This window comes from Carya illinoinensis, chromosome 5, assembly GCF_018687715.1.
Source record: "Carya illinoinensis cultivar Pawnee chromosome 5, C.illinoinensisPawnee_v1, whole genome shotgun sequence".
Lineage (NCBI taxonomy): Eukaryota > Viridiplantae > Streptophyta > Magnoliopsida > Fagales > Juglandaceae > Carya > Carya illinoinensis.
The window spans coordinates 17,565,683-17,634,283 of NC_056756.1; the positions used below are offsets into that span (position 1 = coordinate 17,565,683).

Here is a 68,601-nt window from a genome sequence, read left to right on the forward strand (position 1 = left end):
CTCGGCAACCCACTTCCCTTCACCCCTTTCTTTTGAACTGCCACTTCATGATCACTTGGTAGCCAATCAATCACCATTCCTCACCTGAAAAGCCTTCTAAGAGTGACTCATGACATGCACAAATCAGCCATGAAAAGAGGACAAGAGGATGAGTCAAGGCCATGATCAAAATTGTCCAAAGGTGTCATTGAACCTATCAGCTACATGCATGGTTTTCTTTTCTTTCTTTTTTTTCTTTTTTTTTTCTTTCTCTTCTTCCTTTTGCACCAAGACTTGAAAATCACCCTTAGTATCATTGTAGCACCTGAATTGATGAAATCATGGTGATTTTAGTGCACTATTCACTCTATACAAGTGACACAAGATGATGCATGCAAGTAAAATCTCACCTCCTTGCACCACTGCGTACTTCACTCAATCCCCTTGAGCTTAGGCCAATATCCCTTCCCCCATTGCTGCCTATAAAAAGCCCTTTTACTCTCTCATTTCCTCCATACCTCATCTCCAAGCTCCTCTTGAGAATTGAGAGCCTTCTTCCTCCTAAGTTTTGAGAGAAACCAAAAGGTGTTGAGTGTTTTAGTGTTCTGGGTGTTCTTGTGTTGGAAGCTTGATTGGACCATGAAAATTGTAAGTTTTCTTACCATAGATCTTATTTTACATGTCAAGCTTTGTTTTCAAGTGTTGGAATGAATTATGGTTGAATTTAGAAAAGGTTACCATATTGATTCAAAATCGGGTTCATTAAGAATGGATTAAGTGTTTGAATTGTTTTAAGTGGAAATTTTGGCTATGGAATGTCTTAGCATATTTTGATATGATTTATTAATGTCTTAGAATGATAATTGAAAGTTTGATTTTGAGATTCGAAGCATGCCATGATAAGTTTTAATTTTACCTTCTGTTGATCATCAAGCATGCATGCTTTTTAATTAAGTAATAATTGAGGCATGAAGTTTTGATTTACATCACCTAGGGTTGATAAGCATTTATAAAGCCTTTTGATTGGCATAAGAATCAAAATACATATTTTGGCTGAATTATGAAAGCATGTCTTTGTGATTTAGGCTAAGAGCATTATACTTGATTAATTGATGATTAAAGAGGATTAAGGTTTTTAGTCATGATTAAGTGTCGGAATGAACTTGATGACCCAAGAATTTGCTTTTATTATGTCATTAAGTATTATAGTGATTATTTATAATTAACAAAAACTACATAAGCATACATTCGTATGGAACAATAGTTGAAAACACACTTAAGCATCAACTAGGTGCATGCTACGGGTTGGGTGTGTTTGAACTAGTTCCAATTTGAATTTTACAATTATAAGGGTATAGATGGTTTGATAATATGAAAAATATAAGATCCATGAAGTTTGGTTAAATTTGAGATTTGTTTGCAAATAGTGAAAAATTTAGGGCCTTAGTTGCAATTTTTTAGAGTTTAGGGTTATTTTTGCAAATTACCATTTTTGAAGCCTTTTAATTATGAAAATCTTCCCATAGTAGTATAAATTCTAACTTAGTATGAATTTGATTTCAGCTGCTACGACCTTTCAAACTCAGGAAGTTTGTAAGTTGACCTCTAACTGCCTTGATAAGTTATTTATGATTTATTGATAAATGTCATATTTATGTTATAATTATCATTTTGAACATAAATATCATATTTTATGATACAATCATCATTTTTAGTATATTGTATATAATGTCATTTTCACATAAAAGTTTGCTACACAAACACATGTCATGAACTACATTTTTCAAACATAGCATGAAAAAAAACTTTGTCACGTCCCCAAAAGCTAAGATAAGAAATTATCCTAGTGGAACTCTTTTATCCACTTTTGAGTATTTAAGAATGATTGGTAACTTCGAGATTGATGAAGAACAGCCAACAAGCTTCGAATGTATTTTTTTTAAAGAACGTCGGAGCAAAGTCAAATATTATGACACTTAAGGCTGGTGGGTGTACATGTTATAGTTTTATGTTATGTTACTAATACATTGAGAGCAAGTCTGCATACAACTTAATTTCAATATGAGTTGTACTACAGTCAACAACAAGTACTCAGTGCATATGGGAAACTATGACGATACCTAGGAGTGTAACCAGTCCAATTCGGCCCCATTTTAAATAAAATTTATGACAAAACCGGTATGTACTGATTTTACATTTTCTAAAACCGATTACTCATTGGTTACTCTCCTAAACTAATACTTCAGTCCGGTTTTTCAGTTTTAATATACTATATTATATATTATATAATATAAATAATATAGTATATTATAGTGATAATATATTGTAGTATATTATAATATTTATTATAATTATATTATAGACTATAGTGATATAGTATATTATAACATATAGTGATATAGTATTAGTGTAACTATTAATATGCACTATATAATATTAGTATAACTATTAATACAATAAACTATAGTGATATAAGATTTTAAAATTTAAAATTATATTAATTAGTAATTTATTAAATAATACAACACTATTTTATATATAATTATATATTATATATAAAAATTATATACAATATAAAAAAATTAAAAAATATATATGAACCGGTCTGGTCCATTTTTTTTAAAAAAAAAGAAAAATTAAAACTGGACTGATTTTGACTGGTTGTAAGAAAAATAAAACCGGTACCGGACTGAACCAAACTCGGTACCATACCACACTCACCTGTTCGGTCTGGTTCGGTCCAGTTTACAGGTTCACCAATTTTTTTTTTTACACCCCTAACGATACCACACGTTATGATGTTATAATTAAGTATAAATTGTTAATAATGATGAAACATTATGATATTTTTGCCAGTGGAAGTGAAAAATATCTTTTGTAAGAAAATGTGTCAGTTTTTCTAAAAATATTGAAGAATCTGAATGAGAGACATACGCTAATTCTTTTTCTAGATTACATGCATTGCATATTTATAATTTTTCATGCATAATTTATATATCTTTGTGCACGTTGGTTGTTTGACATACTGAGATTTCAAGTAATCTCACTCCTTGTGGGCCCACTATCTCATAATGATAAAAGTTGTATTAGGACTCGATGAGGATGGATTATATGGATTGGATGGACCGTTGGATCCAACTAATTGAGGAGGAGTCAGACCTCGATAAAAGATTGAATCTCATCTGAATGTTTATAACATGAATCCTTCATGCTCTAGATTGCATAAAGCAGTTGATCTAACTTTAGAGACTTTTTATGATAATTAGTTGTACTAAGATTTTTTTACTATTTTCTTTGAATTCATGATAGTTATGAATAAATTGTGATGTTTTTAGTTATTTTGGCATAATTTTTATTTTTTCAAACTTAAGTCGCTGTGAATAGTGCATTTTGCTAGTTGCACTTATAAGATGCATTGCATGTTAACTGTCATGTACAAGAGTATGTGACCTTGTATTATATATTTTGATGCTCTAAATCTCTGTTCCATCCCAAGTATAGGTTGGGGGCATCACAGAGTATGCATAACGTGATCTATTCATCTTATCATAAAATACAATATCACTATGACAAATTAGGCATTTTCTCATGAATTTTTTTTTCCAAGGCAAACCATAGTGTAAAAGAAAAAGTCTAGATGCAGTTGCCTCAGATAAGCGCCAGCTGATGTGGCAAAAAATTGAAAGGTGACTTTTTGTCCCACACCAACTCTCCCTCCCTCCCTTAGTTTCTATCTCCCTCTACATTTCCATTCCTCCCTCCCTCGAATCTCTTATCCGAAACCCTATCCTCAAGCGGTGGTGAAGACATGAGCAAGTCCTTCAGCTTGTGCTAGATTCGAACCTCCTCATTCTTTTTCTTCTTATTCTGCAGCGTACGATTCGGATCCACTCGGAGCTCCGGCAAGTTATCCCAGGAAAAGAACCCACCACAGTGATCATTGCAATAGAGGAGCATGCAGAGGGTCTTGTGGCGGTGGAGTTGTATGATTGGGCTCCGCAACAGGCTTGCAGCAGCTACGGTGCATTGAATAGCCAGGAGCTTGAATTTGTGTAAGGTAGCCATTGGATGGAATGCTTAGCTTGATTCTTTGTTGGGTACTTGGGTGTTGCTTGTTAGGGGAAGAGAGTGAGATCTGAGGGCATATTTTGTTTTTAGACTGAAGAAATTGAGCTGGGAATTACATTTTCTAGATTGGGTTGGGGCAAAGGGGGACTGGGAAGAATGGCAGTCGGGCATTTTGACCATTTATCCGCAATGACGTCATCTTCATCTTTTGCTAAAATATGATGAGTGTACGATGATGGGTTGTGCAGTGGGAGTGAAGGGTTTTGATCCTCATGCGATTAGGCTGAGGGCTTTGGGCATTGTCTACCGCTTTCATAGCTAAGGGAGCAAAGGAGGTTGGAGAAATAGAGCAAAAATAGGGCAAAAACAGAGGAAATCTCCATTGCCTATGCTATGAACAAATCTTAGAGAAGTATTTTTGGGCAGTGTGGATTAACTTATTATATGCAGCCATTTTTTTTTTTTTTAGGTGTGATGGGGGATGGTTTTACATTTAAATTGATTTCAAATGAATAAGGACAAGAATGGATTATGGTAATTATTGGTCACTTTCATTAGTGCAACATCAAGAACACGTTGAATGAGCAGCAAATTCTTCAACTCACTCTAGTAACCCAAAATGTGGGGATTTTTGTTGGTAAATTGTTTGATATTCTTTTAAGAGTATTTCACTTGTTAAAGGTTCATTTACAGAAAATTATTCATTTGAAACCATTTGATGTCCCTGTTATCTTCTCGTAAGAGCATTACAAAATCATGACATCTCTAAACTTGTGCATAAATATTCATCTCCACGTACAACTCAACTTATGGTATGATCAGATGGGTGGAATAAAAAGTAAGGAAAAATAAACTAGGGGTTGCAGGGGAAGATGAGTAATGGTGAACACCATGCTTATATTCATTGCATGAATTTGACATTAGGGGCTCATAAATGTTGTTTTAGCAACAAATGTGCCGAAGAACAAAGATGGATGAGATCTAGCTAATGACAACCCACATGAAGATTACCAAATTTACCAGTTCTTCCAAACCCGAAGATGAAAATGCAGAGCTCCTCCTTCTTCCAGACCCACAGACGAAGATGACAATGCGATCTCTTTTTTCTTCCAAACTCAAAGACCACGACAGGGTTACTTTTGAAATCTGAAAATTTACTTCCCTCCTTCCTTCCCCTTTCATCTATTTTTTTTTTTTAACTGATGTGGCATCAGCAACTCCCCACCATTTACACGAGGCAACTGTACGTAGAAGAATTGGGTGGAAAATACTTGACTGATCACACAAAGGATGTGTGTGGAAAATGAATCAGTTTGCTGCTACAACGACATCACTACTGGCAAGTGAGATGCGGTAGAAAAACAAACCTTTGGTGATGAGTGGTAGTCGCTGGTAAAAATAATCCCCACATATTATGCGTGGAGCATAAAATGTGAAAATGAATTGAGGCGAAATTGATGGTGGCCTCTGTTAACTTTTTCCTAACTTTTTTGTTTGCCTCTATTAATTTCTCCCATTTCCTAGAACCAATCCCTTGATCGATGTTTGTGGGTTGAGGAAATTAGGACTTGGTGGCGATAATTTCGCACCAAGCAGAGCATCGGCGTCCATGAGCTGGAATTACTTCCATGGCCAACATCTGCCATGTTCAACCTTAGAAGACTCGGCTGGAGCTTTCGATGCCGACTTTGTGTAAATATCTCTACCAAATCTCTTCTCTCCCCTGTTTGAGTATATAGGTAAAATAAATTTGGGTCTTTCATAGTAAATCTATGCAAAATGGTTTCAATAACAGTTTGGCATTTCACGATTTCTTCCTTAATCATCTTCATCATGTATAGCCACCTATTATCTCATTTGATTTTAGGGAGACTCCCATCAAAGCAGTAGCCGAAGATTTAAATGCTTATACAGTCTATATAAGGAATGGGTCTGGCAATCTTGCTTTTGCTAACATACGAATGACATGTAAGAAATTTCCATCAAGTAAGGTGTATGTATATAGATTAATTGGAGAATAGATTTAACATTCTCTCAATGCAATTTCCTTAGTATGGGCATCCTCATTTAAATAATCAGTTATCTTGGACTGGAAAAAGCAGTACTATGTATTCTTCAAAGCAGTTGTGTGGGTGGGTGCACATATTAATATTGTTGATTCATGCTTGTGTATTGTTAAATTTTCTCTTCCATGTATGCTCAGATGGTGATTTATGAACTCACATGCCCTTATGCTTGCTTATATGTGTTGAAAATGGTCTTAAGTTCTAAATCCAAAACATGAGGCACCTACATCATTCTTCCAATACAATCATTTCCATTTACATTCACTTCAATTGAGTTATCTTCAGCTTACATGTATTCTGTGTTCTTTAAATAACAACACCATACTTGATTTAACATAGGCGAACATCTAATTGAGTATTGAAGTCCAATGAAAGTAAACTCAAGTTTGGGATAGAGGATTATTCACAATTGTTGAGATTATGATTGTGTATGTGCGACTAATCTATTCTTGCCTGTTTATAGGTCAAAATTCTTTTTTGAACTTTGAAAATGGTAATTGTGTTATGTATAGATTTTTTTTTCTCATAAAAGAAATGTATTATGTTATTTTCCCCTGTTAGTATGCTCTGTTTGGCCATTGAGAAATAGTCTAATTTCATGAAAACATTATGTTTTAATATTTTTTGTGTTAATTTTTGCCTAGAGCAGACAATCGGTTTGTGAAACTGAATCAAAGATTTTGTAAAATGCTAATTTTATGTGCTGTTATTCGCTTCCAAAATGTGTAATAATGGAAATAAAATTAAGTTGATCTCATTTTCTTAGTGAACAAACATAGAGTTACCTTAATAACCTCTTGACTCCCTAATAACCGACTAAAATTTATGTGGGTTATTCATATTTGCTGATAAGCCATGACGTTCAGCTAGAGGTTTCAAACCAAATCCCAAATATTTGGGAGGAGGTTGATGGTAGACACAAACGGGACGTAACGATGTAGTGCATGGGAGTGGCGTGCATGCGTGCATCGACTGGGTCTTAGCAGTTGGAGAAATTTATGCTTGATGTTGTTTTTCTGTTGCATTTTATTTCAGTTAGTACATAGAGTCTATTTCTATTATTTCATTTGTTAAGCGTCAGTTACTGGTAGTGGCCTTAGGATGTTCCTCTGTTTTTCAGTTTCATGAATATGGTCTACTATTTAAGCAGCCGTGGATTATCAATGAAGCATAGAAAAATTATTCCAATCAAACTGTGGTACATCCTCACCTGAAGAGGATACTTTCGTGAGTGTTTTCATTTACATTTACATGGGACCTATCATTGGCGTCAGAGCTAGGTTTCTTATGGGAACCAACAAGGAGCAACTTGAGCACTTGGAGTCTGGACTCGGTGCAGTTCAGGATGGACTCCAACGAATGGAGTTTGGTGTGAATGACAAACTCCACCATTTGGAGGAAGCTCTCAATCAACTTTCGAATGTGTTTCTCTCTAATCCGGAGTATTCAACTCATGGCAATCACCACCGAGAAAACCAAGATGGAGGTCGGCAGATCGTCTTGTCCAAATCAGCCAAGCTAGAATTTCCAAGCTTCTTTGGAGAATATCTAATGGAGTGGTTCAATCAAGTCAAACAATTCTTTGAATACCAGGGCATTGCAGAGAACCAAAAAGTTCCCATGGTTGCTTACCACCTTGAATGGAAGGCCAACTAGTGGTGGCAGTGGCTTCGCAAGACGTTACAGGAAGAAGGACACGTGATTTCATGGGACAAATTTGAAGAGGAATTATGGGCTCGCTTCGGACCATCAGGCTGCAAAGACTTTGATGAAGCTCTCTCAAGGATCAGGCAACTGAGAACGTTGAGAGACTTATCAACGCGAGTTTGAGAAGCTTGGCAACAATGTGGGTGGATGGACGCAAAGGGCGTTGGTAGGGACGTTCATGAGAGGCTTGAAGGTTGAGATTTCTAATAGGATATGGATGTTTAAGCTGCAATCCCTCAAGGAGGTCATTAATTTAGCACAAATGTGAGACGAGTAGCTTACACGACAGCAACAGTTCATGCGACCACCACCCACAAATGCTCCTCTAGCTCTTCAACAAACCACTCTTGTAGCTCTTGCTACCCCTGCTGGGTGCTTAACATGGGAATAAATGCAAAGGAGAAGGGCTCAAGGTCTCTGTTTCAACTACAATGAACGCTTCACAGCTGGGCATAGATGTAAAAAACCGCAGCTATTACTCTTGGAGGGGCATGCGACTATTGTGGTATGTGAAGACATTACTAATCAGCTGACGTTGGAGGAAGACCAAGGTGGAGATACAGGGGAAGTATAGGAACCTGAACTAGAACCCAAAATTACGTTGCATGCATTAAAGGGATGGATGGGTCCAAGAACCATGCACATAACAGCAATAATGGTCCCTCACGAAGTGGTGGTTTTGGTTTATAGCGAGTTGATGCATAAGTTCATAAGCAATCATTTGGCAAACATGCTCAGGTTGCCAATCATTTCTATGGAGGCATTTTCTGGCCGGGTGGCCAATGGAGAAAAACTAAGGTGTTAGGGGCGATACGATAAGGTACGAGTGGAGTTGTAGGGCATCGAGTTTTACCTCACTCTTTTTTCTCTGCCTTTGCCTTTAACAGGTCTCGACCTTGTATTTGGTGTGTAATGGCTTGAAATGCTTGGCTCTGTGGTATGTAACTGGAAACAATTTACCATGGATTTTATTTGGAAAAATCAAAACCGAAGGTTGCAAGGTGTAGATGTGCAAGCAATTCAGGTTGCTTCACCAAACGAATTATTGAAGGAGCTTCGCCAAGGCCATGTGATATTTGCGGTATGCTTTCAACCAACCTTGGGAATAGTATCACATGGTGCGTCACCTAATGATAAGCAGCAAGATATGTAGATGTTGATGAAAGATTGTGTGGACGTGTTCCAGGAGCCCTCAAGTCTGCCACCTGTGCGTGAGGTAGAGCATTGCATTACACTTAAGGAGGGGACCAAGCCAATTAATGTATGCCCGTATCGATATGCCCATTTCCAGAAGGAAAAAAATTGAAAAACAAGTTCAAGAGATGCTGAATTTCGGCCTCATTCAATAGAGCACCAGTCCATTTTCGTTGCCTGTATTATTGGTGAAGAAAAAGGATGAAAGTTGGCGATTTTACATAGACTACTGCGCACTCAATATCACCACCATTAAGGACCGATTTCCCATTCCGACAGTAGACAACATGTTGGTTGAATTGCATAGCGCATCATACTTTACCAAGCTCGATCTAAGGGCCGGATATCACCAAGTAAGAGTAAATCCTTCCGACATACTCAAAACTGCTTTTCGTACTCACAACAGTCATTACAAATATTTAGTAATGCCATTTGGCCTATGTAATGCACCCTTTACATTCCAAGCCATCATGAACTATATATTTTGACCTTATCTTCAAAAGTTTATTTTGGTTTTCTTCGATGATATTCTCGTATATAGTTCTACTTGGGATAAGCTTGTGGTACATGTTAAACAAACCATGGAGATTTTGAGGCAGCACCAATTTTTTGCCAAGGCCAGCAAGTGTGCATTGGGCCAACAGGAGTTAGAATATTTGGGACACATTGTTATGCCTCAAGGAGTGAAGGTCGATAATCACAAAATTGCAGCCATGGTGGTGTGGCCACAACCAACTAATATTTCTGAATTATGTGGTTTTTTAGGCTTGACAGGATATTACAGGAAATTTGTTCAAATTATGGCATCATCACTTGACCCCTTACCAACCTCCTCAAGAAATGGCAGTTCGGATGGAATGAGGAAGTCGGAGTAGCCTTCGTGACTCTTAAGCAAGCGATGACCACCACACCTATTTTGGCGATGCCCAATTTCTATGAGTCCTTCGCCATAGAAACAGATGCTGCAGGGGAGGGAATAGGCACGGTCTTAACTCAACAAGGCAAGCCCGTCACCTTTATGAGCCGTACACTGGGAGTTAGGAAAAAATCATGGTCAACCTACGCCAAATAAATGCTTGCAATTGTGGAGGCTATACACGTATGGTGACCATATTTATTGGGGAGGAATTTCTTCATCCAAACCAACCAACGCAGCTTAAAATATTTTTTGGAACAATGTTTGGCAACACCGGAGTAGCAAAAATGGGTAGCCAAATTACTAGGCTATGATTATGAGATCACTTATCGCCCAGGCCGTGAAAATTCAGTTGCAAATGCCCTCTTATGCAAGCCCCACAGTCTAGTCCTTAATCACCTCCATGTACCCACCATAACCATGTGGGATGAAGTTCGAAAGGCATACGAAGGAGATCCATACATTCAATCAGTCGCTTAATTGGCCAAGACTCAAACTGAAGTGCCATATACACAACGACATGGGTTATTCTACTTCAGAGGCAGGGTACTCATTCCTTCCCAAGGGGAGTTACAGAAAAGGTTGATACATGAGGCTCACGACACAAAAATCGAGAGGCATTTAGGAGTGTTGCAGACGTTCGAGCAGCTGACTCAACAGTTTTATTGGCCTAAAATGTATCAAGAAGTCCACGAATATGTCCAGTGCTGTGAAGTATGCCAAAAGATTAAATCCGAAACACTCTCACCTGCAAGACTTCTCTAACCGTTGCCCATTCCGTGCAAAGTATGGGATGGTATCACTCTGGACTTCATTGAAGGACTGCCCACTTCCCACGGCAAAGACATAATATTGGTAGTAGTGGACAGGTTAAGTAAATCTGCTCATTTCCTAACCTTTAACTCATCCATTTATTGCCAAAGATGTGGCTAAAAAATTTGTGGAAGGGATTATCAAGTTGCATGGCCTGCCAAATTCCATCATTAGTGATCACAATCCAGTCTTTATTAGGTTTTGGTAAGAATTTTTTCAAATGTCAGGCACCAAGTTATAACTTAGCTTCGCCTATCATCTGCAAACCGACGGCCAAATAGAAATGGTCAACCACTGTGTGGAGCAGTATCTTCATTCCTTTGTGCATTAATGGCCACGCAAGTGGAGTGCCTATCTTCCTTGGGTTGAGTTTTGGTATAATACAACATACCATGCCTCAACGGGAATGACTCCATTTCAAGTGTTATACGGGCGTCCACCCCATTATTCCCACTTTATCATAAAGATTTTTCTTCTGTCAACGAAGTGGATGAGCAACTGATAACTAGAGATGAGATACTACAACAGCTCAAAGCCAATCTGGAAGCCTCTATCAATCGCATGAAGCAAATGGCTGATCAAAAGACGAGGGATGTCACGTTCAAAGTAGGTGAAATGGCGTTTCTCAAGTTGCATCCCTATTGACAACAATCAATTTTTAGATGTGCCAACCAAAAGCTTGCTAGTCAATTTTATGGGCTATAACATGTGATAAAAAAATTTGGAGTGGTTGCTTACAAACTTCAGCTGCCAACGGGAGCCTACATTTACCCAGTTTTTCACATTTCCCTCTTAAAGAAATTTATTAGCAAGTGAACACTGTCCTCTACTGAGTTGTCGCTCATAACTGATGAAGGAGAAATCATACTTGAGCCCCCAGCACATTCTGGATACTCGTTGGATCAAACGGGGCAAGAAGTTTGAAGAAGAACACTTGGTTCAATGGAAACATTTGGCAGTTGAAGGGTCCACGTGGGAGACGCACTAGTCATTGCTTGAGCGATTTCTAGATGTGGACCTTGTGGAGAAGAGTCCACCCAGTGGGGGAAGTATTGATAAGCCACGACGTTCAGCTAGAGGTTTCAAACCAAATCCCAAAGATTTGGGAGGAGGTTGACAAGAGATGCAAACGGGACATAACAACGTAGTGCATGGGAGTGGCATGCATGTGTGCATGGACTGGGTCTTAGCAGTTGGAGCTTAGGATGTTCCTCTGCTTTCGGCTTACTTTGTTTTTCAATTTCATGAATATGGTATGCTATTTAAGTAGCCATGGATTATTAATGAAGCATAGAAAAATTATTCCAGTCAAACTGTTGTACATCCTCACCCAAAGATGATACTTTGGTGAGTGTTTCATTTACGTTTACACCAGACCTATCATTTGCAATGGCGAAAATAATGAGGTAATACATACAATGATGACGTACTATGCCTGTATACATGCGTATGTATGTGTATTATACACTTTATTGTTAATAAGTATAAATAATATGCATCATAGATGGAATTTCATTTCATATTCCATACATTTATAAGAAACATTCTAGTTAAAGCTATTGAACTTGATTACAATTTTTAGTTCAAATCGAACTTGTTTACTCGTGTATTTTTTCATGAAATAAAAATTGATTGAAGAAATGGAAAGATATAAGAACAGCAAGCATATAAAAAAAACTCATGCAAATTAAAGGGAAATAAAAAACTAGAAGACTTCTTTTATCAGTAAGAAGTGGTAGACTTTTGAGTCTTGAAAAATATATATAAATGAACCTTCATATTTCCACGACCAAATACCTTTTTTTCTTTTTAACTCCTGAGTTTAATTTTTTAATCTTTTGTGGGTATGAGTTTTTAGATTTTTTTAGGTATATATATTCGTTTTAATATTTTGGAGGTAAAATTTTTGGAGTTGAAAAAAACATTGAGAAACTTCTTTTTCATACTTTTATGAAGCCTCAGGAATTTTAGATGGAGTTAGACGAAGTTTTCATATTTTTCAAAAATATCTAGAAGTTTTCATATTTGTTGGGATCAAATATATTTTCTTCCAAATAAGTTATTTGCATTTAAATAATATTTTTAAATTTTCAAGGGAGACCAGGGGGACCATGGACAAATCCAGTCTCAACATAGTTCTACCAATGCATATTCCCAATGTGGGGCTGGGGTGTTACATGATTGGCTACATGGTTGAGTCTAATGTTTCCTTTAGTGGTTTCGTTGGTTTATTTTACTATTTTTAATTCCATTGTCTTGGTAAATTCTGTAAATTCCATGGACATGATATTTACCCCTATAAAAATAAATAAGTTTAACAAATAAGGATATTAAGCTCTATTGGATTAAAGAGCTGCTTCATAGGAGAGCGATGAGACTTGATGCCTATGCTACTAGTAGTGTAGTGTGTGTATAGATTGTAACTCTACTCGTCTTATCATTTGATCCAATTAGAGATCAAGTTTGATGTATAATCTTAAACATCATAACCATCATAAACGTCATCATCACCAACAGTGTCGTTAATAACTTAATATTAATTACTATGTTAGTGTTAGTATTGTTGTACTTGACTAGATTTACTTTGACAAAAACATCCTTATTGGTTATGCAGATGCAAATCCTTATTGGAGTTATTTGCAGCTTGTGTGGATATGAGGCAAGTTCCATTAACTTAGATGAAGTTTTGATTGGTCATGGTTGTGGTCATTGAATCTATATGCTTGTAGTTAAAATCTTACTCTAATGCAAGAGGAGCTTCATTTTGTATATCAGTATCTTATGATTTCATACGGTGCTCTTGGGTAGGGTGTGAAGACCATCATACAGAATTGTCTTGCAACAATTACACTGAAAGAAGTTAAACATTTGGTGCTCAACCATGGAGTCAACAGATGACCTTGAAAAATTTATTTCCATTAATCTATTACAGATTAGTAGAATTACTCGAGGTAATTTTCCTACTTAATTCTCCCGTCTTTCAAAATCATAATCGAAGTAGAACTCTTATCCCATTTCAGACCTTCCTTTCAAATCCAAATATCTTAGTCATTTCTATAAGGGTGCCTTTATTATCACCCAACACTATTTTACCTAGTCCAAAGACAACCTGTACAGAGACTAACATTAGCAGTTTTAACCCAAAACAAAAAGTAAATCTACCCTAAAACAAATTATATTCAATAACCTTTTCTCCTCTACCTACCCAAAAACCCCAATGCAAAACATATTTCAAATTTACAGAACTAATTTATCAAATCCCAATAAACAATGCATCTTAAATAAAAAAAAAAAAAAAATAGAATCAAAGAAAGAGTCTCAAAATCTCTCTTAACCAAGCATACCCTTTGGGCCTTAGTATTAAGTGTGGGACCCTTGGAAGGATTCCCATTCAAAAGAAACCTATTTCCTACTACAATTCTGCTACATACAATCGAGGATACACAACTGCCGGGTAACCGGGTGACGTGGCAAGTTGCCACGTCATCATTTGACAGAATTTAAAAAAATGCAGAAGACGACTAAAGACCGGGAAGAAGCCATCTTAATCAAAGAAGAGAGATTTGAGAAGAGAGAAATGCCCAAACCCATCTGAAAAACTTCACAATTTTCCTTCACTTTACAAAAGCCAATATATATATATATATAACTAAATATACAAACAAAGCTTTGATTGGGAAACTTTCATTTCTCTTTCTTTCATCTCCCTTCATTTTGCTCCAAACCTATACATGCACAAGCACATAAATACATAAAATAGTACGTACATAAACACGTATTTGTGTAAACAAACACCGAGAGAGAGAGAGAGAGAGAGAGAGAGAGAGAGAGAGAGAGAGAGAGAGAGAGAGAGAGAGAGAGAGAGAGAGAGAGAGAGAGAGAGAGAGAGAGAGTCACTTGTGCACAACCGCCTTAAACTTCTCGTCCTCAAGGAATTGGAGTATAAAGAAACACCAACTCCCTACTCAAAGAAGACATCCTTCCCACTCAGAACCCCATGAAACAAAATCCAGAATTCTCACCCTCAAAAGCTCAAACCATCACAAAAAGCTCCCAACAAGTTCCTGATATCATTAGGCAGGCTTTCTTTTTATTTTTTCACGCTTCTGTAATTTTTTCTTATATGAGAGAGAAATAGATGCATGGAAAAGTGAGAAAGATAAACTAAAAGCAATTCCTAATCCAAAAATTATGGATGTACTTCAAATAAGTTTTGATGGGCTGCAGAAATTGCAAAAAGACTTATTTTTGGATATGGCGTGTTTGTTCTGAGGACGTTCTCGAATATTTGATTTTTGAGATGTTAGAAAGTTCTGGTCATTATCACATCGACATTGACGTTCTCTTTGAGAAGTCCCTCACAAGCAAATCAAAATATGAATGGTTGTCCATGCATGATTTGCTAAAAGAAATGGGCCTGGAAATAGTTGGCTGTGAATGCCATGAAGAACTTGGACGATGTAGTAGACTGTTTCATCATGAGGATGTCTTTCATGTGCTGAAGAATGATATTGTAAGTTCATTCCTGTAGACATTAATATAAAAATGTATATTTTTATCCTAATTCTTGCTAACTTGTTGTTCTTGGGAACTGATGCAACTAAAGGCATAGTCATGGATTTTTGTTCTGAAACGAAAGAGAGATTCAACACTAAAACATTTTCAAAGATGAGAAAATTGAGATATCTTGAATTCCATCATACTCGAACTTTAAAATGGCGTGGAAACCCTTTAAATACATGCCAACCAATGCATTGCGATTCCTAGAGTGGTCTAGATATCATTTGAAATCTTGGCCAAGCAGTTTCTAACCAAAAAATCTTACTGTACTAAGGATGTCTAGTAGCCTCACCAAGCAACCATGAAAGAGGTCGATGGTAAGTTTTTCACTTGTATGTATACGTATTCTTCTTAATAATCCTCATTCATATATTTTCCAAATAAGTTAATATATTCATATTTTGATCTAATTTATAACTACTTGTTTATAACAAGTTTTAGACAATTTGAAGTCCTTAAATCTAAATGGTTCTGAGAACTTGATTGAAACACCAGATTTAACAAGAGTCTTAAATCTTGAGAAAATAAACCTGAGCAGTTGTAGAAGCCTTGAGAAGTTGCTAGACATGAGTAAGTTGTAATGCCTGACATATTTTTGGGCAGAGGAAACTGCTATAACACAAATACCATCTGTCAATCTACTCCCCCAAGAGCTTCAGTACGTTTAATCTCAATATCTCAGTGTGGGTCTGGTATAAAAGTAATGGCTCCTCTGTCACAATAGATTTGGATGGTATTACAAATCTGGAGATTGGGTGTGCTTTCTTTATTGTTTGTGATACTTCATTTCCCCTTGATGAAGATACTGCATATTCTTCATTATTCGAGGAATAGTTTGATGACTTACTTTCAAAAGTGACACTTGATTTATGCTTTGAAAGGGATGAAGATCAAGAATATTGGGAGGAATGTTCTTTTAAATACAATTGCATGCCTCCTCTCTTGGACGATTGTTTAATTAAGCCAAATGGTTTCTGGGTGTATATACCAGTAGTTTTGTAGTTTTTGGATATACGGAGGAGGCTCATTAAGATTTCATTTGAGATTTATAGCGAATATGTTGATGAATTAATAATAGAAGTGAAAGAACGCGGGGTGCATTTAGTATGTTTAGATGATGGTGCTAATTCAAAGTTCTTTAATAGCATTGCTCCTTTTCGCCATTCGAGATCTTTAGATTCAGATTCAAATTCAGATTTCCATTGTCGAGCCCCACGAACACCAACAAAAATAGCAACAGTGAAAAGCCCTCGTCCTCTACCTGAATCACAAGCAGAGCCTCTTCGACCACAACAATGCGATGAACACGAGGACCACTGCTTAAACGAAGACTATGGCTGTTCTGGAGTGTTGGATTTTTTTTCATTTTGTTTCGTAAATTTTGGGGTTTTATAGAAGATTTCAAAGTAAGATGTAAATTGATTAGAGATTAATCTGTTAATCTAGATTTAAGTTGAAGAAGAGGGTTGTAATCTCTTCTCTCGTCTCTATGTATTGAACCACTTGCTTTGGAGTGTTGTCACGCATTGTAGCCAACGCAAAGCCATTTATGTAAAGAATGATGTTTTTGAAATCATCTGAGGGGATTTGTTTTAGATCTACACATGTATTGCAAATTTTGTTTGAATTTGGTTTGATTTCATGTATATAAGTACGATGTTATAGAAGTTATCGAAATTCAAAGATGTTGCTAATTTTGTTTGGGTTTTATTTTCTATCATGCATATGCGTATGATCTATTTGATCATAGTGTAGAAATTTAGACATCTTGGACTGCAAGAAGAAAAAGCATATCCACAAAGTGTAGAGATTGAGAAGGATGAAGAGGAATTCCAAAGGGACCAAGAATTTTGTGTGAATAAGTGAGAAATAGAGAAGACGAAAAGATGAAAAAAATATTAGGATTGACAAGGTTTCAGTCAATAAGAGGAAGGGATAAACTTCATAAATGTAAAAAAACAATATACTTAGTCGGCAAAACAAAAACAAAAACAAAAATAAAAGATATTGAATTTGGTTATAAAATCAGGGGTAAAACAGGAAAAAAAATGGACAAAATGGGCATTTGATGAAAAATGAGGGACATATTTGGAAAAAAAATGTGGACGAACAATATTCATGCTTATTTAATAAAGATATATATATACTAGTAGAGGAAATGTCCTTTGGACGTTTGCCTAGTGGGGGCATAATTTATATGGTAATTTATATGTAAATGTGAACTTTATATACAAGTTAATATCCTATTTAAATATATAATTATAACAGTGAGAAGTTTATATAAATTTAAATATATAATGAAAATTTTATTGTTGCATAATTTTTATAATTATTATTTTATATTTATTATGTAAAACTAATAATTTAAAATGATGAAATAAATTGTTTATCGTGATTGTCCAATACTCATATTTTTACAAAATTGTTTACCGTGTTTAAGAAAAAAAAACATTTATATTTTTTTATATTTTAAATTGTTAATAAAATTTTATGCAAAATTAACACATTAAGTGAAAAAATTTAAATAAACTATATACTAATACGTAAGTAATGAAAATTTTGTATAAACATTATTATTAAATTCATAATAATTATTAATGTATAAATTAAAACAAATAAAATTTTATGACATTTTAAATTTAATTTTTCATATTTTAAAATATTAATACAATTTTATGTGAAATTGAAATATTAAGTGAAAAAATTTAAATGAACTGTGTGCTAATAGCTAAATAAACAAACATATAACAATGTATTTTTTTTTCATTTAAAAAAAACAAAACCCAATTCATCTAGGCCGAAATCAATCATCAAGCCCAATAACCCAATAATCAAAACGATACTATTTGAGGCATGAACCTACCCCTTCCCACAACGAAAACGATGTCATTTTCAGCATATCCTTCAACCCACCTCATCCCAAATCGAAACGGCGCCGTTTTGACACCCAAACCCTAACCCTACAGCCAGCCCTATATAAGCCTCCTTACAAGCCCTTCCCTCATTTCGCCTCCTCTTCCTTCTTCTCTCTCTCTCTCTCTCTCTCTCTCTCTCTCTCTCTCTCTCTCTCTCTCTCTCTCAGCTTTCTTCTTCTCGTTTCATCTTTCTCTCAGTTTTCTTTTTCTCCCTTTGGTCTTTGGCATTTCTATCTACATTGCTTCTCTCATCTCATCTTATTTTTCTCATCTCTTGTGTCAATTTGTTTATTTTTTTGCGTTTAGATCTACATTGTTGTTTACCATTTTTTGTTTTTGTTTTTTCATGGTGGCCCGTCTTGTTATTTGTTATATACATGGGCATTTCTTTTAAAGTGGTTTTAGATCTGGAGAAAATATTTTTTTTCCTTGTGTGTGAGTTCATCTCGTTTTCATATCTGTAGAATTGTTTTTTTACCTTGTGTTTCTTTTTTTTTTTCTTGTTGTTCGTGTTTGATGTATATTAGTTTTGTATCTTTCAGATATGTAGGAATTTTTTTTTTTGCGATCTATCTTTCTAGGATTTTTATATTTTCGATTGATTTTTTTTTTCCTTGAGTTTCATTTCTGGCACTTTTTTTTTCCTTCCTGTTCTGCGATTGAAGTATATTACCTTTATATTTTTCACATCTACAAAACAATTTTTTTTTTGTGATCTGTGTTCGTATGCTTTTTCTCTTTTCGATTCAAGTTTATTTTTTTCTTCTTGGGTTTGATTTCTTCTACTTTTTTTTCTTGTTCTCCGGCGTTTGATTTATATTACCTTTGTATTTTTCAGATCTATAGAACAAAATTTTTTTTTTCTTGCGATCTATTTTCCTATGTGTTTTTCGTCTTCAATTCAATGTTATTTTTTTTTCTTGTGTTTGATCTCTTTTATTTTATTTTTCTTCTTGTTCGGCGAAGTGATAAGCTTTAACCGTAAAAAGACATTAACATCAAGTCAGTGAAGCAAAACGACGCCAAAGATAACGAACTGAACAATAAAATTAAGGAGCAGAATTGGAAACAAAACAGGAAAAAAAAATCAGGCGGTCTGAATGTAGAAAGACCAAAATGTCTGTCGGCAAAAGGAAAGTAAAATTAAAACCATCATGATTTTCAAATAAAATTAAGGGCAAAATGGTAAAAAAATATTAGATGAAAACACTGTAGTAAGTGAATTCGCACTTTATATATAAGTATATATATATATATATATATATAATTAGTTCCTCTTTGGACAAGTAGCTCACATTTTGTGAGTTTATTGGCACCCAATAGAAAACTGACACATTAGGAGTCGTCATAGTAAATTGTGGCACCTTATCATAGGTTAGCAAAAGCAAAGCACCTCATTTGCAATTTACATAGATGTCTGGTATGCAAATAATTGATAGTCTCTGATTTTTTTCCATATCCAAACTTGCGTCTCTCATTTGGTTCTATACTCAACTAAGTGATTTGTGAGTTTCCATACCCAATTGAGTGATTTGTTTTTTAGGGTTTCCATACCCAAACATGCATCTCTAATTTGATCTTATTTTTCTTTATGGAATGACAAAACTACTCCCATATTTTACAAATCGGATAGATAAGGAGAGGTCTTTTTATTTGAATTGACTAGTTGACTCCTTCCCCTGGTGAAGATGTCGGCCACCACATACATGCAAAACTATAATTTAGAAGCAACTAAGGATTTTGGTCATGAAATTAGAGTTAGAAGATTATCTTAAATATGATTAATAATTACTTTTGGAAAAATATAGCTTAAAATCTTGTGTTTTCACTATAACACCAGATCATATTTTTCAAGAAAAGGCCAAATGAGTAGATTATCAAGCACCAAAAATCCTGGCCATGAAATCCGGGTTAGAAGATATTCTCAAATCTGATATATGTTCCACAAATCAATGACGAGCATATGAAAAAAAAAACCATTTTAAGACAAGGACTCGACGACAACGTCTGGTTGCGGCATCACTTGGCAACAACGGGTGGAAAAAAGATATTAGTCGGGCATAGATAAGGGAATGGAAGACCCTATTATACATTTTCCTAGATTTGCATGATATTTGGATTTCAAAGCCAACCACTGTGTGTTCATGATATTTGGCTCTGATATTTTACCATTTTACCATGCGAAGAACTGCTTTGTGGGGTTCTCATGAAGGATCCAAGGAGGGAGGGAGAGAGGAGAGAGAGGGGGAGGGGGGGGGGGAGGGTGTTGCCTTGTTGGTGTAGGTTGTTGAGGTATTTCTTCGAAGGAGAGGGAGAGGCACGAGGGGGGTTTATTTCTTCCTCTGTAGTGTAGTGCGAGATTGAGAGAATGCAATGTCTACGTGGCAAACCACTATTAGAAGTTATTATTTATAGGAAAATAAAAGAACATGTGGGAAGATAAGCTCATATATAATATACGGTATGTTGTGTCCTAAAGTCTAGGCTACCATAGGCCAGAGCAATCTAATGTTATTTGGGCAATGAATTAGCCCAGCTTAAAGCGAGCTGGGCTATGGATCAGATAGCTCAGTTGCAAAATTATGGATTGGATATGAGCAAAGTTTAAGGACTTTAAAAAGCAATCCGCGTAATGAGTTATTCTATCAATGAAACTAATAAAGACCAATTATGAAATAAATATAATTATTTGGTATTATTTTTCAATTTATTTGATTTTCTTTACTATATTAGTTTAGGAAAATGATAGGGACGCTAGTATTATGGTATTCTTTTAAGACATATTAGTATTATTTAATTCAACGCCATAAATTAAACATATCTAAAAAACATCCAAAAACAACATTTTATTAGAGAATTGTGTAAAAGTTGTATCTTTATATATATATATATATATATATATATTCTAGGCGGGAGAAACGTGTTGTTGTCTAGTTTTATGAAATGGTTATTTGTAAAAAATAATAAATATTTCATCAAAATGATTGATTTCACGTAATAATTTAAGACATAGTGGAGAAGATAAAAAAATTAGTTCAAAATATCGTATAATCTAATACATTTTTTTCTCATTATTTAAGGTTGATATGTCGAAGGCATTGGTTGGAGAGTAAAAAACACAAATCAAATGAGTTTTGCATTATGGCTGTTTGATTAGCCAGTTAATTAATAATTATTATATGATTAATTATTAATTAAAATGGTAATTATTAATTAATAATTATTTATTATTGAACTAATGATTAATTATTGTATTCTTGTGAATTTTTTTAATCTCAAATATATTTTATCTTCCATAAATCATATATATGATAATTGATTCATCATGTAAACTCAAAATTTTTAATTTCATTTATAATTATGCACTTTTTTAAGTAATATTTTAATATTTATCATAAACAAACTTATATATATATATATAGATAGATAGACATATATAGTCGAGTATGATTACATACTCCAATAATTAAAAGAACTTAAATATTTGGTGGAACAATAAATAATTTTTTTATTAATTACTGCACAGTTCAATTATTAATTACTAATGTTTTTAAATAAAAACAATAAATTAATAATTAGTTTATTCTTTAAATTATTAATAAATAATTATTAATTAAATTGATAATTAATAATTATTAATAATTATTTATTATTGAACTAATGATTAATTATAGTATTCTTGCATTGTTGTTATTTTCTCTTTCTCATAATTCCCTCCCCTCCCTCTATACGATGCCGTTTAAAAAGCAAAGAAACCTACCCTATCTCTCCTCTATTTCTTTTTTTCTCTGTGCCGACAGTTTAATTTTCCTCATTTCTCTATCTCGCTCTTTACCTAAAAACCTCACTTCTGGGTCTTCTTCACATTTACAAATTTCCCCACTCTCTCTCTCTCTTCTCAAAGGTCTCTATCCATCGCGTAAGTAGATCTTATGTTTCTAGTTCATTCCTCAAATCTACAATTTTTAGGTTTAAGTTTTGGGGAAAAAAGATTTTTTTTTTCCTTTGTATATCTCATTTTCTTCGGTCTTCTTCAAATCTACAATTTTTAGCTTTAACTTTTGGGAAGAACACATTTATTTTTCTTTACAACTTCAACAGATCTAGATATTAGATCCAAAAAGTTTCAAGTTCTTTTTTTTTTTTTTTTTTTTTCTATGCTTTGTTAGTAATTTTGTTAGTAATTTATTTTTGTCATTGCAGATTTGTGTAGTGTTTTGTTTGCTGTAGTTTCTTTCTTGTTTTATATATTGTTTTTCTTTGGTTTATTTTGTTTTATATTTTCTTCTTGATCTTTTCTTGGATGAGGTCCCATCGGTACAATGTGTTTTGTGTTGATCTATCAGTCTTAATCTCATATCCAAACTACCTACTTATGTAGATATTATTTTTCTTGTGTATTCTTCAGATCTACGATTTTTAGCTTTAAGTTGTGGGAAAAAACACTTTTTTTTTTTTTTTGTTCTTTGCTATTTCAGCAGATCTAGACCAATTTTTAGTCTTAAGTTTTGGGGTAAAAAACATTTTTTTGGTCCGTATATCATATTTTTCTTGTGTATTCTTCTTACTATTTAATCCAGAACTGATTTTCTACAGACCCTCTTATTTTAACTCTGTTTTTTCTAAACTTAGTGGCTATCTCCATGATCAAACCTTAAGAAAATGGAAAGGAGCTATTTTATTTACATAACCTTCTCAAAAATTTGTTAAAAGTTTCTGCTAATGTATTTCAGCATTTTCTATTTTTAGGGGAAGATATAAGTGTGTGATTTTTAAGTTGTGGCAAAAAAACACTTTTTTTTTTGTTCTTTGCTACTTCAGCAAATTTGGACCAATTTTTAGCCTTAAGTTTTGGGGTAAAAAACATTTTTTTTTTGTTCGTATAACAAATTTTTCTTATGTATTCTTCTTACTATTTGGTCTAGAATCGATTTTCTACAGATCCGCTCTTGTTTTAACTCTGCTTTTTCTAAACTAAGTGGCCATCTCCGTGGTCAAATCCTAAGAAATGGAAAAGAACCATTTTATTTACATAAGCTTCTCAAAAATTTGCTAAAGGTTTATACTAATATATTTGTGCATCTTTTATTTCCAAGAGAAGATATAAGTGTGTGCGTTTGTCTTGCTATCTTGACATCATTATTCAATGAGGAAGGTGCGTGGCCTTGTTCTGCATTTGTTTTCCCTCCCTTTTCCCTTCTGATGGGCTCTAAGGTCGACCGAGTCTTAAAAATCTCTTGCAAGTTTCAAATGTGACAATCACAATATCAAGAGCTAAAAGAGTAAGGAAGCAATGTAAGGATTGTTGCAATTTGAGACGTGTTTAGCAAAAGCCCAACATTCAAGATAGACTTAAAGGATAAAAAACCAGTTTTGATTCATTTGATACAAGCTCTGGAAGAAGGCAACAACATGATTTAAAGGCGGTGGGCACTTCAACGTTTTCAACTTGTTTAATTCATTTAAATGACTTATTTTATTAATTTAGAATAATTGAGTTTATTATGAAAAGGACTTAAGAGCATGTTGGAAAATTTATTATTTTGTTGAACTAGGGTTTCAAGAGGGTTACTGTAGTCAAGCACTATTCACGAACTGTAGCGCGACACTGTTTACTTAGAGGTATTTTTAGAAGATGGAGCCTTATTTTATCCTAGGGTTATTTTTGTTAGGGAGTATTTAAACATCTTTAGTTACTCACTTCAAGGTTAGATAATATTGAATTTTCATTATAAGTTGAGTTTACTCCTCTTTTTCTTGATTGAATTTTGAACTTATCAAAGGTAAATCATAACCTTTGTGGTGTTTCTCCTTGTAATCTGAGTTCTTGAAATGAGTTTTTCAACGGATCTAGATTTTAATATAATTTAGGTTCTTGAAACGAGTTCTCAATTGGTTTAGATTTTCTATCCATTGACTTGATTTTGGCTTTCTTAGGTGAGTTTTCAAATTAATTGTGAGTTCAATAGATTCCAATTCTGTGAGTTCATATCATTTGGTATTCAAAATAAGGTTTCCAATCAGATCTTATTCTATCTTTTATTTATTGTATATTTAATTCTAAAACTTCATTATTTTATAGTTGCAAAAACAAAAAAGAAAACAAAGGGGCTGCGAATTTCTCATTATTTTTTAGGGTTTGACTAAATTCTTATCCTAGAGTTTGTTTGGCCAAATTACATCATTTTGAGACTGCTGAGATTATCTTGTTCATTAGAATTTTTGTATTGACCAAAATTTCATCTTATTAGGGTTGCCGTATTCTTCATGATCTTAGAGTTTTATTGATTCCCTTCAAATTTCTATAAATTTTTGTGTTTTGAATTCAATTGTTTAATTTTCACAATTATTTGTAATTGAATTTGTAAGGAAAAAAAATGGAAAAGAAAATAAAATTTGATTGAATCTTATCATCAAATGGGCTAAATATATTATTATAGTTGATATCTTGTTTTGTAATTACTCTTTCCTTTGTATAATTTCCTTGATTCTCGTGTCATTTTATTCTTTATTTTTTGCTATTGTTTCTTACACCTAACTACTAGTTGAAATAAAATAAGGTTGTATTGTCTTGTTTGAGTTCAATTAGTTTTTAAAGAGCATGAGTTGGAAAACTCTTGAGGTAAAATGTAAGAGAGTGTGAGATCATTATCGGGAAAAAGCCAATTAAGAGTAACACATAAGTGGAGTGTCATTATTTGAGTGTAAACACGTAAAAGAGTGTGTGAAGTTTTTACCACTAATATTCTTTTTGTGCAATATTTTACGATTCTCATAATAATGAGTCAACACTAAAGCAATGTCAGACAATTCATTATTCGTGTTGTAGTTTATGCATCAAAAGTTTGAAAGGTTGAATTTGGCGTTGGAGGAAGTGAGGGATAATATTGATCAATGAGGTGCAATAATTAGAAATCTGTAAGGTGAGATATATAAGAGGAGATGTGAGTCTAGTATTGAACATGAGTATGAGAATGAAGGGCATGTTGAGTCTTTTATTGCCAGACCTATTCTTAATACACAAATTAAGATGGATGAAACAGAGCAACAGAGAGAGAACATTTTTCATTCTAAGTGCCATATCAACAATAAGGTATGTAGTATGATCATTGATGATAGAAGTTATACTAATGTGGCTAGCACTACTTTAGTTGAAAATTTGAATTCACCTACGTTGAAACACCCTAAACCATATAAGTTACAGTGGTTAAATGATTGTGGAGAGATTAAAGTAAATAAGCAAGTGCTAGTTTCTTTTTCAATTGGAAAGTACAAAGATGAAGTGTTTTGTGATGTAGTACCTATGCATGCTGACCATATTTTATTGGAGAGGCAGTGACAGTATGATATGAGACGGGTTCATGAACATGTACAATTTTTAAAAGGATGGAAAAACAATCAAACTTATTCCTTTAATTCCAACACATGTCCATGAGGACCAACTTATTATAAATTATAAGTCATACTGCATGTTATAAATTTATAACTTATTATAAATTTCTATTACATGTGATTAAAATCTGCCTCCATAGATTTATAACTTATTATATTTGCTCTTTTTGTTTGCAGCTTCCATTCCAATGGATGAACAATATTCACAAATTCATTAGTTGGCATACGATCAAAAGGGGAAAAAGGAGAGCACATGGAACTCAATGACAAAAGGGGAAAAAGGAAGGCAAATGGGGCTATGTTTTTTTTCCAAATTGTAACTTATTGTAATATTTTGCCATTATAATGTATAGGAAAGACAATGGCATCCCAGCCTAGACTGAACATATTATAATTTAGCACTGTTTTTCTTGTAAATTTTAAGTTATTATATAATGGAATTGAAATGAACACAACACAAATGACCACTAATGGGTATCTTTATAATTTGGCACAGTTTTTCTTACATATTTAAAGTTATTATATAATGAAATTAAAAATGACGCAACACAAATGCCACAAACGGTGGCTTAACTGATATTTAACATGAATAATGAAACTAATGGTAAAACAAGAATTTCTATTAGATAGTCACTAATTATAATAGAGTAGATATACTAGATTACTAGATTAGGAGCTTTGCACGTTTGTCTAGTTGGGTTAAACATATTTTTTACAAAAATAATATAGTTTTTTTTTTTTTTTTTTTTTTTTTTATAAAAAAATTGATTAATGAATAATTTAATGCATAGAGACAAAAACACAAACTTTAACAAAAATATTTAGATAATGATAGGTCGGTAAGTATAATAATTATATATTTAGATATATTAGAAAACGAAAAGATTATTTTAAAATTAAAGTCAAGATATATTAGAATAACATAAACAAATAAAAATAGCACCATTGCCATCATAATAAATACTACCACTACACTAAAAAAACGCATAAGATTTGATATTTTTTTGAGATGTTGGATGATAAATCCAAATCATGTGTTTTGATATAATTTTTTTTTTAATATCGACATATTTGAACAAATCTTGTTTAGATCTTAGTGTTTTTCTTTGTGGGAATTTTTTTCGTTTGGTAATTGTTGTTCTTTATTGCCATTTTTTTCTTTCAAATTTGAACATTTATACTTAGATTAAGTTCTGAATGTTTTAGGGAAACATGTGAGATGTTGGGTTTGATGGGAGTAGATAGAGAAGCAGATATCAGAAAGTAGGAGAGAGTTCAAGATGAGAGGATGGGGGGAATCGAGAATGCGAGAGAGAGATAGAAAAATATAATTGTATCCCTAAAATAAGAAAGTAACGGACTTAACGGAAAAATAAGAAAGGATAAAAAAAAAAAGTTACTATAGTAGTTAATTAGTCACTTATTATAATTGAATAGATATATATAGTTTTTTTTTTTTTTTTAAATCTATGATTATTGTTGGACCGTTGGTTTGGATATCCAAATTTAAACTATCTTATCTCATATAATTATTATAATTTTTATGTAAAATATAATAAAAAATTAAAATTTTAAAATTTTAAAATAAAATTAATTATAAAAAATTATATTTAAAAAAAAAAACTAGTCTTATTTCATCTCAAGTTATTATATGGATGCTTAGAAGAAAAAATCTAGTTACAAACATAATTGTGCACTAATCTGCGCACCAATTTAATGTAATTAGTCAAAAATTAGATTTTATTGAAAACAATGTTAATTTAAATTTTAAATATGAAGGAATCAGTATTGATACGCAGATTAGTACGCGACTGTGCTTGTATGTAGCAAAACTCATTCTTCTTGTTATTTTTACATTTCATATATTACATTTATTTTAATTTATTTTTTATTTTTTTATAATAAATATATAGTATGTGGATGATAAATAAAATAATTTAATTAATTTAATAAGAATAAAATGAAATAAATAATAAAAAGATAAAAAATAATATTTTAATATATAAAATATATGATATAAAATGATGCTTAGCATTCGTCTTCTTAAAGTGCCCAGAGCCTCGCATGCTGCCAATTTTATTTTTTCTACTTTGCTTAAATTTTCAGCGTCGGTGCGTGCAAATTCAATTCGATCCTGGTCCGGGAATATAGCGTGAATACCTCTATTTTTCGTCCATGGATTCGTCTTCATCTTATACATCGTCTCTGCACCTAGCCATGGCGGCATTAGTTGGGGCCTCACTGATGGCCATCTCGGCTTTCTACTGCCACAAGCGCAGCGTCGACCAAGTCCTCCAGCGTATCATCGAGATCCGCCGCAAGCCCCCTCGCAGTGCTGGTGACCACTGTGTAGAAGACGATAACGAGGCAGAAGAAGAAGAGGAAAAGGAGGAGGAAGCAGAAGCAGAAGAAGCGCGAGACGATGACGGCAGTTATGGTTCGGACGGAGAGATGGAGGTTGACCGGAAATTTTGGTCCCGGAGTCTGTCGAGGTCGTTGGACGAGAACATGCTTCGCTGTTATAGAATTTCGTCCTCCATGCCCAATGTGGCTTCGAGAAATGATTGGCTGCATGAGGACTCCAAGTTTGATCAGCCACTTCCAGGACTTGGGGCTCGAGGTATTGCTTCGTCGCTGGACAAACTCGATTTGATTTCGACGGGGCTTCCACCTCTTCGAATGGTTCAAGGAGACGGTATGCGTTCTATATTTTAATATAGTAATATTATTCTAGGTAGGATCAGAATTTTTTGAATCAGTACGTTTCATTGTTCGTGGGAAATGATGTGAGAAAATCACGTGGGCGAGAAGAAAATAATATAATTCTAACACTTTCTTATATTTTTTAAACTTTGGAGGTTGGTTATCAAATACCCAACCATTGATACAAAATTTCTTTGGATGGTAATTTGATTAAGCCTTTAAGGCTCAGTATCTATCAGTATTCATTAGGCTAGTATTCAATGATTTAACATCATGTCCATTTGTAGTATTAAGGTATTTTAATTCAGCCTCTATATCCCCTCTTCATGACTTGAACTCGTAACGTCATCTCTATTCTGATATCAATTGTTAAATATCCAACCATCTAAAAATTTTAAAACCGTTGAACACTAATTTGGTTAAGCTTTTAACTCTCGTCATCGTAACATGGATTTTGGATTATGCTTTAATATGTCTGGCCTGCTCCTCTACTTCTTCAATATATTTAGCCAAAAAAAAAAAAGAAAAAGAAAACACTCCTGTAATTTTATCTCACGTACCTAGTAAACATCCTTTTCTTTTTTTTTTTTTTTTTTTTTTTTTTTTTTTTTTTTTTTAGGTAAGAAGTAAATTTTATTGATACAAATGAAATAGACAGCCAATGTAAACAGGAAGTACACAAAAGAACAGCTAAATACATTCTAGATTAGGGATAAAAGGTCCAAGTACAATGGCTGAGAACCAAAGCATGGAGGTATGTATAAAAAAATTCTGAAGCTCCGCCATTGTGCGCTCCCTATCTTCAAAGCACCACTCATTCCTTTCTGACCACGTACACCACATGATACACAACGTAATCATCTTCCACACTGCCACCACTTGGACAGCCTTGAATCTCCTTCCAACAAGCCAGTAAATCCACCATCCTCAATGGCATTACCCAAGCAACATCCACTCTTCTAAAGATCTCATTCCACAGCCCCCTTGTCACCTCACAATGTAATAATAAGTGATCCACAGATTTTCCATGCTTTTTACACAAATAGCACCAATCCATCACAATGAGTCCCCTCTTCCTCAGGTTATCCATGGTCAAAATCTTCCCTAAAGCAGCAGTCCATATGAAGAAAACTACTTTAGTAGGCACACGAGGCCTCCAAATCCTTTTCCAAGGGAATGAAATATGGTCTTGTGCTGTCAAGATCTTGTAGCATACCCTGACTGTACATTTTTTACTACCATTGGCTCTCCGTTGCATCCTATCCTCCTGTGCCATAGTGTTTCTTATGGAGTATAGCAACCTGAAAAATTCAGAAACGGTGTGCAATTCCCAATCATGAATATCCCTATTAAAAAGCACATTGTGAGAACCATGAGAAAATACCTGCATATCTGCCGCAAAAGCCTCATTGTTAGCTGTAATATGATAGAGTGCTAGAAATGCCCTATGAAGAGCACAATCTCCACATCAAACATCATGCCAAAACTTGATTCTGGAACCCTCTTCAACCACAAATCGGATATGACTTTTGAAACTTTGCCATCCCCTCCTAATAAATTTTCATAAGCCTACGCCATAGCCCCCTCTGACTTCATTGGAGCACCAGCCCCCCCACGCACTCCCGTGTCTAGAGTTAATAATCTCCTTCCATAGCGAATCCCCCTCTAAGTAAACATATGTAACTGACGGGGAAAAACTAAAAAAAAAAAGAAAAAATTACTCGTAAGCTATAGCTATATTAGCTTGCCCATTAGGGAGAAGGGTGGTAAAAATGTTTGCGCAACTATGTTGTTAACATGTGTGTGTGTCTTGGTTGAGTGAGCAGCAATGTGCTTTTTTCTTTTTCTTTTTCTTTTTCTTTTCATTTAGAAATTGGCCACCATGAATATCTCAGTAGGTAAAGGGTATATCACCAGTTTTTTAGGGTTTGTGTGTGTGTATATGTATAAAAGATATTTTTGAGCTTGTGAACAATAATAGGCTAATATTAATAAATCTTTCAATAAGTTGAACGTTCTTGAATATCTTAGTAACTAAAGCTTATATCACCATTTTTTTTTTGATTGGCACCGGGTGTCCAGGAACAGTGTCTCAACTAAGCCTAGGGATGATCACCAAAATTTTAGCCTGGCATCACAATAAAAAGCCTAACCCTCGGGGTCTCATTTTCCCCGTCTTTAACTAGATGAATATTTGAAACAAGAGGTTTGATTTACTGCATTTTTTTTTACCGCTTGAGATGTTTTTGGAAAGATGTCTGTACGTGTAATACGCTTTAGAAGGTAGAATTTCATTAATGATGAAACAGCTGCTGGGCCAACAGGCTCGTATCTTTCGCCGTATCTTCCTGAGTTTGACTATTATTTTCAATGAAATTCTAATGAGAAAAATAAAACAAAGAAGCTGAATCCTAATTTCCATGATAAATATGGTTGTAGTATTGCCAGCATACGCACGTAACTGCTTTATGGTGATGTGTAAATGATATCCAAATCATTTTCCTTTGGATAGGAGAGGATCGGTTTGTTAAACATTCTGGTATTGATTCACGGATAGCATCTGTTGGTAGGCGAGTAACTCCAAGATCCCCTGGTGGCAATGCTTATGATAATGTCGAAGATTCTGATGAGGAAGGAACCGAGCTTGCATATGAAGATGACATGATTTTCAACTCTGGATATATTGATTCTGGAACTGAACTCACAAATGCACAAGTATGACTAGTTATAGCTACGTATTTCATATTCTAGAATGGGTAAGCTCGAATGGTAAAAATATGGTATTTGGTTTTAGAAGTTATCCATCAGCTAACAAAAAATTGGTAAAGATGATTTTGAGTTTACCAAAGGTAGCTTTGGGTACTTTGAAAAGTAAACTCCAATCTCATTCTATAATTTGTTTTTTATTGGATGAGTCATGTCAACGTCAAGAAAGTATCTTTGTGTAAGTATACGTTCATTGTTTCTGGTTCTATGTTAGCAAATGAGAAAATATTTTATGATTAAGTGAAGAAGAGGGTTCACAGACCAAGGGAAATGAGTGGCAGCCCTCTAGTTAAAAAAGTCAGCAGGTTGTATTAACACAAGTTTCTTACTTTTTTGTGGGTATAGTCATTGTTCATGTACAAGTTGTGAGAAAAATATTATCCATAATATATCTGTTTTGCTTGTTGATGGGTTTGCAGGATGCAAATTCAAACAACCCAAACATGGGCACTGCTCCAATGATGGGTGAGGGCGAGAACTATCTGCAAGATAGGATGTGCAAGGTAACTATAAGTGAAGCAAAAGCTGGTGTAGATCTGCATGGCCATGGAAAGGTGGATACAACTTCAGATTACAGAGTGGGAAATGATCTTAATTTCGCCAACACTAATTTACCTCTGAGAACAACAGTCCATGGTATTTTTGACTTCTTCTAAAGAGTTTAGAGGAGATTTGTTTCTTGTTTCCATCTCTTCTAGACCACCTGTATTTATTGGTCATATTGATGTTGAATTACCCATTGGTGGTATTTCATTTCTCTACTTTACTTTATTTAATTGCAATTCCTTGGAAAGGAAAAGTTACCAAATCTGTAAAAGGTTGATATAGATACTCTAATACACACACACACACACAAGTGAATACGCCAAAGTCCTTTGGACTAGATGGCATAAGATCTGGTCTCCCAATGGGAGAATTAGGTTTGAACCCCCCACTCATTGTATCAATATATATATATATGTATATATATAAGTGAATACATTTTCCATTTTATGTCATATGGCTAGCCCAATATCTTTATATCTATCTACTTATAAAAAACATATCTTCATATCTAAACATTAGCGATGGTTGTATTTTCCTCTAACATAGACGCTTTATGTGACATTGGAGCACGGTGTTAGAGAACTTATAGGGACATAAGAGGGAATCGACTAATGATTGCTTGTAGATGAGCATTTATCCTGATAAAGAAAATAATTTTTAAATGCTTTTATGAATGGGATGGGGGTAGGCCGTAATAAGTGTGCAAGGTCGGAATATGGCTGCCAAATTGCCAATACATATGGTATTGTATGCAAATTTATGCTTACAGCATGGTGATCATGATATGCATTTTCAATTATTTTCTTGTATTTGGATGTCTGTATATGTTTTTGTGTTCTTTGTGTGAGAAAAACTCATGTTGAATATCCATATTTTTATTGTTAAATTTTAATTTGCAATTCTTTGGAAGGAAATAAGGTTATCAAAATCTATTATTCACAGAAAAAGGCTTGGTAAAACTTTACAAGTGCGCAGTTGTATTATTTGAAGGAAATACTAACTGCTTGATGAATATTTCTCTTGTTTGAACATATGGATCCAGAGTCAAAAAACAAAGTAGAAGAGGAAGAAGTATGGACAACAATACGTGAATGTTTAGATTTGCGTAAAAGTTATGTATATCTTGAAATAGTTGAACCATGGAAAAAGGAAGCTGCAGTGGAATCTAGTGCATCAATGATGAACAGGGATCCGTTTCACTTTGAACCTGCTGAAGCAACAGCAGTGAGTTATTTTATCCTTGTTCATGGAATGAGATTTTCTGAAGATTTTTTTGCTACTTATTAAAGCTAGCTGTATATTACATTAAAATACAAATTCATATATTTGTTATCCTTTTATCTGATAATTGCTTTATGGCAAGCAGCACCATTTCAAAATGGAAGACGGAGTTGTGCATGTTTATGCAAATGAAAATGGTAAGCATTATAAAGCAATTCATAGTGCAGTAAAAGTAACAGTTTTTTATTGGATAATTGATGAGTGTTCTTTTGTGTTATTTTATAGTTTCTTGATGCTAAGTAAATTTAAGCCTTCTCTGATTTCTAACTCAGATACTGTGGATCTTTTCCCCGTCACTAGTTCAACACAATTTTTCACTGATATGCATCACATCCTGAAAGTTATGTCTCTTGGAAATGTTCGATCTGTATGCCATCATAGACTACGGTTTCTTGAGGAGGTACCATTCTACAACTTTTGTTTTGTACTTCTGTTTTGTATTCTTCACTTTAGCCCATGTTTGTAACATATGTCTGGAAATCATACAGAAATTCCGACTTCATCTGTTAGTAAATGCAGATAGCGAGTTTCTGGCTCAAAAGAGTGCACTACACCGTGACTTTTACAATATCAGAAAAGTTGATACACATGTGCATCATTCTGCATGCATGAACCAGAAGCATCTCCTTCGCTTCATCAAGTCAAAACTTAAAGAGGAACCTGATGAGGTAGAAACTGTTCCTTTTTTCCTTCTTCAAAGTTTTTGTTTCATGAGGTAGGTGTTTCAACCTACATTGGATGAGTCAAAATTAAGCAATCCTGTATCACTATTTTACAAAGATTCTCTCCGTTTTCAATTTCACTTTGTTGATGCTTGAGTTACACCATGGCAGGTTGTCATATTCAGAGATGGGAAATATATGACCCTTAAAGAAGTTTTTGAGAGTTTGGAATTGACAGGGTCTGCACAATTATTCTCTTGGCTTCTATATGCATAAGAATGCTCTCTCTCTCTCTCTCTCTCTCTCTCTCTCTCTCTCTCTCTCTCTCTCTCTCTCTCTCTCGCTTAATGTGTTTTCACATATGTATCCTTGTCTGTCTAAACTGAAGGCAATGCAATGCAGGCATGATCTTAATGTTGATTTGTTGGATGTCCATGCTGATAAAAGTACCTTCCATCGATTTGACAAATTCAATCTTAAGTATAATCCTTGCGGACAGAGCAGACTCAGAGAGATATTCTTAAAACAGGACAACCTTATCCAAGGTTGGTTCACAATAACAGTTCCTGCATGTTGCCTGCATAATCATTGATGATTGCAAACTGGAAAGACAATTTTTTGCATTAGGAGAAACTTTTGGAAATACTCCTAACTTTTCTTGATTGGTTTAGTCTTTATTCTTTATGCTGGGTTCAAAAGTTTGTGTAAAACATCAATCACACATTATCTATAATCTAGTTTTTCTTCTGCCGAAACCTGACATACCGCATGGATAGCTTGAATTGAATTGTTGTATCTCTTTGTGTGTGCCTAATATGGAGCCGGAAGCACTATGGAAAGTAGTAGTTCATAGTAAATATGACAACCTTTGGGGGGGATGGTGTACTAGAGAGGGGAATGGATCGTATGGAGTGGGGATTTGGAAGCAAATAAGAAGAGGGTGGAGGATGTTTGCCAATAATACTAAACTTTTGGTGGGGGAGGGCACACGTATAAGTTTTTGGAGGGACATTTGGTGTGGGGAAGAGGCACTGAAGGACACTTTTCCATGTGTATATTTAGTGGCCTGCGATCAAGAAGCTTCGGTCGCGGACCTGTTGGTTCGCTCGGGGGATCAAGTTCACTGGAACATCACTTTTTGTAGAGCAGCACATGATTGGGAAGTAAACAGTTTCACTGATTTTTTCAACCGAGTGTACTCTATGAAGCCGAACGAATTGCATGAAGACAAACTGTGGTGGAAACATACAGGTAAGGGTATTTTCTCGGTTTGCTCTTATTATAAGGCCCTTACAGCTATACCGAATGTTTCGTTTCCATGGAAAAGATTGTGGAGGAATAAAGCGCCGCCCAAAATACTTTTCTTCATTTGGACAGCAGCTCTGGGCAAGATTCTGACTACCGATAATTTGCGGAAGAGGCGGGTAATCATTACTGATTGGTGCTGTATGTGTAAGAAAGATGGTGAGTCAGTGAACCATCTCCTGCTACATTGTGAGACAGCGAGAGCCTTGTGGTGTGAAGTATTCTGTCGAGTAGGGTTAAATTGGGTGATGCCGAAGTCAGTACTTGAACTATTAGCCAGTTGGGCGATGCCGGGAGGAGATTTACATGTCAAAGCTATGTGGAAGATGGTACCTATCTGCATTATGTGGTGCATTTGGCAAGAGCGAAATGAACGAACATTTGAAGATAAGGAGAGGACAACTGAGGAGCTTTGTATCTATTTGTTCAGCACTTTATATCTATGGTCTCTAGCTATAGACTTTAATGGCCTAAATGTACACGAGTTTCTGGTGACTACTATAGCCACCTAGATAGGTTTTACCGCTTGTATACATTCTTGTGTACTTGGGCTATGCCTATTATTATTAATACTATCGTTTACTTATCAAAAAAAAAAAAAAATATGAGTGCTTCTGTATTTACTAGCTTAGTTTTATTGTGTGTGATGTTTCTTGAAACTGAAAATGTGGTCCATAAGAAAATGGTGAACATGAAATTAATGTATTTGACTACTTGGGCTGGCTACATGAATATTTTCTTGCCATTTTATCTAAAGCCATATGAACTCTTATTCTTATTTTCTTGTTGTGGTTGTTCTATACTTGAAATTGCCCGTATTGTTATTATTAATGTAATATAGGGAAGCTGAATATTTGAGTTAATATAACAGGTCGGTTTTTGGCAGAAGTAACGAAGGAAGTTTTAGCAGATCTTGAAGCAAGCAAATACCAGGTTTTATCATATATAATATATACTGCCAGAAAGTATATAATGCCAAATGGACTTATGCATCATTCTCTTTATTCTTTTTCTTTGGATTCTCTGTATCCTTTGATTTATACTATTCTCATATATATATATTATGGAACTTTTGGTGGCCCTTCTTATCAGTTTTACTGGAAGATCTTGCAGTTGTATACATCTCAGCTTATCTAGCAATCACTTTTATGGTGTTGTGCTTAGATAATATGTAATAGTTAGGGCATTTGCTCAATTTTTGCACCACTTAAAGTTAAGCCCTCATTGTGTACGCACAATTTGATTTGCACTTATAGCTGGAACTTTTTTGTATTCTCTGTCTTTCAATGGTTTTCTGCTATTGTTCTAAAGGGCAGGAATGTTCATGAGTTTCTATTTTCTTTATAGCCCACTAGAATGTAACTAGGTGTCTCACTTTGTATACTCTCTGTGTACTTGGGCATTGCCTAGTTTCTTCATATTCAATAAAGATTATTACTTATAAAAAAAAAAAAACTTAGTTTTGCAAAACTTGTGATTAATTTGACCGAGAGGAGAGAGAGTCCTTTAGCAGTATGCTTTAACGCATCGTAATATTTTGGTGTTTAAAAAACCCATACATAATACTCTGTCCTATATCAGTTGTGGCATATTTCTGTTGCTCGAATTGATTCCCATGAATGCAAAAATTTCTTTTGTGTCATTTGTTTATGTTGGTTTTGGTTTTGCCACACCTCTCTTAGTTACTACTTCCACTTATCAGTTATCCTGAGCATAAGTCAATAGTTCCTCCAATTAGACTCTCTTCTCCTCTTTCATATCTCAAAACATTGATCACTTGAATGCTAAAGAGTTGTTTGTTTTTCATTTTCAGATGGCAGAGTACAGGATTTCCATTTATGGACGGAAACAAAGTGAATGGGATCAGCTGGCCAGTTGGTTTGTTAACAATGAAATTTATAGTGAGAATGCAGTATGGTTAATCCAGGTATTTTACGTTTTCATCTTCTTACTCAGGTAGCTGCTGTAGTATGTGTGGTTAATTATTTTATAGGATGTTTTGATTGTTCAAATATGATTGTTAATGAGAGCCACTGGACTAATGGAAATGGATAACAAGGGAGGGAGGGAGGGTATCTACAGTTCTTAATCATATATTCAGTTTTATATTGAAAAAAAGGTCTATTCAGTTTTATATTGAAAAAAAGGGAATCCCGATTTAGACGTGTTAATTGATAAACATCATTCTGCATGGCGAAAAGATCATAGTTAAAAGTGACATTGTATCGTTTGACCTTACTTTAAACTTTAGGCAGAAATTAGGTGATGTTTGGATGTAAGATGAGATCATGATAGTGGAGAATTGTTTGTGAATGGTGGTAAAATCTTTTTGAGATGAGGTTTTGATAGGCTGGATGAATAGTAATTTTTTTTTTTTTTTTTGAACAATATGATAAATAATTAAAATTTTGTAGAAAGAAAAGAAAAAGAAAGAAGGAAATGCAGCATCCATCCTGTGGTGGCAGCCGCCAAGGGGTGGCTGCTGTGATTTTTTTTTGTTATAAAATTTTGTTTAAAATATAATTCAGAAAATGATTTTATGAGCTTTGGTTTTTTGAAATTTGAGTAAGATGGTTTTTATGTTTGCATGTTTGGGAATGAGATGATCTTTGACTGAAAAATATGTTTGACTTTGAGATGAGATTTGATTACCCAAACATCACGCAAATGTTTGCATATCTAAACAATTTGGAGATGAATGATGGTACATTTTTTTTAACTTATGGCAGACGAACCAGACAACTAAGATTTAGAGACAGCAATATAGCCTCCACTCTGGCAAACAGATATTGTTGAAAAGTTACATTGTACTTCCATATTGCTTGGGACATTATATATTTATACTCATCAGAAAAGAAGATTGTTTGGGACATTATAATGTGAGCAGTAATGCAAAATATGCTTGTCCTGCATTCAAATGATCTTGAGACTCGTGGTAATTATTTATTTAGAGGTGCTGTAAGAGATCGTTTTGATTACTTATTGGAACCAGTAAATGAAATAACAATATTGCATCAGTGAATTAAAACAATGTGGAGCATGACATTTCTTTAGAACCTTTATTGTCTTAGTGGGAATTTTATTTACTTGTTTCTTACCTGTTGGCGTTGGTATCATAATTATTTAATTGGTTTTGCATGTTATCTTTTCCAATGCATTGTCAATTGCAACTTTTCTTCTTCAATTTTCAATGAGTTGTATAGTTCTATGCCGTTTTCACTAATTTCTTTTCAATCTTTCTATAAACTTTGATATGCAGCTACCACGGCTCTATAACGTGTACAAGAAAATGGGAATTGTTACCTCTTTTCAGAATATTTTAGATAATGTGTTTATTCCACTATTTGAAGTCACGGTGGACCCAAGTTCTCATACTCAATTACATTTGTTCCTGATGCAGGTGAGTGGAATATGTCATTTTTGTATATCCCCTCTTCGATTGACAGTTTTATAATCGACTTCCAAGGAATTACAATATTCCTCGTTCTCTGTAATATGTTTTTAGACATCCGTTCTTGTTTTTGCTTTTTTGTTTTAATCTGTGGTTTATGCCTACTCAACTCTACTCTAGAAGTCACTAGACTCACTATAGTAGTCCGTCCAGCTGCTCTTGCTGAAATCATTACTCTTCATTCTCCCATGCTGTAGCAATTGCACTCACTAGACCACTACCATGTGGTTAGGTAGGGAAAATCAATCCGTGATTCCGTAGTGACAGGAATCTAGGAATGAATGGGGATTCATATCAATAAAAAAATTAAGAGTATATAATTAGAGTTTTCTCCCTTTCTCTCACTCAACAGATGTATCTGGTCTGATAGTATTGGTACAATACGAGACAATGGAGTGCAGTGGGATGGATGGTGGAGTAAAAGTGATGATTCACTTACCCCCTTGTCCTAACATTTTATGTACATTGGCTTATGGCATATTGCCATTATCCAATGTAATTACTTGATGTCTAATGCAAGATGAGGCAACTACCAGTTTGTCTTAATATTTGCTCGAAGCTGCTGCTTACTGCTCCATTTGGAGAACAATATGGCCATAATCATGGGACTGACTTCAGAAGTGCCTGTTCCATGTCAGTTGGGAAGGTGTAGTCAGCTAGACAAGTCTAATACTATAATTTTTTTGAGTTACTTTTGGCAAATGCCTTTTTTTTTTTAATTAACAGATTGGGATAAACCAATGTGGGGTGCTGCAATATATGCTAAAGAACTGTTGAGTTTCCATATTCGGGCATTCCAAAATGGTAGACATATTTTTATATAATCGCATCTGTGCACGTCGGCATATTTAAATTTGAGTGAGGACACCATAACTGCTGAACCTAGCCTTAGTTCCGCTACTTGGGAGCAACCACAAAATCCTGTCACCATTCACCCCACTTGATACTTGGCAATCATGTCATTGTTCACCATCCAATTTTCTCCATTTCTGTTGTCCCTTGGGCCCTCCAAGTTTGAAACACCTTGTTTATATACTGATTACTGATAGGTCCTTGTTACTAATGGTCAAACGATCTTATCTGATTTTTCCACATCTTTTCTATCTTAATGCCACCTCAGGCCTAAGAGGGCATTCATTTATCCTTATATATGGGGTTGTATTTGGAGGGAAAGGAATGACTGAAATTTGAGGATCGAGAGCGCTCCTTGGAAGAGTTTAAGAGTTTTTTCTGAAAGACTTTATTTATGTGGGCCATTGTTATAGACTTTAATGGTCTCAACTTTCATGATTTCCTTGTATACGTTTCTAGTTCCTAACTAGGTGTAATCTCATGTATATTTCCTGTTTAATTGGGCTATGCCTATTTCAATATCAATAAAATATCTTCTTACTAATAAAAAAAATATATGTCGGGTTGTATTTTACCAATTCATTTTTGTTTTATGGAGTTACTGCCTACTAGTTTTGAGAACTTGAATGAAATGAGTGTGGTTTGTGAGTGAACTTCCTCTTACGCCATCAAATATTGCTTCACTTGATCCTTTTTGTTTGCTTTACTCGAGGTGCTTAATGAGGTTAGTTGTTTTCCTATTCAGGTGGTGGGCTTTGATATTGTGGATGATGAAAGTAAACCAGAAAGGCGTCCGACTAAGCACATGCCAACACCAGCTGAATGGACCAATGAGTTCAATCCTGCATATTCTTATTATGCTTATTATTGCTACGCTAACTTGTATATTCTCAACAAGGTCATACCTGTGATTTACCTTCTTAACAAATTAACTTCACTTTGTTCTCTTATATTCTAGAATGCTTTTAACTTTTTTGTTTATAATTTTGCATTTATACCACCGATAAAAAAAGAAAAAAAAAAAAAGAAAAAGAAAAAACTAACTTACCTTTCTAAGAAAATAAACATTTAGTTTAAAATGATAACTCTATATTTTCTTTTCAGCTTCGTGAATCAAAAGGAATGCCAACAATAAAATTTCGGCCCCACTGTGGAGAGGTTTTGATCTATTGTTTTTGTTTCGGCTCCTATTCTTTATGGTTATTGAAGTGCTTCTGATTTTTGCAACGTTTGCAGGCAGGTGATATCGACCATTTGGCTGCCACATTTCTTCTGTGCCATAATATTTCTCATGGGATTCATCTACGGAAATCTCCAGTTTTGCAGTATTTGTATTACCTTGCACAGGTTCTGCCCACTTTTTTTGCTCTCTCTCTCTCTCTCTCTCTCTCTCTCTCTCTCTCTCTCTCTCTCTCTCTCTCTCTCCACCCCCCCTTCTTCCATGGCACTAGTGTGATATCCTCCGGATCTCATGTCTGTCATAGTCTGCAGCCCTAAAGTTCATGGCACTATGGAGTTTCTTTCTCTTTTTTCTGAATCCCCCGTCTCAATTTTGCTAATGTTACATTAAAATAAATAGTAATTTCCGTTATCTTTTCAGATTGGACTTGCTATGTCGCCTTTGAGCAATAACTCCCTTTTCTTGGACTATCATCGCAACCCTTTGCCCATGTTCTTCCAGCGTGGCCTAAATATCTCACTCTCAACTGATGACCCTTTGCAAATCCATTTAACAAAAGAACCACTTGTGGAAGAATATAGTGTTGCTGCGAAGGTTTGTTGCATATTATATTCTGTTATTGCTCATGTTCATTATCTTATTGAATGATATTTTGCAGGTCTGGAAGCTCAGTGCTTGTGACCTCTGCGAGATAGCTAGAAATTCTGTCTATCAATCTGGGTTTTCACATGCCACAAAGGTGAGAACTTGACAAAAAACAATCTTTGATGTTGGCCATTATGAATTTGGAAAAACCCATTCTACTGTAAATAAATTTGCAAATCTGGAACTCTTTAAAAGAAAGTTTCTCTATATTCTACTTTTTCCCTATTGGAAACTATTAAAATTTGTGAAGAGCATGGAAAAATTTTCCAGGCTTACCAAGGAAAACCATGAGTCTTGTATCCGGTCATGCTACTGCACAAGCAAAAGGAAGGAAATAGCTATCTTAGCTAGTCTCCAGAATAAGTCCTTTAATCGACGCTTAATTTAATCCAACTATAGGGGCCATTGTTTGTCTTTAATTTATCGCTCTTAGAATGTATTCTTTTGTATAATTCCTGTGTACACGGGCTATGCCTATTTCATTCATTTCAATAATATTTATCTCTTACTTATTAAAAAAAAACACTATAGGGGCCATTGTTTGGGTGAATGGTCGCGTCTCGGGCTGTCCAGCACTACTGCATGGGTTTGAATCTTACAAATTATCACTTCATATCCAAACTAGGAGCCACCTAGATGGGAACCATCAGTGGGTAGCTGATCCTATTCCTGTCTCCGACTTGACATTGTGCTGCCTTCATTTTTAACATACAACTGATAGGAAGTGCTTCCATGTGAGAGACCACAAATTCCACAGCTATGTTTGGGGCAGGAGATCAAAGTTCTTGCTATGAATTGGTGGATTTTTTTTGTCACGAGCCATCCCCTATTTATTCTCATTTGGGTGTGCATTTGGCATGGAGAATCAGAATAATTGCCAGTTGATGGTGGTTTACATATGGTATTAATGTAATGAAAAATATTTCTATTATTATTTTGGTCCTTTTGCAGTTGCACTGGCTTGGTGATAGATATTTGATGAGAGGCCCCGAAGGAAATGATATTCATAAAACAAACGTACCCAACATAAGGATTGCATTTCGACATGAGGCAAGTTTTACCATTTCTCACAACTCATGAGAACAATAAAATGCAAGCAGTTTAAAATCTATTATTTCCAGCTAATTTGGCAGATGTTTTGCAGACATGGAAGGAAGAGATGCAGTGTGTCTATTCAGGAAAAGCCGGGTTTCCTGAAGAAATCGAGTGATGAAGCAAACGATGCAGAATGTGAAACGCTGTATTAAGTTGGGCTTGATGTCAATTTTATGCATGGCTTATGTCTACCAAGTACTATTGTCCCATTACCCGGGGCGCCATCTTCTAGTTCTTCATTCAATGTAAGAGTTTGTCAAGAGTGGCAGTTTGCAGCTTTGAGGGAGGACCCCCCCCCCCCCCCCCCCCCCCCCCCCCCCCTCCTCTTTTAAAGAAAATATTATAGTGGTCTCGCCGTGCAAAAACGTGCTTGGCCAATTTTCTTGAGGTCAAGTGGGTGTTGTGATTTGTACAATTTTAAGTTTCATATAAGTCCTTATAAAAAAATGGATCCCGCCTAAAAAAAAAGTATAAAAAATATTATTTTTTATTAGTGAAATTTACTTTTTTACAAAAAAAATTATATAAAATTTATCTATTTAAAGCTTATATCTAACGTTACTCAATGATTTTAAAGGGGCGATTTTGATTTGAATTGCACGACTTTTAACTTTGTACTGGGGCATGATCTTCAGAAACGGAATTCCTTTTGGAATATCTACAGTTTTGGATCTGTTGCATCTGATTAAGATGCCGTATGATCTGGATTCTTGCCTTGAGTTTTTGATGACTTAAAGTGGAGAATGACACGTGAAAAGGTGTTCTCCTCTAGACCGTCCCCCAGGAGCACCTAAAGAGCCTTTTGCATATGTAGTGCTCCTTAACTGTACTTTTTTATATGGTATTTTGTTGCGGAAAGAGCCCCAACTAGCTGTTATTCGCTTTTGACATTTGTTTGGAAAAATGCCTGTACCTAATGCTGATTTGTATATTTCAAAAATTTTAATATATTATAGTAATAGAATAGTTTGAATTATAATATTTTATTAAATTGAAAGAGGAGAGAAAATATTAAATAAAGATATTATAAAGTTAAAATCTTTAATATAAATTTTAATATAATATTTATTTTAAAATTTGTAAAAATATTATTGTTGTTTGTGTTTTGTTGTGAGTATGAGAAATTTATAATAATTAGATAATAATTAGATGAAAAGGTTAAAAATTTAAAATTAAAATTATTTGTATTTCAGTAACATTTAAGAAAGAAATATTTAAAATATTTAAGATATGATGAGTTGCCAGACGATACCTAAATGCCATTCAAACAATAATTTATAAAATTATGCAGATTTGTCGGTTGGGCAATTAATCTCCGTGTTTACCACCCTTGAAGAAAGGTATATTAATTGACTTGCGCAAATGCTTAATGATTGCTTCTTCCAAAAGGGTGATGCTAGACTCCCGAGTCTCCACCGATAAGTCCAATCTTCTTCCTCTTCTTTATTTTTTAATATTTTTTAAATTTTTTAAACATCTTTTTAAAAAATAAAATAATCATAAAATTATTAAAAAATATTTTCTTAACCACTAAGAAAAAGAAAAAGAAAAAGCTAATGTATGACTTTTGTGTGAGGCTTTTGTCTTCCCTTTCCAAAATAGCTAAAATTAGTAGTACATATAATTATAATTTTACACGTAAGATTTATTTTATCATTTTTCTTAATTTGAATATTAAATATTAAATTTTATAAATTTTACATCAACACATAAAAATTCTAAATATAAATAATATTTTCCTCTACTAAAAGCTGCGTCTACTGTTTACTTCTTGGAGATATCATCCAATAAAAAAAAATTAAAGACAATCTAAAATAATATTTGGATGAGTAGCATAGTTACATCCGATCATAGTCCTACAGATTCCGCCACCAATAATTTTCATCAATATTTTTCGGAATGATTGTTTGCTAGATTCTTAAGGAAATGTTTACTATTAAACACAATTTTTTAAGGGTCCATCTTTTTAATCATTCTTTTTATGTGATGTGACATAATTAAAAAAAAACCTATTTTTTATTTTTATTTATCTAACAATCATTTGAAATTTTTTAAAATTATAAAATATAATGTCAAAAAATAATTAATTAATAATTAAAAATAATATATATTTTTTTGTTTAAATAACATTTTTTTAATACATTTCTTTAAATAACGTTAAATAAAGTATCAAAATGTATAATTATAATAAAAAAAAAAATTCCCAAAATTATACAAATCTTTTTTACTTTTATTTTGTATTATCGCTGCCCTAACTAAAACCCTTATCCAGCACCCGTGATCCGTCCGACTCTCAATTAAAAGCCTCCTCAGTTCTCGCTATCATTTGCGCTCTCTCTCGCTTCGCACTTAAGGCTAAAACTAAAAGCCCTTCGGCCCCTGCCAGAGAGCCGCTTTCGCTGCCTGCCCTCCCTCTACACCAAAACCCTTACCTTTTCCACCACCAAACCCCGGTGGTGCTCTCCTCACCTTCTCCTTTTTAGCCAAAACATTTCTTCCGATCAAATCCAATGGCGGATTGCGCGGCCTCTGACGTGTCGGATGGCCCAGTCCTCAGCGTTATCAACAAGCGCCTCCGAGCCCTGCGCAAGAAACAAAACCGTATCCTCCAGATGGAGGAAGCCATCTCCCAAGGCAAGCCCATCAACAAGGAGCAAGAGGAAGTCCTCCGCTCCAAACCCGCCGTCACCGCCCTCATCGACGAGCTCGAGAAGCTCCGTCAGCCCCTCTCTCAAGCCCTCTCCGAGGAGCTCACCCTTGCCGCCCAGCGCCAACAGCTCTCCTGCGATTCCGCCCCCGCCTCCACCGTCGATCCCGAAAACTCCAACGACGACGACCAACACCACCACGAGCACAAAAAGGACGAGCCCGGCCTCAGAATCGTTGAGGATCTCCTCCATCTGCTTTACTTCGGGTCCCTGTTCGATGTGAAGTCGCAGAGCGATTTCACTGCTACTATTCTGACGCGGACGCTCGAGCGAGGGTGTTGCTTGACCTACGATTATGTCACCGACGATGCTACTGTTCTGCTGGGCGAGAGGGACTTGAATTCTTTATCGGCGTTGGGCGGCTTGTTGATATCGCGCCCGGTCGATTCGGGCTTGTCGCACAAGAATGCCTTGCAGCGCTGCATCGAGCACGCAAAGCTCTGGCTCGCCAACTCCGACCAGCCCATCGAGCCCAATTCCAATCTTACTTGTAAATATTTTAGTGTAGTGCGCCTTCTTTGTTATTAGTCAATGATTTTTATATAATTGTTCGATTACTTCGTAAAAAAACTGGTTTTGTTTTTTCATTTTGTAGATTCGGATTTGAGAGAGAGGCTGAACAAGATTATGGCTTCGGACTATTTCACCACCACGCCAGAGATGAAAGATCCGGCGGAAGTTGCTGCGGCAGCTGCTGCTGGAAATTATGCTTCTTTTCAGGTACCGATCTCAGCGCCCACCCAAGTGGAAGGCTCAGTGGCAGAATTCCAGCATTCGGTATAGCTTTTATACTCCTTGTAAATTTGGTTTTTATAATATATTTTTGTTGTGCTATATATGACTCTATATTTGCAATTTCATTTTTATGTTTTTTGTTTCTAATCGTTGTTTCATTGTGTACGGTCTTGAGTTATTAGTTTCAAGTATCTATGAGCTTTTATTAATGCCTGGCTGAGGTGTTTTGCACATCGTGGTATCAGTTGGCTTGCATTTCGATCATAATTTATTCAACTTTGTTAAGGATTTAGAGGAATCCTCGGCAATAGTAGATTGCTTTTCTGTGAAAATACTGGAAATCAACTGCATCTGGAAGCTGAAGACAATTTAATTTGATAACATTTTTTAGCATTACACATTCCGAGTGAAGATAAGAATGGCAACCCTTATCTTGCTATTTGCTTCCTGTGAATGTTGATTAATTGGAACTCCATCTGTTCCAAATTAGAGATGTGAGAAGCTACAGTTTGACTGCTAATTCCCCTTTGTGTGGTGTCCTGTAATTTGTAAAAGTGGTGCAGGCCTTGGGTTTGCTCCTCAATGGTCACTAGTTCGAGTCCCCTTAGGGCCACTGGAGGTTTACTTGACCGTTAACTTCAGGGCCGCTTGGGATTAGTCGAGGTGCGCGCAAGCTGGGCCGAACATTCACGGATATAAAAAAAATATATATATATTTATTGTTATTATTATTATTATTATTATTATTATTATTATTATTATTATTATTATTATTATATGCCAGCGTAGAACGAGTTCAGCAACTTGTGGCTTGTAATACAAAGCACTGGAATAACTATATCGGTCTCTATAAAGTCTACATGGCTTGATATACAAAAGCAATGAAGCATATCGAGACTTTACTACAGAGCTTGATATGCTTCGCTTTGTGAATCTATTACATTTAAGCTATTAATTTAACTAATTTTAAAGAGCATATATGGGCAAAAAGGAACATAAAAAAGCAGGGCAACGATTAAAATTTGAATTATCGTCTGAGAATTAGACCAAAAATGCTTAAAAAACTATGACTTACCATTTCTCAAAAGAAGAATTGCACTTCTATGGAATTTTTCTATCGGTATCCTTCTAGGTAATTTTCAATTATGATGGCAACACCTTAAGAACCTGCCTCTCATTTCTTCTATAAACGTGGGTGTTGAGTATTTGTTGACAGAATTTGTAATCCTCATATTAAATATCCCTAGTTTCCATGATTGACTGGTTTTCACACTTGAGCTTGTTACCGTCAATATGGGTGCTCCAGCTATACTGCTCTATCAATATATGTTATGTTTATAGTACATTTTTGGTTCATCCATTGGTTCAATGGTGTTTTCATTCTAGAATAGTAAATTTAAAGTCAAGTTAGAACTTTTAGAAAATATGGCTCATTGAAGAGATGGATGTTCCTTTTTTTAATTGGCACTGGGCATCTGGGAACAGTGCCAAAGAGATGAAGGTTCTTTACTTATGACAAAACAAATTGTTGAATTTGAAAGAAGACCAAATTCTGTAAAAGAAATAAAATTTCCTAATATATGATAAAAGGTACCGATCCCTGTAACTCATAATATTTAACTTAATAATGTTTAAATTATGATAATTGTTTGAACAACACAAAGTCTTGTTTTTTGGTAATTGGTGTATCTCTTATATGATAAATGAATAGGAAACTTCTTGGTAGCTTTTGCTTTTGGCTTTTCTTTGCTCCTTGCTCTTGATGGTTTGTATGTAAGCCATGCTCCTTTGTAATGTCATTAATCTCTAGTTATATGTGGACCTGGGTGATTTTAGATGTTCTTCATTTCATTCTCATTAAAAGTTTCTTGTTTATTTAATCTAAGACAAATAAACTAGTGTTTATCATGGGCCAACATTTTTCTTCAGAAATCATTTGAACTGAACATAATAAATAGCCTGAGCTTATTGGAAAACACTCATTTAAAACTTCCACTTGCTATTTCAACCCGCCTTCATACCACTTTGACTCCCTATGACTGAGTTGTGCCATCCAACCTATGGGATCAAGTTCTACTCCATACCTTGTCAAAGGAGTATCATTCTTTATAATTGATTCTCTTATGAACCGCAACATCATTCTCGTCGTGGTGGTGTGCTAGGAGACAATGTTCTAATTGTGTGATACCCCATATGAGTGATAAGGGTAGGTGGTGTATTGGATCCCACATTGCTTGGAAATGAGAAGTTTTTGCTCTTTATAGTGATTCCAAATGGGGGCTTCGATTGCATTATTGACTAGTTTTTTTTAGTACAAGCCTAGGTGTGGCTTAGGCTTCCCTCCCTTGGGGCGTTACAAATGATACCAGAACCTATTCCAACCAGAACTGTGGGACTTGAGTAGTGTCACTTAGGATGGACTGACCCACTAAAGACGTCAGGAATTTAAAAGAGAGGGGGGAGGGGGGATAGGTGGTGTATGGAATCCTACATTTCTTGAGAAGGAAAAGTTGTTGCTATTTATAATGGTTCCAATGAGGCTCCAATTGTATTATTGATTAGTCCTTTTGGAGTATAGGTTCAGATATGGCTTGTGCCTCACTTGGGGTGTTACACATTGATCATGCAACCTTTGCTGTAGGTACACTAAAATCATTCATTTCATATGTTCTGGTACCATGAACTTCCATATAATTTCTTTCATACACTAACATGTACATAGTATTTCATAGGCATTCATATCCATAACATATAATATGTGCAATACTTCATAAGATTGTAATAATTGTTATTCAAATTTCTCTGAACATGTAAAGCATTTCGTAGAACATATACAAATCATTCATGAAGTTGTATAAATAAAAGAGTTTCATTTTCTTTTCTTTTTTTTATTGGCACTGGGTGTCCAGGAACAATGTCCCAACTAATCCCGGGAGTGCACAGGCCATTGATAAGGAGTTTCCTGCAAGTGCACCTTGGATAATTTTAGTGGAAAATCCCCTAGTACGATGGCCTCTAGAGATTGTTTGCACCCAAGGGGATTTGAACCTTAAACTTGACAAAAGAAAGCTCAATGTATACTTTTTCGTGCAATAATTTCACAGCATTTTACTTATAAAAAAATAATAATAATAATTTCACAGCATTTTATTATAATCAAATAATGCAATACATTGAAGCAACACGAAGAAAAGTTTCAAATAAAGATTTCTTGAAAAATATTTAAGCGTTTTGCATTCACCAAATCTGCTTGCCCAGGTGGTCATTCATTTGGCTTCCTTAACCAAACCAGATAGATTTCTTTAATTTTCTTGGTATGAAGGGACTATAATCAAAAGTGAATTTGAGCAGTAAACATAATGTAGTTCCAGGCTGTTATTTATGAAGGATTATTACTGCATGCTAATCCTAAGGCCAAGCTAAGGACTTAAGAACATTGTCAACATGTATTTACTCCTGATATCTAAGACTAAAACATACCCAAAAATCATAGCACTCTGTTGTTGGTCACTGACCATTTGCAGTCAGTAACCCGAAATTTATAAGTTATAATATCATATCATACAAACTGCAAAAACTATGAAATTGTACAAATAAAACCATCATATCTTATGTTTTAATCCACCAAATCGTGCTTAGACTTATCCTACAAACAATTTGATAAACTTGCTTATATCAAGGCTCACCTCGTCTCCTAGAAGTACCCGTGATAACTTCTTTGATTTTCCTTTCTCCCTTCTTTTATGTATCGTTTATATGTGATTGAGCTAATTCAGCTTTATCGCATATTTGTGTACTTGTGCTTGCTTGCGTTTGTGGGAGAAGTCAATAAGTTAGAGTTTATGAAAATAGAGGATACATTGGATGATGATTATAAGCATTTATCTTGAAAGCATTCTGACATGTTTCAAGTCAACATGCTAAAACCATATCAAACAGTATTCTAAGTGGGGCTCGTTTGTTTTTGCATATGAGATAAAATGAGATGAGTTGAGATAAAAGTTAAAAGTTGAATAAAATATTGTTAGAATATATTTTTTAATATTATTTTTGTTTTAAGATTTGAAAAAGTTGAATTGTTTATTTTATTTTGTATGAGAATTTGAAAAAGTTGTAACGATGAGATGAGAATGGTTGTGAAAAAAAACGAGGAGCTTCTTGTAATGAGCATCACTTCACACAATAGCCATGCTTGTTTTGCAATTCTAGTGGAAGGATCCGCATCAAGTGATCATAATTTTAATGTGTCTTTTCAACATGTTGTAGACAAAATCAGATTTCACCACGAAAGAAAAGCTGAACCTTACTGTTGTTTAAATATAATGGGTACACTCGTCCATCATTTTACTTAAGATCCCACAAGTTCATTTCTTAACAAAATGAATCCCTCTGCCTCAATTCCACCAAGAAGAGTGAAAGAAAAGGAAGCCTAGCATTTTCTTTGTGGCAGCATCCAGCTTTATGGCTATGGATACAAATTGTTCAGCTTCTCCTAATCATTACACTCAGAGAAGATTTATTTCCCCCATTTTACAATAGAATAGTTGGTTCCAATGTTAACTTCTGGGGGCAGTTAAGAAAGATTTATTTACATAAAAAAAAAAAAAAAAGTTGAAATGCATGCCATATTTGAACTTTTTATATGTCATGGGAGAGGATGGAATTTGTATTGCTAGCTACTTATGATAATTAGTCCTTTTTTTAGTTCTAATGTAAAATTTTAAATTTCTCTCGCCTGATCATGCATTTTCTTTTTAACTTTCTTGTATCTTCTGCAGGACCAAAACTCAGAAAATTTTCAAGGACATGAGACTGGCGATGATGAATCTAGTCCTGTGGATGAACTACAAAAGGTGCTCAAAATTAACTTGATCTTTTTACTGCAACTTTCTATGGCCTTTGATTGAAAGGTTGTGGTTTCTGCTTGGCAGGATGAAGAGAGAGAAAATGCAGCAGAGATTGTCTCGGTTGAACAAGAACAAACTGAATCACGGGCAGAACTGGAGCATAGTGAGATAGATCCACAATCAAAGGCGCAACAATACAATCCCAGAAGAATGTATCAGAATCAAAGAGGTGGTCGTGGTGGTAGTGGGGGTGGCCGCCGGGGTTATTCCAATGGCCGTGGAGGTCGAGGCAGTGGCAGGGGAAGTGGGACCTATGTGAATGGTCGCAACCAATATTATGAGCAGCCTGCAAATTATTATCCTAGGAATATTTATAACAATAGGGGAAGGGGTGGAAGGAGTGGTGGGCAGTATTATAACAGCCATGGCTCAGCAGTTCCAGGTGGCCATTCCCCAGCTGATGTTGGGGTGCATTCATGACATTACTCACCAGGTATTGGTATGGTGTTTGGTACCGTCTTGATGGGGTGGGTGGTGAATTGTTTTTTTGCTTTGTACAAAACATATTTTGAATGTTGGTTGCTGTTGATGAATTTACCATCCCGGACCACCCTTCTGTAGTTCGGTTAATGAAAACTTCTCATCAGAAACCTTTTGGAGAAAAGGTAGTTTTTTTTTTTCCTCTGCAATATTATTTATTAAAACATTCGAGAGTGAGCAGTACTGCAGCTCATGAACCCAAGTATTGAGAGAATCTAGCTAGCTAGGGCTTGATGAATCTGTTGGCAGTTTGTTGCAGTTTCTTATCTGATTTGATTAAAGATTTTAACTAGATTTCAGGATAGCAGAAGAGTTTAGGTTTCAGACTTTCAGTTTCAATTCAGAAGTTGAAGGTGCAGGATATTTGTTTTGAAGAATTTAACCCAATAGTTGGGAAGAATTGAATCAGTCTCTCGGAATTTGTTACATCTCTTTGCTCTCCGTTTGGTTGAGGTCTTCTTCTAGAAAAATATTCTAGCTATAAAAGGATTATACAAAACTAATTCTACAAACTGATGTGGTTTGATATGATTCGTCAGATTGTAAAATTATTTTTATTATAAAGTAGATCTAACATATTAAATGAAATCACGTTAGTTTGTAGATTTATTTTATATCATTTATTTGTAGATGTAACAAGATTCCTCTTCTAGCGAGCTAGGGAATGCATAATGGCAATGAAAGACTTTTGTTTTTTAATTTTTATTTTGGACGTAGAACTCTAGAGGTCGTGCAAATACATCTTATGTCTTTACCCAATTAAAGATGATTACCTATTACATAAATATGGAAATGGAATTAGATAGATGATCAAAATTGAATTGCCCCACTTTTCTAAAGTAGAGAGAACATATGTTATTATGTAGTGAATGAGAAGTAAGACATGACAACACTAATTAAAGCAAGCAACAAGTGATGCTCCTCCATTAACATCTCTGATCTAATACACGATGAGAAGAATGTCGGAACAAAACTCGGAATCAGAGCTCAATTCAACGGTTAGGGTAATCAAGAAATGAAGATTATATAAAGTTGCGTTATAAAATGTTTGAGAGAATGGTTGTAGTTGTGGATGTTCATGTTTGCTTCTTCTACTTTGCACTTTGCGGGTCCATTCAGAATATTCTTTCTCGACATTCGACATAGACCTCTCTACATAAAAGGTGTTCTCTTCTCACGGTGAGCGCCAATGCATGCCTCTCTTCATTCCTTCCTTCTCATTTTTCTCATTTTATAAATAACCAATAAAATAGAATTAAAACTCCCCCACAGAATATAACTTGCTAAAAAGGGGACGTGGGTGGCCAATTTCTAGTTGGGACCATTTCCAAAAAACTATGCTCTTTGAAATTGTTATAGCCGCAATTGAGATGCTCGCACTCGGAGACATTCTGAAAATTATAATTTAGTTATGGTGTGCCAACATATTTTATTATTTTAATTTTAGAGAGTTGTACATAATTTTTTAAGGTACACTAAGATTGACCTTAATTCTATTAAATGCATGGAGATTTAATGATCTATGACTTCTCATCCATCAAATCACTTAGAAATAAGCTTCTTACATGCATTGATCCATCACCCCTTATAGTATCACCTCCATATTTATAATCTCTAGGAGAAGTTTATTTTATTTTTTATTTTAGCAACGTTACTAACTTACTCCTCATCCTACATTTTATTATCTCCAATTATATTTGTTGATGTTACACATTTTAAGTGATAAGTATTGTTGAGGATGAAAACATCTAGAAGTACAAACATTGTTTTTCAATTTTCTCAATTCAATGCATCTTACTTTATAATCGGTTTTGCGAATTAATTTCAACTTATGGACATTGTCACATAAGTTCAAAATATATTTCGTAAAAAATAATTTTACAATAGGATATGCTAAATCATAAATTAGTTTTTTTTTTTCTTTTTTGTGATTCTCCATAGGTGTAAGATTTTTCTTACACATCACACATTTAACTCTACATACAATAGTATGGATATCCATCATTAAATTTAAATACAATTACATATAAAAAGAAAAAATTATATATCCTCAGTGTATATACTTTTAAAAGGCCTAGTCTTAACATAAAGAATATTTGTATTTTTAAAATTATTTCCATCTCAATTTAGTGGTGACTTTTATGGAGGAAGATAAAAAATAAAAATAAAAATACAGAAATTTAAAAAATATAAATCTATTTTGTGTTGCTTTTGCCTTAACTATTTTTTAAATTAGAGCCAACGGTCCATACGATAGATTGAGTCACATCATGAAGCAGAAACGAATCCAATACTGATCTTCGAGATTACAAGAGTCGTGAATGCTATGTCTTTCCCCCACAAACTCCAACCTATATAAAACCCTCCCGACACACCCCCCATCTTAGAGCTCAAGCCAAAGCTTTCGTGATTGCAGAGTTCGTAGCCACAAGAAAAAGAATATCTGCATTAAGAAAGAAGCAAGAAAAAAATGGGAGGCAGTGTTTACGAGTTGCAGAACCTTAATGGACCAATGGCATCTCGTGTCACTGCCTTCCACTCAAAAGAGCAATGGAAATCCCACATCCAGGCCTATAAGGACACCAACAAGTTGGTAATTAATTCAGTCTCCTTTTTATGCAGACATATATAGCTAAATCAATATTGTTCTTAATTGTCTAAAAGATTCATAATCTGTTATTTTTTTGGTACTGATATTTTGGATTTGGTTTCTGGTGCTGAAGTCGGTGGTTTATTTCACTGCTACATGGTGTGGAGCATGTAGATTCATCGAGCCAGCCTTCAAGGAGTTTTCTGCAGAATATAAAGATGCAGAGTTCATCAAGATTGATGTGGACGAGTTGGAGGTAACATGGCTGATCTTTTCCTTTTAACTAGAAATATTTGATCATTTTGAGACTCTTTTTGAAGCATGATTGCTAACATTTTAATGGTGAAAACAGTCTGTGGCATGGGGACTCGAGGTGGGGACATTGCCAACATTTTTGCTGGTGAAGAAAGGGAAGGTGGTAGAGAGGGTGGTGGGGGTTAGGAAGGACGAACTGCAGAAGATGATTGTGAAACACAGGGCATGAGGACCACCAATCATGCATGGAGCATCAATTCTGCTAGCTGGGCACTGCTATAGTTATCTATATATTTATGTATTCCAACTACTACTACTTGAAAAAGAGAACGTGAAAAAGGGAGAGGAGGGAAAAAGAGAGCTCAAAATAATACACACCCATTTACATATATGTAGGCTAAATAAGACGGTGTCTTTTCTCCTGCTTGTTAATGTAAAGATGCGTGAGCTTTTCTCACTTCAATGTCTGATTTCAACTCTCTCTCTCTCTCTCTCTCTCTCTCTCTCTCTCATGTCATCGAGCATAAGTTGTCGTGATGGAGTGAGGGATCTAAGCGGTCTTATGAACAATAGTTGTGTCCTTTTCTTGTACTTGCCCATCCTATACACGCGCCAATGCATCAAATAATTAAGTTTATTAAATAAAAAACATACTCTAGTCTCCACGTAAGAGATATAAATCCAGAAATTAAAACATATAAGCACGCGTTTGACAATTAGGCGAATGTTTTCACAAATTATCTCATCTTATTTAATTTAATTATTATAATTTTTTTAAATTTTTACATAAAATATAATAAATAATTCAATTTTTTTAAAATTTTAAAATAAGAATAATATTAAAAATATATATATTTTAATAATATTTTACTTAACTTTTATTTCATCTTATCTAATTGTGTAAAGAGACTAGTACTTTTAACAAATTAAAATTAATAATTTCATTAGATATATTATTTATATTTTGTAGGTTTATAAACTTATGAGATATATTATTTTAATTTTAATTTATTGGTAACATAAAGTATAAACGATGAGTGGATGATGTGGCTTTATCAAAACAAAGTTTTATGTTCTGAAAGTTATAATATGGTTTATATGGATATAGAAGGTATACAGATGCTTGAAGCGATCGAATGTCATTACGAATAATTGTGTATTTCTTAAGTAATCCTAATGGTCACCCATACATGTCGGGAAGTGCTATTCATCATTCTTTTAACAGTTATTCCTCACATCATTCTTTCATGTGGTATCAAATTGTCGGAAAGCTATTTATCATTTTTAACTTATCTTTCGGTCATTTGATACTATATAAGAAGATAATCAGAGGATAACAAATAGCATTCTTCAATGCCCCAAATCTTCCACGATTAATCAATTTTATTTCTTCAATGTTTTCAAGCAGCCGAATTCTAAACACTTCAACTTGGATGTACTGAATAGATTATCATCTCTCCGAAATCCTACAAGATATCGGTAGAAGCTCTTGACTCCGCCGATCGAATTATTCTATCGGAACTGGTAACTCCAAATTCAAACCGAACCAGTTTCATATTAATACAGGTTGGGAAAGGATTGTCGAAAGACGAACAAATACAGTAACGAACGTCTAAAAAGAAGGGCAAAATCTCAAGATGTTGGCATATTGAACCACATAACTTCCAAATACATCATTTAAAATGTTTTCTTGCAATGGCACATTAAAACCACAATCTTTACATTCCTAACACACAAATTTTAAATTAGATAACCCAAAGTCATCTAGTGACAGGCAAGGCAGTAGCTGAGGATGCTGCTTTTTCCTATGCTACTTTGTGCTACCAACAAAAAATCGCATCCCTTCAAACCTCCTTCCTACCATGCACAATCCTCCTTTCTTTCTTTCTTTTTTTCTTTATTAGTGAAGCCCGTATATTTACATTTAACTGACCTAGCAATATCAATCAGAGTTCCTGGATGGTTATAACCCTAGGCCTTTCAACAGAACTAGTTATCAGCTCCACCAAGAGCTCTCCTCAAGTCAGATTTCTGTTCTTCGGTGAGCCTTGACGGGAACTTGACGTCAAACTTAATTACAATGTTTCCTTTCTTGCTTGGTTCCTTTGAGTTGGGCATTCCTTCATTTGGGATCACCATCACATGGCCGGGTTTTACAATATCAGTCAATGAGATTGCAAGATTCCGTCCATCCAAGGTTGTCAGATTACGAGTTACCCCAGCAAGAGCCTCCAATAATGATATTTTCTGAGTGACCACCAGATCATTTCCATTTCTCTTGAAAATAGCATGAGGTTTCTCATCCACCACAAAAATTAGATCAGCTGGAGTAACGCCAGGTTCTTGATTTCCTTTCTCAGGAAAAGTAATTTTCGTGCCCTTCTTCCAACCAGGTTTGATATCTATTTTTAGGATTTCTTCAACAGTCTTAGGCCTACTGCAAAATGATTGCTTGTATTAGCATTAGTGAAACCATGAAGGGAAAATTGGTGAGTAAAGCCATGAAAAAAAAATCATAATACCTAAATGCAGTGGCATTTAAGAAATAAACAAACCAATCAACAAATTTTTTTTACAAGAATAAACAAACCAATGAAGACATCGCAAAGATCCAGTAGTCACAGAGCATCCCCCCCCCCCCCCCCCCCCCCCTCTTTTTTTTCTTCTCTCTCTCTCTCTCTCTGATTGTATCAATTAGAGCCCAGGTTACCCAACCATGGATCTAGGGACGCAACAAGGTTCCAGCTAATTTAGGAGAGCCACAGCCAAGAACCAAACCAACACAAGGTCGCTTTTGAAAATTCAACCAAGGAAAAACGAAAACTCTGATAGAACAAAGATTTTATTTCCATTAATCTAATATTAGGTTAGGAGGACCCCCCCCCCCCAGCGGTGAGGGAGGGAGGGGGAGGGGGGGGAGCAAGGGTGCAGTTTAGACAAATTCATAACTTAAAATAGCTTGCAACTGTAATTAACTCAATCTGCAAACTTTCATTTCTATTATCAAGAAGCTAACAAAATCAACGAGGCTTAATAAACCTTTCATAGTCCATTTATCAGCTATACACAGAACTGTGTTCCTTAATCCTCAGTACCTACAATGAAAACTTCTCTATATGAATAAAAGACAGCACAAACCAATTGAGATCTCTTTGATTGAGGTAGATGAGAATGATTGAAGCCTTGTCTGTAGCTAATGGATGACCAAGAATTGTAGGTATACTAAAAAGGAACAAGTCACGTCAAGGTAGATGGATACGATGTATCCTTTACCATATGAATAGAGTAGACATCCCCTTAGACATCCACGTATCCTTTATCATCTGCTGAGTTGAGAGAGAGAGATAGAGAGAGAACAGATGGATACTATCCCCCTATATTTAGCAATAAACCCTATCTATCGATAGAAAGATCTCCGTTAAATACTCAACTTTTCATTTTTTATGGGAGTTCCTCATATCCAAGGCAGTTTACCACTTGTCTTCACACCCCCCGTCCCCACCAAACCAAGAAATACACCACCATCGACTAGTGTTGGGTGGGGGACTAGCATGTTTACCTTTTAAATCAAACATGGTAAGGCCTGCATAGCTACTTACATGATAAAGGAAACTGAAGAACCAACCATTAGTCAATAGGAGTCCATTTCCCTCTCTGCAAATACCATGGGTCCTTGTGCAGTCGTCTGGTTTCAACCCCACCACCTTATGATAGTTCACATGAATGCATGAGGGACTATCCTTTCTCTCACTTGCACTTGTATTTCACTCATAAGACAACAGTCTTTCCCTTCTATAAAGCAAAGCGCATGGCGCTGAAGTGAAGAAGCTCAAAACACACACTTAAACACAATGTAGTGCATGGCACAAAACATATGCTTTTCACTATGAGTAGATTGATTGAACATAGTAAACAGAAATCAAAGATTTTCCCTCTTTGGCTATCTGTGTCCTCTCTGAGTTAGGAGTAAGAGCATGAGAAGCCAAAAATGATCATCGTATTTTTTTTTAACCATAAGGCGATAGAACACATGTTGACTAACCAACAGGTTCCACAGAATAGCCTGAAAGTTCCCGGGGGAATTCATACAGCCCTTATATACTTCTATCGGACATTGAGTCACATGGTGAAGATGGTGAGACTTGTCAAAAAAAATCTCATGATACAAATAGCAAGAAAATCACATGAGATAGGAACCTTAACGGTGGCATCCCAAACGTACACATCGTGTTTAATTGCGACAAAACAGTTGAATCAATTTCAAGGTCAACTATTCTACTTTCATCCCTGCAAGTTATATAAACCAACGAGGGTAAGAGAAGTTCAATTCGCCGTAATCACCAACTAAGAGGGAATTTGGTAATAAAGTACATACTTCCCCATAAAAACACTACATCATAAATGGGAAAAAACCCAAGCTGGCCTATCTTTTTGACATCTCCACATCAACCAATTGGTTAGTCAACCAAAATTAAGATGCGGTTTAGATAGTAAGATTAGATGAGATAATTTTAGATGAAAATTAAATAAAATATTATTTTTTAATATTAATATTATTTTAAAATTTAAAATAATTGAATTGTTTATTATATTTTACTGAAAATTTTAGAAAATTGTTCGGCTGAGATGAAATTTTCAGTATCGGGTATCTTTGAAAATTTGAAACACTATAGTGAATTGGTAGCGCCTCTCACAAAGTTATAAGCAGATTGTAGACGTTGGAATTCAATTGAGTGAAGCGTTTTATAACTTTTATTACTACATTCTGGGGAAAAAAATCGCTGAGAATAGAAGAAAGTGAATGTACCCAAACTCATCAGGAACAGAGCGCGCAATTCTCATCTTCTTACGACAACCCGTGTAAAGCTCCTCCAAGGTACACGCCAACTTGCTCTCGATCGCAGCCGCTTTTGGATTCGCCTTCTTCTTTACCTGGCTCCTCCTTACTTCCTCCCCATTCCCGCTCCTTAACCTATCCCCGCCGGATCCGCTAAAAAATTCCACGAAAATCTCATCAGCATCGCGGGGATTGTACCGGAAGCCCGAGTTACCAGCAGGGAAGGGCCCACCGGTGGAGTTAGGGCTGGCAAACTCGGCAGCTTGAAGACCTTCCTCGCCGTAGACGTCGTAGATCTGGCGCTTCTGAGAGTCACTGAGGACGTCGTAAGCCTCGGATATCTGCTTGAACTTAGCCTCACTCTCCTTCTTGTTGGCCGGGTTCTTGTCCGGGTGCCACTTCATCGCCAACCTTTTATACGCCTTCTTCAGGTCCTCCTCGCTCGCGTTCCGGCTTACCTTCAGCATGTTGTAGTAGTCCACCCCCATATCTCTCTCTTCTATGAAACTCTTTGGATTTTGTGGGGAATGCAAGGGAATTCTTCAATTATTTAATCAATACAGGTTTTTGAATGCGAGGTTCGTGAAGAATCACGAAGCTTCTTCCGCTGTGTTTATATGAATGTGAATGAAGCTTTACGTGATTCGAAATTCAATGGAGGTCGGGCAGAGAAATCGGCGACTCGGCCGTTGTCAACACTCAACAAGGCTTCAAAGCTTACGCGCTCCACTACGGTAAGGAGCAGTGGCCACGGTTTTGTTACGTGTCTCTGACGATATTTTCCCTTTCCTTTAACGTGGAAATGCTTGTGTAACAGCAGCGGTATTGCAAATTCATGAATGTCCCTTTATTATTATTATTATTATTACTATTTGTTTAAAATATTTTTGTGCCTATAATTTCTCAAGCTCTTTTGTAAACATTCGTGTAGTTATTAATTAGTATGTTTTTAAACAAAAACTATTAAGGTGTATTTTGGATAGTGAGATAAAATGATATAGTTTTATATTAAAATTAAATAAAATATTATTATAATATTATTTTTTTAATATTATCATTATTTTAGATTTAAAAAAATTAAATTTTTTATTATATTTTATGTAAAAATTTAAAAAAATTATAATAATCAAATGAGATAAAACTATTTGTATATCCAAACAAGACCTAAGTGCTATAAGAGTACAAATAATATAATTCTTTTATCTTATCACAATATGTCTTGTAATTAAAATTACTTACGTAAACAATTTATAAATAATATAAAGAGTATTATATTATCTATGTTTGGGAATGATTTTCGTATTATAATCATTATTTTCAAATCTAATAAAAAATATTGAAAAACACTACTTTTCTTGAAAAAGTGACCGCTCCATTTGACTACTCATCTAATTTTCTTTTAACTTAATAATTAAGGAAATGATTTTTGGTGTGTTGGTATTTTTTTATTTTTTAAAAATATTTAAATATATTAAAAATGTGAAAAGAAAAAGAACCAAAATATAAAAGTTTCAAAATATAATTTTGTTAAGCAAGTATTTATGATTTTAAAGTTCAAACATTATCATGATCATATTTATCTTATTTAGTAGGTTGAATTCGAAATTTGAAAGGGATACAATTTTGATAAAAAAAAAATAGTATTTAATTTGGAAATAATGATTTATATTTAGTAAAATCCATCGTGATAATTAGGGCTGAAAACTGACTCTATCAGTACGATTTCGGTAAAAAATCGAAACCGCACTGATAGCTTATAAACAGGGTGGAGCCGATTGAAACCGGCCAGTAGGGACAAGGAAAAGCAGTGGTTTCTTATGATTGGTATCGATTAGATCCATGGTCGGTTTGTCGGTTGGTACCCATCCCCAAATTCTAAACTTCAAACCAAATCAATTAAAATACAATAAATTTTCAAAAATCTACAACAAAATAACAAATGCATAACAAATTAGTAGGATGAGAGAGATGGTCTGTGACGCCCCCAAATTCCATTTGGGATCGGATGGACATTTGAAGCGTCGAGACATGCAACACAAGGTTACCTGCTTCTGTTCATGACATATAAGATACAATATTCCTAACATGTATATAACATTATGCAATATTCGCAGCGGATAAAATTTTTCTTTAGCAATACTATGCACCAAACTGAAAATATCCCGAATACTTAAAACATATTTCATATATAAAGATCCATTGAATAACTAAGATCACAGCACTAGTCCAAAATAGTTATGATCCAAAAAGTACTGGAGATGCAACTCCATCGTACAAGTAGTAATTTAACTACTATATTAACATTAACGACGCATCGTCGTTCAGTCGACTGTGTCTAGTTGGTCAGCTTCTGTGTGACGCCCCCAAAATCCCCACGCCCGAACACGGGGAATTCGAGACGTCCGGATGGTGACAACCCGGATCACCATCCTATCGTCGGGTGCCAAGTGTGTGCAAGGCAGCAAAAGTGTACAGAGAAACACGCAGCGGATAAGAAAGTCATAACTAAGTACCAGAATTTTTCTTAACATAATACAAGCTGTTTAAAACGTACATAGATAAAATATTACATATACCACAAATACAGTTTTAAACAAATAAAAAGATAACATCAGCAACCCGGCGGAGCCGCATCCTCGGGCTCAGCCTCTTCCTCCTCAACCTCATCTCCTGCACCAAAAGCTACGGAACCACGAATGGTACCGCAGGTAAGTAAAACCCAAACACTACCAGATAAAAACACATATAACTCAAACAAGATGCATGAAACATGCCCAATGCACAAACCCGTAAAACACAAGTTTTCCACGCACGCCAAAGGACACATTTGACATCTCAAACCATTATCCAATTTTAACCGTATGCACCATGACCTCCCCTAGGGGTCATCCGCACACCCTGGCTCCAGTGTCACACCGCGGAGTACCGCCACGCATGTGACACCCAACGAGCGATGCCCAGTTCCGCGCCCCGCGCGTGCGTAGCCAAGCATCCTCTAGCCCTCGCCAGCGAAGGGCCACGGAGTCGGTGAGTAGGCCGATGCCCGGTTCCGCGCCCGGCGCGTTCGTAGCCAAGCACCCCCTAGTCCCGCTCCCATTATCGCTTTCGATAACTCAGGGGACATCACTCAGTTTATTCCGCTCCCGAGTGACCAGAGGAGCTCCACCGAGATAATAACCCATCCCGGCTTGGGCTCGTGATACCCACGCACCCGCAACACACTCACGCCAAAACACAGGCTTTTCTCATAAACCCACAACACGCGTGCATGCACCATGTAATGCCATAACAATGCACAATAAAATAATCCAACAATCATAAATCAAATAAACAAGCAACTCCGTCCTCCATCCATCCGACCCCCGAAACTCCTCGGACTCAGTCCGGAATCAACAACCAACAACAGTAAATAATTGAATGAGCAATATATATTTAAATCTGAAAGTAGGGTTTGGAAAATACTTACAGCGCTATACGGCAATTTTAGAAAACACGAGGCGTTGCAAACGGCGGAAAAACAGCAACGTCACAGTGAAATTTCACTGTGGCCGTGGGTCCGAAAAATCCACTTTTGAACGGGGACAAACTAGGACACGGGATTGATAGGGAATGGTCTAGAGGTGGTTGTGAAGCTATTGGAAGTGACGGACGGCCGTGGGTGGCGGCGGAATGGCCGGATTACCCAAAACGGAAACTAAGCTCGTAGGAGCTGTTCCGGTGGTCGTTGGAGGCCGGAAATAGGTGGGTTAGGACGGCAAGGAGTCGGTGATGAAGTGGTGAAGAAATGGTGGCCGGAGGTGGAGCGACGGCGGCGGATCGGAGCAAAATCCGTGCGCCCTTTGGAAGCTTTTTCCGGCCAAATGGCCGGCCGGTTGGGGGTGGGTTTTGGAGGGAAGGTAGACCGGAAGGAGAGGAAGAGAATGGGACCGGTGGGAGGCCGAACGGTGGCCGGACGGCGGCGGTAGGGCTTAGGGAAGGTGACGCCGGCGTAGGGAGAGAGAGAGAAGAGAGAGAGAGCACGGGGGGGGGGTGACCGAGTCGAGCGGGAGAGAGGAGAGAGAAAAGAAAGAGAAAAAAGAAAAAGAAGAAAAAAGAAAAGAAGGGAAAAAGAAAAAAGGAAAAAGAGAAAAAGAAAAAGAAATGTGAAAAGAAATGAGGTCCAGTCCTCACTCCGGGAAAAAGAAACAAACCGCCAAAAAGATTAAAACCACAAAAACAACTAAAAGAAATAAAACACAACCTCAAATAAATTAAAATAAATTAAAAACCGACTTTAAAAATGCAATTAAAATAAAATAAAATATCTGATATATTAATTAAAATAAAAACAATTATTTCAGCGAAAATACACTTAAAAGCGGGTCATCACATCCTCCCCTCCTTAAAAACAATTTCGTCCTCGAAATTGCAAGATCACCACCAACTTAAACCAAGCCACACAAACGCACATGAACCAACTGAGACCAAGATTAAAATTACATACCTTCATCATTCAAACAAATATGGATATAGCTCCCTCATGTCCGCTGCTCGCTCCCAAGAGAAGTCTTGAGCTAACGGATCTCCCCAAGCCACTTTAACCAACGGTATCGTCTTGGACCTCAATTGTTGCTCCTTCCAATCCAAAATCTGCGATGGAACAATCTCGTAAGTGAGATCCGGTTGCAACTAAATACCTGCTGGGTCAACGAAACGTGGCTCTTGCTGCCCAAAGCTCTTCTTCAGGGATGATACGTGGAAGACATCATGAACATCCCCAAAATAATCCGGCAAAGCAACTCTATAGGCGACGGACCCTACCCTCTCCAGAATCTGAAAAGGGCCGACGTACCTCGGATCTAGTTTCCTTTTCTTACCAAAACGCTTAACACCTCTCATGGGAGAGACTTTAAGATAAACCCAATCACCAATTTCAAATGACAATTCTCTCCTCCTGGTATCAGCGTAGCTTTTCTGGCGACTCTGAGCTGCCGCCATTTTTTCTCTGATGATCCGGACTTGGCTTTGCATTTCCTGAATTATTTCGGGTCCAATTACCCTACTCTCCCCAACTTCATCCCAACACAAGGGCGACCTACACTTTCTTCCATAAAGAGCTTCATAGGGAGCCATCTGAATGGTCGCATGGTAGCTGTTATTGTAGGCAAACTCAATGAGAGGCAAATGATTTTCCCAACTCCCTTGGAATTCCAGGGCACATGCTCTCAACATGTCTTCCAAGGTCTGTATGGTGCGCTCTGACTGGCCGTCTGTCTGCGGGTGATAAGCAGTGCTGAACTTCAACTTAGTACCCAAAGCTGCCTGCAAACTCTTCCAGAACTGCGATGTGAACCTCGGGTCTCGATCCGACACTATAGTCTTTGGTATGCCATGTAGCCGAACTATCTCTTTGACATACAAACGGGTCAACTTACCCAAAGAGTCGGTGTTGTTAACAGGCAGAAAATGAGCACTCTTCGTTAACCGGTCCACAATCACCCAAACAGAATTCTTCCCACTAGGTGTTCTCGGCAAACCCACTACGAAATCCATCGTGATGTCATCCCACTTCCACTCAGGAATAGGGAGGGGTTGGAGCATACCTGCAGGTCTCTGATGCTCGGCCTTTACCTGACGACACGTGTGGCATTTCTCCACATATAAGGCAACGTCCTTCTTCATTCCATCCCACCAGTAATTTTTCTTCAAGTCTCGATACATCTTTGTACTGCCGGGATGAACTGAATACGGGGCCGCATGAGCTTCCGCCATGATTCGTTCTTTGAAATCTGCGTCCTTCGGGATCACTCTGCGATCTCGGAACCGAAGTACCCCATCACTATCCATGCTATAGTGCAACGGCCCTCGAGATTTTCGGACTCTTTTCCTGATGTTCAGCAGCTTCGGATCCTTTCTTTGGAGAACTTTCAATTCTTCAAAATCGGTTACCCGAATGTCCAGAACCGAAGACAAAATCTCTACTTGCTGCGAACTCTCTATAAGGAGCCTTCTCATCCCATAAAGTAACGAATCCATTTCTGACGGTTCGGCTTCATCCTCCAAATGAGACTTCCGGCTCAAAGCATCAGCAACTATGTTAGCCTTCCCCGGGTGGTACTTGATCTCACACTGATAGTCACTGATTAGCTCTAACCAACGCCTCTGCCTCATATTCAAATTTTTCTGGGAAAACAAATGCTTCAAGCTCTTATGATCAGTAAATACCTCACAAGCTTCCCCATACAAGAAATGCCGCCAGATCTTGAGTGCAAAAACAATCGCAGCCAACTCTAGATCATGCGTCGGATAATTCTTCTCATGGTCCTTAAGCTGACGAGATGCATAGGCTACAACCCGTCCTTCCTGCATAAGGACACAACCCAAACCGAACTTAGACGCATCACTGAAGACTACAAACGGCTTATGCGGTTCTGGGAGTGCTAACACTGGTGCCGTCGTCAGCCTGTTCTTCAATTCCTGGAAGCTTCTCTCACATTTCTCTGACCAAACAAATTCTGTATTCTTCCGAGTCAAAGCTGTGAGAGGTCCGGATAAGCGAGCAAAACCCTCTACAAACCTTCGGTAGTAACCGGCGAGCCCCAAGAAACTCCTGATCTCGCGTACTGTAGTTGGGCGTGGCCATGACAAAATGGCTTCTACCTTACTGGGATCAACTGCCACTCCACCCTGGGAAATTACATGCCCAAGAAATTTAACTTCTTCCAACCAGAACTCACACTTGCTGAGCTTGGCGTACAACTGGTGTTCTCTCAATTTCTCAAGTACCAAACTAAGATGATACACATGCTCTTCAATATCTCGGGAATAAATCAGTATATCATCAATAAATACTACCACAAAGGAATCCAGATAAGGTTGGAACACCCGATTCATTAAATCCATGAAAGCGGCAGGAGCATTAGCTAGCCCAAATGGCATCACCTTAAATTCATAGTGTCCATACCTCGACCTGAAGGCAGTTTTCGGCACATCCTGCTCTCTGATTCTCAGCTGGTAGTATCCTGACCTCAGATCAATTTTAGAGAACACCGCTGCTCCTTGAAGTTGGTCAAACAAGTCATCAATCCGCGGGAGAGGGTATTTATTTTTTATGGTCACCTTGTTCAACTCCCTATAGTCAATGCACATACGAAGGGTTCCATCTTTCTTTTTAACAAATAAAACTGGAGCACCCCACGGCGACGTACTAGGCTGAATAAACCCCTTCTCTACTAATTCTTGCAACTGAGTCTTCAACTCTTTCAATTCAGCCGGTGCCATGCGGTAAGGAGCCTTATGCACAGGAGCCGCTCCAGGTTCCAAGTCTATAACAAACTCCATCTCTCGCACGGGGGGTAGTCCGGGCAAGTCATCCACAAACACATCGGGGAACTCTTCCACAACTGGAATGTCTGCCAAGGACTTCTTCTCAGACGGCGTGGACACCATCTGAACCAAGAATGCATCCGCTCCCCATGCAATCTCTCTTCTTGCCTGTATCGCCGATATAATCATCGGCTTTTCTTTTAATCTACTCCCCGCAAATTCCAGACAATCACCATCCGGAAGCTGAAAGCTAATTGTCCGACTTCTGCAATTAATAGTCGCAGAATATCGGTATAGCCAATCCATCCCGAGGATGATATCAAAACCCAACAGCTTGAATACCACCAGATCAGCATCCAAAAATCTTCCCTCAAAATTTAACGGGCATCCCAAAGCAACCTTGGAACACCACACCATCTCGCCGTCGGGCAGCGCCACTACCATAGCCTTCGGCAACGGTTCCGTGACCAAGTTACACACCCGAGCAAATGTGGAAGACACAAACGATCGTGAAGCACCAGAATCAAACAAGGTACAAGCATAAAACTCATACAAACGAACTCTTCCTGAACCAAACACACAACCCATAAAATCCAAAAAAAACAGCGAAGAAACCAAATGCACCAAAAATTAAATCCAACTTAAAAAAATTAAATTAATCCATACCTGTGATTACTCCAGCATCATGGGTCGCTGGTGCCTCAACATCCACCTCTTCGGGTGTGACTGCATAAACCCGGGCTTGTACTACTTGTCTCGGGTTGGTTCTTCCACCGTGTCTACCTCCACGGCTTCCTTGAGCTCTGACGGGGCAATCCCGAACTATATGTCCCACTTGACCGCACCGATAACACTGGGGTCCGCTACTCGTGCGACACTCGCCCTCATGAGCTCTATTACAAACCCCACAAACAGGCATACGTCCTCCCATGCGAACACTGGAGGATGCTTGAGATCGGGTTCCAGTCCGCTGAACAAACTTCTGAGGCGAACCCGAGCTGCTTCCTTCACCAGAAAAACTCCGCCTCTTTTGCCCTGAAGGGGATCCCATACACAGATTATTTTCCCGCTCTATAAGGGTGGCCACATCCACTAACTCCTGAAAAGTGGATATCCGATGGCTGACCACCAATCGGCGTATATCAGGGCGTAGTCCCTCCTGAAAACGCTCAGCTCGCAGCTCCTCTGTGGCAACAAGATGAGGAGCAAACCGCTCAAGTTCTATGAACCTCCGGGCGTATTGTTCCACTGTTGCGCCCCCTTGGACCAGATTAGAGAATTCTCTTGCCTTTTGCTTCCTTACCGATGCGGGAAAGAAGCGGTCATTGAACTCCTTCTTGAAACGCTGCCAGGTCACCGCAGCGAAAGATCCCAGTTCAGCTTCCAACATCACCCTCCTGGTATCCCACCAATTAGAAGCGATACCTTGTAAGAGGTAGCTGGCATAGAGTACTTGTTGTGCTTCAGTGCACCCACTCACCTCAAAAGTCTTCTCCAAATCTTTGATCCATTTCCCAGCCTGAAGTGGATCCTCATTCCCATTGAAGTGTGGAGTCCTATGCGCCAAGAAGCGCTCATAGGTGCACCCAGCTTGCACCATGCTACTGGACCCTCCTTGATACATCCAAGGCCCTCCCTGATATGGCCAGGGACCTCCTGGTTGTGGCCAATACATTCCCTGTGGCGGACAAGGCTCTCCTGACGGTGGATAGGGCCCTCCTGATGGTGGCCAAGGACCCCCTTGTGGTGGCCAAGGTCCTTGTGGTGGCCAAGGCCCTGCCTGTTGTGGCCTAATATTCTGTTGCATGAACTCCGTCATCTGCCGAATTGCTTCGGCTATGGAGTCATCCCTGGATGTATTGTCTTGCGGTTCCTGAGTATTTTTCCTTGGTCTACCTGGTCTCCCCATAATTCTGTCACAACACCACTCTTGACCCTCCTTTAAGAAAACAAACAAAAACCATCATAAAACCAACAAAACAAAAACAGCACCACGCAGCGAGAAATAAAAGGAACCAGCATGCCAAAACATAACTAAATAAAACAAGCAAACAAACATAAACAAATAAAACAAATAAAACAACTATACTTAACATAATTTTAAAACACAACTTTAAAAACATTCTGGTACTACCTACGGGACATGTGGTTTTACCCAGAGCCAAACCTCTCTGATACCACCTGTGACGCCCCCAAAATCCCCACGCCCGAACACGGGGAATTCGAGACGTCCGGATGGTGACAACCCGGATCACCATCCTATCGTCGGGTGCCAAGTGTGTGCAAGGCAGCAAAAGTGTACAGAGAAACACGCAGCGGATAAGAAAGTCATAACTAAGTACCAGAATTTTTCTTAACATAATACAAGCTGTTTAAAACGTATATAGATAAAATATTACATATACCACAAATACAGTTTTAAACAAATAAAAAGATAACATCAGCAACCCGGCGGAGCCGCATCCTCGGGCTCAGCCTCTTCCTCCTCAACCTCATCTCCTGCACCAAAAGCTACGGAACCACGAATGGTACCGCAGGTAAGTAAAACCCAAACACTACCAGATAAAAACACATATAACTCAAACAAGATGCATGAAACATGCCCAATGCACAAACCCGTAAAACACAAGTTTTCCACGCACGCCAAAGGACACATTTGACATCTCAAACCATTATCCAATTTTAACC

At 36.2% G+C, this 68,601-nt stretch overlaps 4 protein-coding genes across 7 annotated transcripts; 3 read left to right on the forward strand and 1 right to left on the reverse strand.

Annotated features, from left to right (window-relative positions):
* The first annotated feature begins 27,657 nt into the window (after positions 1-27,657).
* Positions 27,658-42,364, forward strand: LOC122310927 (AMP deaminase-like). Of its 4 annotated transcripts, none has more exons than XM_043125196.1 (19): positions 27,658-28,305; positions 30,826-31,028; positions 31,499-31,715; positions 32,662-32,849; positions 32,992-33,043; positions 33,179-33,306; positions 33,395-33,574; positions 33,740-33,807; positions 33,971-34,113; positions 35,745-35,806; positions 36,687-36,800; positions 38,133-38,273; positions 39,922-40,074; positions 40,281-40,334; positions 40,413-40,523; positions 40,777-40,950; positions 41,015-41,095; positions 41,953-42,051; positions 42,146-42,364. In XM_043125196.1, exons 1-19 carry the CDS (start codon positions 27,786-27,788, stop codon positions 42,209-42,211), a joined length of 2,754 nt encoding a protein of 917 aa, XP_042981130.1. In that variant the 5' UTR covers positions 27,658-27,785; the 3' UTR covers positions 42,212-42,364. The 4 variants fall into 4 exon arrangements, with proteins under 4 accessions (XP_042981130.1, XP_042981131.1, XP_042981132.1 ...); XM_043125197.1 differs by having other exon boundaries at positions 32,668-32,849; XM_043125198.1 differs by having other exon boundaries at positions 30,871-31,028.
* Positions 42,365-44,393: 2,029 nt separating this feature from the next.
* Positions 44,394-51,050, forward strand: LOC122308867. Its single transcript, XM_043122138.1, has 4 exons — positions 44,394-45,294; positions 45,400-45,581; positions 50,318-50,392; positions 50,471-51,050. The coding sequence occupies exons 1-4, from the start codon at positions 44,607-44,609 to the stop codon at positions 50,864-50,866; spliced, it is 1,341 nt and encodes a 446-aa protein (XP_042978072.1). The 5' UTR covers positions 44,394-44,606; the 3' UTR covers positions 50,867-51,050.
* A 2,249-nt stretch (positions 51,051-53,299) lies between these two features.
* LOC122308869 (thioredoxin H2-like) lies at positions 53,300-54,234 on the forward strand. The gene is made up of 3 exons (XM_043122140.1): positions 53,300-53,519; positions 53,650-53,772; positions 53,869-54,234. Exons 1-3 carry the CDS (start codon positions 53,397-53,399, stop codon positions 53,998-54,000), a joined length of 378 nt encoding a protein of 125 aa, XP_042978074.1. The 5' UTR covers positions 53,300-53,396; the 3' UTR covers positions 54,001-54,234.
* Positions 54,235-55,444: 1,210 nt separating this feature from the next.
* Positions 55,445-59,357, reverse strand: LOC122308868 (dnaJ homolog subfamily B member 4-like). The gene is made up of 2 exons (XM_043122139.1): positions 58,579-59,357; positions 55,445-56,208 (listed from the first exon to the last, which is right to left on the reverse strand). Exons 1-2 carry the CDS (start codon positions 59,094-59,096, stop codon positions 55,761-55,763), a joined length of 966 nt encoding a protein of 321 aa, XP_042978073.1. The 5' UTR covers positions 59,097-59,357; the 3' UTR covers positions 55,445-55,760.
* Between the last annotated feature and the right edge of the window lie 9,244 nt (positions 59,358-68,601).

Excerpts from the sequence above, each read along its gene's own strand:
- LOC122310927 (XM_043125196.1), top strand. The coding sequence starts at position 27,786 with ATGGATTCGTCTTCATCTTATACATCGTCTCTGCACCTAGCCATGGCG. Across the intron at positions 38,274-39,921 it reads TACATTTGTTCCTGATGCAG|GTGGTGGGCTTTGATATTGT; the intron begins GTGAGTGGAATA and ends TTTCCTATTCAG. Across the intron at positions 40,951-41,014 it reads AATATAGTGTTGCTGCGAAG|GTCTGGAAGCTCAGTGCTTG; the intron begins GTTTGTTGCATA and ends GATATTTTGCAG.
- LOC122308867 (XM_043122138.1), top strand. The coding sequence starts at position 44,607 with ATGGCGGATTGCGCGGCCTCTGACGTGTCGGATGGCCCAGTCCTCAGC. Across the intron at positions 45,295-45,399 it reads GCCCAATTCCAATCTTACTT|ATTCGGATTTGAGAGAGAGG; the intron begins GTAAATATTTTA and ends TTCATTTTGTAG. Across the intron at positions 45,582-50,317 it reads TGGCAGAATTCCAGCATTCG|GACCAAAACTCAGAAAATTT; the intron begins GTATAGCTTTTA and ends TATCTTCTGCAG.
- LOC122308869 (XM_043122140.1), top strand. The coding sequence starts at position 53,397 with ATGGGAGGCAGTGTTTACGAGTTGCAGAACCTTAATGGACCAATGGCA. Across the intron at positions 53,520-53,649 it reads ATAAGGACACCAACAAGTTG|TCGGTGGTTTATTTCACTGC; the intron begins GTAATTAATTCA and ends CTGGTGCTGAAG. Across the intron at positions 53,773-53,868 it reads TTGATGTGGACGAGTTGGAG|TCTGTGGCATGGGGACTCGA; the intron begins GTAACATGGCTG and ends TGGTGAAAACAG.
- LOC122308868 (XM_043122139.1), bottom strand. The coding sequence starts at position 59,096 with ATGGGGGTGGACTACTACAACATGCTGAAGGTAAGCCGGAACGCGAGC. Across the intron at positions 56,209-58,578 it reads TCTGTTCCTGATGAGTTTGG|TAGGCCTAAGACTGTTGAAG; the intron begins GTACATTCACTT and ends ATCATTTTGCAG.